The sequence below is a fragment of the Takifugu rubripes genome, chromosome 21, assembly GCF_901000725.2.
Source record: "Takifugu rubripes chromosome 21, fTakRub1.2, whole genome shotgun sequence".
Classification (NCBI taxonomy): Eukaryota; Metazoa; Chordata; class Actinopteri; order Tetraodontiformes; family Tetraodontidae; genus Takifugu; species Takifugu rubripes.
This window is the reverse complement of record NC_042305.1, coordinates 9169139-9238729: the sequence shown is the minus strand read 5'-3', so window position 1 is coordinate 9238729 and position 69591 is coordinate 9169139. Positions and strand designations below refer to the sequence as shown.

Sequence of the window (69591 nt, the reverse complement as noted above, 5' to 3'; positions counted from 1 at the left end):
ATGACAAATGCGGGCGTTGGGAAAGTAAAGCGAGGAATTAACCAGATGATTTACTCCAGGAAGCTCTGTTTCCAATAATGGGATTGGCCTGAGGGATGACTCTGCTCCAGCAGTGAGAAAGAAAGAAAGAAAGAAAGAAAGAAAGAATGAGAATAAAGACAGTCGAGAATCGCAATTCCTCTTCATTGTTTATAACATTTACACTCCGCTGGTGAAAATCCTCGACTGATGAAGAGCTAAATCCTGCCAGTCTTTTATTCAGTGCTCGATAAAAAAGGGGTGGGGGGTGGGGGGGCCTGAGAAATGGCTCATACACCTGCACAGAGCACAATGCCTGCATCCCTCGGGGTCAAACAGGCTGTAAATCTCTTTGCAAAATAACTTCCTTTCAGCATCCCCGTGGCAGATCAATTCCTGTACACGCAGATGTCGTCTGGTGAGAAATGAAAGATGATGAATGCAGAAAAACACAAGACGTGTCTGAACCAGGACCCAGGGAAGGTGGATCATCTGTTTTTGGTGAGACTGAGAACAAAGTGAAAAACTGTCTACGAATGGATTTATTTTTGCTTCATCACAACACATCCTGAGTAATGAGCTTACTCTACGTTTCCCCCCAAAACACAGCTTGTGGAATATCTGAGCGCGCCGTCTTTTGAAGTCAAGTTTGTGGATGCTTTCCAGTGTGTGCAGCACGTGTGCTACGGTTTGGAAAAGAGCAGTTTTTGTGTTGGATTTGCAGGGAAACCTGATTTACGTTGGGGAACTTTGATCTCCTGGAGGGATTTGAGATTCCACACAGTAATTCTCCCTGGGCTCAGCCTAAATAAATGATGTGTCCGTTGCAAACGTCCAGACAGAGAGCAGTTGGACGCAGCATCAGACAAAGAAATGAGGCTTTGATGATCCCTGACATTCTGACTGTTCTCTGACACTTAATCTCAAAAATGGGATGTGATGAGATCATGTCGCTTCATGTCAAGCAAAGGTCTACAACTGGAGCCTGTTCTGAGGCTCCTTCATTACATATGATGCTTTTGCCTTGAAGGACACGATGCTCCCAGTAATTCATGGTTTACTGTGTGAGGAACCACAGAAATGGCTGTTTGTCACCAATTGGAAGACAGTTGATGCACAAAATCATCATCTCTTGGGTATTATACTGCTGGACTTGATCCTGTTTGGTAATTTACCCTCCACTCGACATGGGTGGAATAACAGTTGCACTCTGCAATCTGTCATAGTGATGGATAGCTTTCCGATTGTTTAGTTAAAAATGTCAATTTTGGAAAACATGCAGGTAAATCGCCTTCTCTGGCTGCAGCCCACACTGCAAAGGTCAGGGGTCGTTTGTATCCACATCTGGGGCGTAGCTGTCAGGCTCCCTGACACCTGACAGAAAGATTCTACTGACAGAAACACCAACTCAGAGCCACCAAATATGAAACACAACCCACGGCCTCATCTCAGGGTTTATAAAAAGAATGTCCTAAATGATTTCCAGAGAGATGGATTTCTTTGAGTGTGTGTGTGTGTGTGTGTGTGTGTGTATGTGAGAGAGACAGAGAGAGTATCTGCACCTGGATCACAGGCAGAAAAGATTTCATCACTTCATCTTCTACAGAACATAATGAGAAACACAGACACACACACACACACACTCACACACACACACACACACATGCTCATACTTACTGTTTTAGGATGAGGTCACTTTAATGTACCTTAGATGATCAGCACTGCTGACAAGTCACTTCAATGTGGATCACTTGGATGGATGTTTCAGACATTACACATAAACACCGTCTCACACGTGTTTCTGATGAGCAAACGCACTGTGTAGTTTTGTATATTTATGCTGTAAACAGAGATATGGAAACAGATGTATGGGAAGCTGAGATAAGAACTACTTTACGGCCTTCGCACTGACTCCCTTCTGTCAAACTACTGTTTGATTTTTCCACACAGTTTGTTTAGGATATCATGGAAGATTTCTCTCTGAAAGCATAAATAATAGTATTGCAGAGGCAGGTTTGTACACACACACACACACACACACACAAACACACACACACACACACACACACACGCACGATTCTTCTCCCATCTGCAGTATTTTACTGGACTGAAAAGACCAACAATCTGTCTGGAGAAGAATTCCCCTCCCCACCCCCCCAAACCTTCCAGACCCACTGAGATGAACGACCTTGGCCAGGCCAGTAGATTTGGTTTTAATAGCGACTCTCACAAACACTGTAAATTTACAGCTGGGAACCAGTCAATGAAAAGAAGCTGAAATTTGCCAAAGCCGTAAGTCCAGTCAGCAGTCTGTCACTGTGTCTGTGTGTCTGTTCTCACACACACTTTCTCTGTCTCTGTCTCTCTGTCTCTCTCTCAGTTGTGTTCCATATGGCCAGACTTGTTTTTCAACTGGATTAAACTCTGTCACTGTAAAGTTATGCTAGCATGATTAGCACCTGGCATTATAATGTCCCTTGATGTGATGCTAGTTGGTATGCTGTCATCTATCTTCACTTTTTTTGACCAGATTGGAGTAACAACACGCTGAAATGCACCGCAAAGATCCATTCCAACTGTTGTAGAAGCCAGTTTTAGATAAAACACCTAATTAACATCACTCTGACACTCAAATTCTGTATAAAACATTCGTTTTTCCACATAGAACACCTTTGTGCGAAGCCCTGAAACCTCAGCGTCACTCAGTGAAGCAGACACATTTTTGGCCCCCACATGTTAAAGGAGTTTCTGTCTTCCCTTGTCTCTGGCAGCTGGAGGTACTCAGCACTGACTCTTAACATTGAGCTTTGAAATAGCAATCAATGCCTTTATACTGCACGGAGGGCTCGTAAAAGTGTCGTTGGGAGGAATATATGTTGCCGTATTTCACCCTCCCCTCACTATTTTTAAACACTGAGTTATGGCTGTAGAAATCTGTACCCATTAAAGGTGATATGATGTATTTTCTGCCTTGTTCAGAAGCTCATTCATCACCCTGGACTGAAAAGAAAACTGCACTTACTCTTTCACCCCTTCCTCTCCCATCTCCCCTCCCCATCCTGTTCTTGTATGCTGTCTTGAGTAATTTACGATATGCCGTCACTGCAACCTTCTGGCAGAAACTGCAAGACCAGCTTGCTCGCTCTCTCCTGGCAGCTAAATAACCTTTATATATATATATATATATATATAAGAATGGGTTGAGCCAAGTCATCTGCTGCTGCACATTAGGAGAACTGGTACAGGCTGCAGTGAACATGAACAGAAGGAGGCCCATGTTCTGTGCAGTGCGTGCTTTGTAGTTTTAGTGTCTAAACTTCATTCACTTCTTCAAATGTAATCATTTAATGGCCTACTTACAATTTACCAAGGTGTGCCACAAAGTCTTTAATCTTGGCTACTATGCAAAGCATGGTGTCCCTCAAAGCTCCATATTTAGATCAGAAGGATTCACGTGTCTTCTCTTCATTAACCTTATTATACACACATTATCAGCCTCCATTGCTATGTTGATGGAACCTAATTAAATTAATGGCTTATTTTGAAGAACTTCAAACACGTTAGAAGCGCACTACTGATTTGCAGAAGCTGCTCACGATGACATCTTGCTGGCCTCCAGTCGTGATGCTACAAAACGTTGTTAAAGGTCGAGCATCTATATCTGAGAGCTCGTAAACAGCAATTTTTCTTTTCTCGTTACAGAACTTCCCCTGTAACTGTCACTTGTTGAAATGGAGCTGGAATAAATCAAAAGAAGCCATAATCATTCCTACTAGAAGAGAGTTGTTGCTGGTATTGTTGCTCCTGCGCTGTGCGTGAGTAGGTGCATGATTAATCTCCGCGGCTGAGGCAGTAGCTAAGGTCAGCAGGGGAAATATTTCATAAGTGTCAGCTTGGCCCGCAGCCCACAACACACAGGTTGAAATGAGAACACGCTGTCGCATACAAACGAGCGTGTGTGACTTTGTGAGGCTCGTACAAGCAGAAAGGGGGCCATTGGAGCAGTTGGGTGGGGTAAAGCCATCGGCACAAGATAGATGGCAGTGCTTTCATGTATTCATTTGAGCCAGTGACTGAATACCTGGCTTGCCTGGGGGTGGGGGGCTGGTTCTGTTACCCCAGGTCTTTTTTTTCCCTGCTAAGGCGTAAATCTCAACTATGAACCCATTTGGTTTAATTTTCCCCTGGGTCGATTGGAACGAACAGGTTTTTCCGCCCCTGCCGTGACCTGGACCTGACACCTGTGGAGCGAATTAATGGTGTCAGCGAGTCAACGATTTGTTTGATCTGTCAAATCTGAAAGGCGCAGATTTACATGCACATTAACAAGCCTTTAAGAGCGACGCCACACTTTTGTCACATCAAAGCGAGTGGCTGTCACGATGATTGAGGTGTGGCAACATCATCACACTTAAGTCTGGAAGGAAGTTTGTGGGGAGTTCAACCTTTCATAACTTCGTTTTAAGAAAGCCAGGGAGTCATACTTTAAGTAATAGCTATGAAGTGGCTGTTGCGCAGCTTTGCGCGCGCGTGTGTGTGCGCGCATGTGTGTGTCAGTTCCTATTTCATGCATGCGTCCATCTCTACAAAGGTTACGGATGAAGATACAACAGCGGTGACTGCGGCCACGACAGGAGGAAGCAGCTTTGCGTCCAATATCCCGGCATGGTTTTCTGTACGGCCTCTTGTCCTTCCTTTAACTTCCACCGTCATGGATCCAGCTCGTGATGCCCCCCCCAAACATCTTTTGATGTCATCTGAAATTTCACACAACAATGTAGGACGATCTGATTCGGGGCGGACATTGTCTGGAAGCCCCCCCGCTTCCTCCCCTTCTCTTCCTCCTCTCGATGAGTTCTCCCTCTCTGCACGACAATGGCAGCTTTTGTTTTTCAAGTGCATAGAGAGGACTTGAGGTTGCACATGGGTGTGTGTGTCATGCAGCGTGCGTGCTTGTCGGCAAGGGAGTTTCAGGTGTAGCGAGCGTAAGACGAGGAAGGATTCAGAAATAAAAGTGCCAATCTGTGAACACAGAAGAAAGCCTATTATCCTGCTATGATTATAATGCAGACAGATGGACGGCAGGTAGGCAGAGTGGATAAGAACGTTAGCCTGCGAGACGTGAGGGCCTGACAGGAGAGACAATCTCCCCCCTAAACTGGAGCGATAAGGTTGACAGCTACACACAGACACACACGTGCACACACACACACACAGCCACTGTCTCTTTAGGATTTAGCAGGGGTTTTTTTGTAATGTTGCCGAAAGAAATGTCAGCTTTTGAAGCAGAGCGTGGTTTTTTTTATGTAACATTTTAACTTTATCCTTGAAGAAAACTACATTTAATCAGCTACATAGTCGTTGTTGATCTGAAATTCATTGTATTACCATTCATATAAAACTTCATATCCCACATAAACAGGCAGCAAATAAGAATGGAGAGATGGCTGGAATTTACATTCATTACTGTGCTCATGATATTTTGAGCTACGGCACAGGAACTGAAAAAAAGTACAATTTGAAGATGTTTTGGTCAGTTTGGCTGCTCTGTTTACATTCTGCATTTGCTCATGTGTACGTTTAAAGGATTACTGTATTATGTCAAAGGAAGGAAGAGGAGACATCCTCGGACAGGTAAACGGGGATGTGTGAATGCATTAAGGTACACTGTGCAGGTATTGTTTGTGGACCTTTCAGCTCAAGGAAATCCTTGTTTCAACATTCTGTCCTGCCTGGAATGTTGCCTGCAAGGCTGTTATAAGTGTTTGGGTCTAAATGCCATGTCTGCTACACCCCATGAAACTGTCTTAATCCACTTTTTTTTTTTTTTTTTTTGCTTCTTTAGTTTTATTGCTGCTGGAGAAACCACTAGAGGTAGAACAGAGCCCCAGCCTCAGGCCTCTACTCCCATTCCACACACCCCATAAGTCAGTCACAGATAATTAAATAGGAGTTATTTACACTTGTTTTCCCTCCCCTTGCCTCTCTGGCACTTTTATCATTTCTCGCTCCTTCTCTTTGTACAGTACAACAGAGCTAGAGCTTGTCAAAGTCTGGCTAACACTAGCAAAGGCCGTAGGACATATAATGGGTTGAAGATGGGGGGAAAAACAACTCCTTTGATCACAGTTTGAACCACCATCCCTACTCTTAGAAAAGACCACCCTATCGAATCTGCTGGTCATTTAAGACCAGAAGTCTGCCATTAGACAATAAAAATCAAATTGGTTATTTGTCCAAGCAGCAAACACAATCACATATTTTTTAAGTTGAAGATCAATCTGGTGGTTGCGTAAAGACAAGCCAGGGCGTAAAATGGCTGCCAGTTTATTCACATAATTGTAGTGGTTGGTGTAATTTTAAATGGAGAACATCAAGACTAACTTGTCTGATGGGTAAGAATGGGAGATTATGACTTGGTGGATGAAAAACGCTTTGTGGTTGAAATGAATGAATTTGAATATGCTGCTAAAGACCCAGAAGGTCACATTCATGCTGAAAATGTCATGGGTATTTACTCAAACCCAGATCAAACACACATCTAAAATTCAACCTTCTGGGTTGTATGGGTTGGAACACACAACCGCAAGGCTTGTTTGAAGTCTCAGATGAAACTTGTTGAAACTTGAATTTGTTGTAAAAGTAATGTTTAGAACACATGATTTGGGTGGGCAAATATGGTGATCGTTTTGCTGCATAGCAATATAGCATTTTCACCCTGAAGGTTCTTCCTTACCCCCATCCCACCACCTACCCAGCCTTCCACAAAGGGCCTCAGCATTCTAAACACACATACCAAAAAGAATTCAGCCACCTAAAATCAGCATCCATTACAGGCTTCAGTGGCTCTATAAATCATGGGATCACAGGGGCATGTGGAGTCTGCTCCTCCTCACTCTTCCAAAGAGCCTATCAACCTCATCATGGGGAGCTGGGGGGGGGACTGCTGGTGCACTCACAGCTTTGATACAGCCCCCAAGAGTCACACGGGCCCTGGGCATGCTGAGCGCCCCTGCCCCTTTAAAATATCCACAACAGGAAACGGCCATCAGTCATCAACACGCCAAAACAGCTGTTACCAGCCAACATCAAGGGGGCACATGAAAGGAGCTTGCTCCCTGTTGTTTGAACCCTCCCTTGTTTCATTCTTTTGCTGCCTTTGTCTGGCTTTTCCCACTGCCCTCCTCTGTGGTCTCCTATTTAAAACGCCTCTGTTCCTTATGCAGCTCCACCCACCCAAACACAGTGGATGACTGTGCAATAAACAGCAGACACAACTTCAAACTGAGCCTGTTTTCTTCCTTGACTTTCTATAAGACATATTTGAAGTCTCCCTTTAAGCTCCCAGTATTACCTTGTAAATCTCACAGTGAGAACACAATTGTTCCATGTCACCTGTTTCCCCGGCTCAGCCTCAGGTGCTGACAGACAATTTTAAACAAACAGCCAGATTCAAAAGAAGATTGTGCCACACTTAGCCGGGCGGCGGGCAGACTTGCATTCATGTTCCCTCGGATACTTGGAGGCCATTGAAGGCTGAATGGCACGGTGATGAGTGAAGATCAAGCCTGATGATGACAGGTGAACAGTGATGCCACTGAGTGACGCTGCGCTGACTTCATCCTTTCTGCAAATTAATGGCAAATGGGGGCACAGTCTGATCAGACGGTGCTGAGAAATGTCAAACAAGCGTCAAAGCTCAGAACAATGGCTGGTTCTGCTTCTCTTTAATCAACGAGACATGATTCGACATGTTCTTTTTTATTATCTGGTGGTCAGGTCTTTGTAATTTGTACAGATAACTATGGCCTAATTTATTTTCCCATTTTTAGAATGAAGGACTATCATTTTGGACTGAGAAAATTTAAAGATTATTAATGGTAAATGCTGTGTGAGTGCATTAAAGCTCAATTTTTGGATATTAATTACTGGATATTAATGAATCATACTGATTTGTATTAAACGCTGCTGTTTGTTTGCTATGACACAATAATGTCATAGAAATGCTAGAAATATGGATGCAGCCAGTTCACCGGAGAGTTATATATAAAAATCGAGTGTTTTCTTTTGTCTTTTGTGTTTTTTGTGAGCGTGTCTGTTCATCATTTGGCTCTTGGAGGTCATGACAGATTACTACCGTCGGGTGTGAAGGGTTGGTTAGCCACGCCCGTGTTTAAAACCACGCCCCATTCCGAATGCAGCCACTTGTGATTGGACAGCGGCTCGTTGCTTTGAATTCCCTCCCTTCACGTCGTCACTCTATGGAAGAAGTGAGATATTGTGAGTCTGCTGCAGAGGGAGAGCTGCGCACACGCACATCAGTGGGGACCGTCTCTCGCACACCGACCTCCGCGGGGATCTTCCACTTGTTCCTAATTCAGAGACTGTGAATACAGGCCTGTATTTTTACGTGCATTCCAGTATTTCGACAACGGATAAAGGAATATTCAGGAGTGATCATCGGATGAAATCTGTGTGAGTTGTTGTTCTGTACAGATTGGGTCCGACACGCTGGATGCGCATCCGCACATTCTCCTCTGGATTATCGCACTCTTTTGACTTTATCGCAATGAAGTGTGTTGGTAAATAAGTTTTTAAACGCTGCGTCCACTCCTCACATGCCGCAGAACTCTTGCGAGCCTCGTTCCAGATGAGAGATTCCCCCAGTGGGTCTGAACCGCTTTTACGCAGCCAGTCCCCGGGGCGCAGCGCCGACGACGCAAGCGGCGAGTCACGCCACACAGGACCGTCCGTTTCCGCCCCGACGTCTTGTCCGTCTCCGGCGGATCCTTCGCGCCAGGCTAAAAGGCTTCCAATTCGGATCATTAAAATGTTGACGGCACACAGCGGCCACTTGCTCCACCCGGAGTACCTACAACCCCTCACGTCCTCACCCGTAAGCATTGAAGTAAGTGTTTTTAAAAGGGGAAAAGTGATGTCTCTTGAATAAGCTTAGGACTCATAGATTTTCAGCTCTGAATATGATTCCGTCAAGTTACTTGTAATCCGTGAATCTTGTGGAAATAAAAATGGCAGCACATGCGCCATTTTACGCACAACGATTTGTTTGATAACTTATGACACATGGTGATCCGAAATAGATTGTGGGGCGATTGTCGCTTTTAAAATATTTTTAATTTTAATTACAATTTTTCCTTTTTAGCATCTTCCGTAACTTAATTAACTTTCTGACTATTACATTAAACACAGTCTAGTTCACGACACATATTAGTCCTAAATACATCACTTTAATTCACTTGAACGAATTTGCATTGTAACTGTAATAACATAAACGATGTTACGCTTAAATAATGTGTTTATATTTGCTGTTGTCCTTTCAGCTTGATGCAAAGAAGAGTCCGTTGGCTCTCCTTGCTCAGACCTGCTCTCAGATTGGCAAACCAGACCCTCCCTCCTCTTCCAAGCTGTCCTCACTCACCTCTGGCAGTCTGGGAGACAAGGAATCATCTAGCCGATCTTCCAAATCTGGAGAGCAACACCACTCCCTGGAGGACAAGTCCAGTTTCAAGCCTTACTCCAAGTCCCCAGGCGACTCTCGCAAGGATGTTCAAGTTACAAAAGGGCCTTCAGATAAAGCGGCTTTTCGGGTGCCAAATGGAAACTCCAGCAGTGGTGCTGGGTCCTGTCCACCTTTTCCTCCCCGTTCTCAGTCACCAGGCTCCAATTCTCCTCCCCTACTTACTCAGAGCCAGTCCCACAGACAAAGCCATTCCCCCTCCGCACAGCCCCTGCCACACTCCCAGGCCCCACACACGGACAACAAACCTGGAAGCTCAGAACAGGGAAGCTCCGACAGTAGTAACAACAGTGCGGTCAAAAAAGACTCTGATGCAGCCAAATCAGGGATGGATGGGGCTCAGCTAGCCAACTCCAGCCACATACGAGCCAGCACCAACTCTAGCAATGCTAGCTCCGCCAGCAGCCCCCAGCCAGAGAGCAAGGCTGACCTGCAGGCCTCCTCACAGCCTGGACTGAGCTCTGGGCACATTGCCCCAGTTTCCCCCTTTAAACCTGGACATTCAGTCTTTCCTTTGCCCCCTGCTAGTATGGGCTACCATGGCTCCATTGTTGGGGCGTATGCTGGCTACCCTTCCCAGTTTGTACCGGGTTTGGATCCTACAAAGTCAACTTTAAGTTTGGGACTTCCAGGAAAGCATCCCAGCTCTAGCCCGCTTACTGGGGCTTCCCCTCCCTCCCTCATTCAGAGTTTATGTCGGGACCCATACTGCATGACCTACCCCAATGCTCATCACTTGGGAGGAAGCAATTGCTCCACCTGTGTCCACGATCCCTCCACTCTCAAAACTGGTTTCCCCCTGGTTTACCCCTCCCACCACCTTCATTCCCTGCACTCCAACGCCCTGTCTTCCAGCACCACGCCCTCCCTGTCCCATCCCCTCTATACCTATGGCTTCATGCTCCCCAATGAGCCCCAGCCTCATGCCTGTAACTGGGTGTCTGTAGGGGGTCCCTGTGACAAGCGTTTTGCAACATCAGAGGAGCTACTGGCCCACTTGCGTACACACACAGCACTGTCTGGGATGGTAGACAGTAAGCTGTTACCAGCCTACCCTTCATCGGTATCATCCACAGCCTCCTGCCACCTGCACCTACCACCGCACAGCAGCCCAGGTACCCTCCCGAGCTCCTTCTCCCTCAGAGGATCTCCTGGTTTGGGTCTGGCACGCTACCATCCCTACAGTAAATCCCATTTGGCTGGTGCACCAGGACTTCCCATGCCTTCCCTGCCCTCCTCTTCAGCATATTACTCCCCCTATGCCCTCTACAGTCAAAGACTGGGCTCAGCCTCAGCCCTGGGCTACCAGTGATAGCAGAAAGGATGTTGATCCTCCAAATACGGTAAGCACCAACTTGGACTTCCTGCAGATGGATTTTAGATTTTGGGTTCACATGGCAGCGAGCCTGATTGCTGGCCAGGAATCCTACATTAGCCTCTGGGACTGGGAGTGGGACTGGTGCTTCAATGGCAGAAGACCCAGCGATGGATGGTCTGCACAGAACCAACAGACTTTGTTGATTAAAGACACAGAGCTTAAATATGGTTGTGGGATCATTACTGCAGTCTCTTCTTTTCTTCAGTCTCCCAGAACTGAAAGTCTGTATTTATTTTTCACACAAGCGCTTGGTATTCAACCCTGGGGGGATTTATTTGCTGTCCAAAATCCATTGTTCTAAAGTATTCTACCTAAAAAAAAAAAAAGAATGATTTAAGTATAGTACAGTTATACCTATCTTACACTCTAAAAATAAAAATCTTGCACCACGATGAAGATGGAATGTGAGGCTTTATTCTGGGGAACTTGTTTAATCTCCTGTCCCTCATTGCTGTTGTGTTTCTTCATTTTTGTTCAGACCCTGGAGGATTGCATGTCCACGAGAACGATCTTGAAAAATGTCATTATTATTTTTATTTGTAAATATGCAAAGATGTAATATTTTTTCAAGCTTACTCAAAGGAGTAAACTTTGGCACAAAATGGTACAAAGACATGAAAAGATGATGAATGAAAACAATTAATGATGGCTGTGCTATCCAGGCAGCAGGAAAAAGGTCTTATTTTGATAAATAAATGAAACATAATTGCATTTTGACCTGTATTTTTTTTCTTCACTCTCCGAATGCGGTTTTTAATACCGTCATTTTTTTCAGCGAATTCATCAGAGGATTGACTTAATATGGCTGCTCACTGCTCCGCTACACTTATCTCACTCCATCTATCATTATGTTGTTAGAGGCTATATGTGGCGATGTGTAATATTTCATTCCTCATATCAGTTGACAGGGCCGTCCCAGCGAGGGCAGGCCAGGTCACATTATCTCACTGAGCTAGTCTCTGAGGACTTCCATCCCTCCGCTTGCTCTCCATCACCCACCACGCTTTTGTTGTGAGGAGTGTAGCTCTTAATTGCTGACTCTTGTTTGCCAGGCCTGAAAACAGCTTCCTCAGCAGAGCTGGACGGTGGCGCGGAGTGGCCGCTGGGTCACTGGGACTTCAATAATGACCTGAGGGAGGTGTCGAGCCAGGATCTCCTCCTGCTCTGACGGATGGAGCCACAACACAAAGGCCAGGGCTGACAATAGGAGGCGGCTAATAGAGAAATATTCATCAAAGTGCTGACACCTCCCCGAAGAGCTCTGAACCACAAACATGAAGACCTTCCCGACCGAACATCCATTTTATTTTTTACAGGCTGCTGTGGTTTAACTGAAGTCAGCATTTAGCTACTAACTCAAAGGGAAGGAGTCAGTCTCTTCAGAGCCGCACCACCTCTATTAGAGCATTTTCGGCCCTGATAATGTCTCCACTCTATTTGGCTGACAGGGTGTAGGTGGCGCGGAGCAAAGAGTCTCCAAGGCAGCTATTGACCCCGACTCCCAGACTCCTCTACTCTCGCGGTTCATTAGCACTCCAGACAGGGGAAAGGCGAGCACAGGTGTCACTTGACAGAACCATTAAGAAAATGGATCACCCTTTCATTCCACCTCCAGTCTCTGCTACACCAGCAAGGTCACACTGTCCTGATCGCCGCTCTGCGCTGCCCCTCTGGACGCTATAATTATTTGTCTTCCTTAGGAAATTCTTCGGAGCAGGACAGACTCACCATATTGCCTTTTTCTTAATAAAGTAGAGACAAAGTGGGTCAAGGAGATACTGCTTTTACTGTTGGATAGCTCATATTCAAGTGTAATTTGTCTCTCGCGTGCCATTACAGATAATCTGGATTGTGTTGCCCCCTAAAGTTGTGTTGATGAAGTGCAGGTGAATCCAGCACGAGCGTGAGTGAGATACACACACTAAGAGCTATTTTAACTTTGATATATATGATTTCAGATTTGGGATGCTGTTTCAGACAGAATAGTTAGACTGGCTTCAATCTGGAGATGACTCACTCCGGAGGTCATTCAGAGGGGAGCACTTTCAATCTTGTTGGGGAGGTGGAATTAATTCTGCTGTTTGCCAGTTTGCACTCGTTCATCAAATGCCTCACTATTCTCCCTGTCCCCACACTCATCAATCTCCTTCATCTCTCCTCCTCCCAAACACACACACACACACACACACACACACACACACACACACACACACACACACACACACACAGCTGAGTCAACATCCACACGCTCAATTCATGTTGCCTGTGTGGGCGTTAATGTGCATTTTCAAGCCTGAATTCATTACTGAGGCTGAATTCTTATTCTATAGCAAATGTCTGAGTCCGTTTGTCAGACGGGCTTGAGAGGATGTGGTATCTGAACTATTCTGATCTATTCATAGACCTGCTTTTAAACACACACACACACACACACACACACACACACACACACATGAATGAATGAATGGGATTCATTTTGAATTTGGATTTTTATCCATATTCAGTAATGGCAAGTCTTTGGGATCTTGCAACATTTAAGTTGTGGTGTATACTTTATAATATCCTTGTGTAAATACAATAATTCAAAAATATTAAAAGCTTAAACCTGATGTAAATCTTATTATTGTGGGACTGTAGGGACTAAATTATTTGTCACTATTATTATTTTGGTCATATAGTAGCAGCAGCAATAGCTTATGATGAACCGATGTACATCGAATAATGTACATGTAATAACCATGCAGTAATTATAATAATGATAGTAATTCAATTTCCCCACGGGGATGAATAAAGTCCATCTTAATCTTAATCTTAATCTTAATCTTAACAGTAGTAATAATAGTAATAATAATAATTATTACCCAATGTGTGAAAATTACTTTATTTACTTGTGTTGGGTTTTTCTGCTAGAACATTACATAATCATTAGATCCGAAAATGATGACATCAGGGATACTGTGAGCCATAATTCCAAAGATGGATTATCCTTTTCCGACAATGGCGTTATGGATGACAGTGGTCCGTAAGTGTAATGGCAGAAGACGAAATTAAAGTGGCGGTATCAGCAGAGATGGTGATGGAGGGGACTAATATTTTCCCTCTGAGCGGCTGTGCCACTGTGAGGTCCGGAGCAGCGGGCTGACAGGCCTGATGATTAATGACGACAGGGTGCAGAGCTGCTCTTCAATTAGACGCCAGCTACACCCCAGCTCGCCATCCCCGCTGACAGCCCGGACAGAGAGAGAGCGAGCGCTCACTCTCTCTCTGTCTCTCTCTCTGTGTCTCTGGAACAAAACATTAACCTCGGCTCCATGACTACCACCTCTGTGTTTAACATCAGGACACAATACAGAGCCCTGGGCTCCCAACAGCGACCGCAGTGTTAAAGCAACCCAGATGGCATGAACACATCCCTCATCAGGGCCTGTCACACAGCCTCTGTTTTATTTCCCTGCATATACTCTGTGACTGATTATGCTACGTGCCTGCCTCTGCTCCCCTCACATGACAAAACAGAGGCTTTAAAGACTTCCCAGTTACTGAGCAGGTTGTGTTCTGGTCTGAGAAACTTCCTCCCATAATTCCAAGTACAGTAATGCTCCAGAATCCATTTCATGCTGCGAGCTACGGCTGCAAATTGGAAAAATCTGATGCAGCAGCTTTACTGCTCCCTGTCACGATGTGGTTTTTGTTTCCCAGCAGCATGTGGGGACCAGCGGTCATGTGATGTCTTCAAATGTGGAATTTGTAGGATGGGATGGCATCTGTAGATGGGAATGGTTCACAAGAATTAGATAAACGTGAGACTTGCAGCAGTGCCTGAGGCCTGATGGTGGCTGGAGGGGAAATATTTGCAACCAAGAGTACAAATACTTACAGTACTTAAGTAAATTTGAAATTGCTCTTCCCTTCGCTTGAGGGTTTTGTTTTTATTGCATCATCTACTTCTGCTTATCAAGGACAACCTCTGAATGGGCGCCATGGCGACCAATCCTTTATGTTTATTGAGGAGACAGCAGCAGGTGATGTACTCACACAGTGCCACCTATAGAACGAAGCAATTGTCTGCATTGACCTGTGATCAGGTTACACAATATTTCTGTTTCAATGACAGCCTCTTAACTAAGGTAAATATGCAAATAGCAAACCTGTTGATAATATTCCAACTAAACACTAAAATAGGCGCCTGAAATCAATAAAGATCAATTAGGAGCCATCAGTTCAGATAGAGAAACTTCTGATTTAGTTTGCAGGCAGCCTTGACCTTCTCCTGCCGCGGAGAGCTGCCCAGGATGGCTGCGGTCTCTCCATCCAGTGTGGGAGGACGTTGTTAACAGACAAACCCGACCGCCCACCACTGCAGAGAAGAATATTCCAACTACAGGATTTTCTTTTTTAAAAAGCAGAGATTCCTAATAGAACCTGGGCTGTAGTTGAATGAGTTGATGTTTGGAGAAGGTGTCACGTGTCTTTGCAGGAAGCAGCTTTGTGGCTCCCGATGCTGTGACGAGCCAGTGGTCAAGATGGACACTTTAAGCCTCAGAGAGATATATACTCACATATACTCAGCCTCAGACCAGAGGCCGCCACCACGATGCCTTCACCTCTCTGTGTGAAAGTCGTTTAGCCATCAGTTGAGTCAAGTGACTCTGAAATGTGTTGCATACATTCAGATGGACCACTTGGAGGCTGCCAGGAAGCTAATTTAGCATATTAGACAGGCCAACCTCAAATATTCTTATTAGAATAAATCAATAACATGCATTTATTCATGTTGGGCGTATATAATATACAGCATCTGAATTACCAAGGAAAAAGATTTGTACTAGAACAAAGCCATTAATGTCATTTTAGCTTTATTAATGAGCACTGTGCTTAGCCGTGCTTTTAAAAATTGCAACAATTGTAGTGCACCAATCGATCAAAGTTAAAAGGTATACTCAGGCAATTCATTAATAGACTTTCAAAGAGGGTGGGGGGCTCATGAGAGACCCATTAATAACATCTGTCTTGAATAAAAGCAGTAGATGCTGAAATATGTTGAGAAATGATCCCATAGGCCGTTTGAACAGGCGGCTTATTTTGACCTACAGTTTATTTTCATAATCAAGTGCTATCTGGTGGCCACGTGCAAAAACCATCCCAGCTACTGGACCACAGGAGAGAGGAATATGTCAATACCCAGAATAGTTCTGTGGGACTGGGAAGGCTGGGGAAGAAAAGGCTACTGGGATAAAACCTACTGACTGAGAGCGGGGAATGTGAAGTTTGGGATTGCACTCAAAATGTGATGAAGCCTACTTTTACCCAGAATGCACTGCGGTGGAGAGTATCTTGTCAGTCATCCATCTGTCTCCTGAGGCTAGTGGCTATTTTTGCATTCCAATTATTTCTTTATTTTTTGCTTTTTTACGATATGTCCAAATTTTGCCATTAATGACCTTTGTGATATGGAGCCATTCACGGTCAATGTTAGCGCTTCTATCCCATCCAAAAACTCTTTAAATTAGCCGTCACGCAGGGGTTTATATTAGCAGAGGTTTTGTGGTCTCTGGAGTGAAAGGAGAAACTTTTTCCACAGCCAGCGTGATTATTTTTACTTTTTTGAGGGAAGTCTTTGAGACGTTAGCAGTCCCCTCCCTCTGCTCTACAGTCCCTTCTCTGCTTCACAGTGACTTACTCAACATGTCCATGAAGGCGCTCGGGGGGCCAAAATTTGGGGGGAAAAAAGGAATTGGGGAGGGGATATGCAAGGGAGCCAGGGAGAGGGTGGGAAGGGAAAACGAGCTGATTATCCAAATACAGTCATTAAAGGGGAAATGTGTTTTTCAGGCTGTCAAGATGATTAATGGGTGAGAGCAAATCCTCACAAATGCTCTTGTTTAGTCTAACTGGCAGACACGATCCTGCCCATTGATTTATGGCAGGCCTGCTGTGTGAGACCATAGTGAGGTTAGAGGGGGTGTGTGTTCGTGTGTGTACATAAGGGTGAGTGTGTGTCGGTGCACATTCACGCTTGATTGTACGGCTTGGTATGGATGCCTGTGTGTGCCAGCGGGAGTTCACCTTAAAAAACATGCCACTGCGAGCCAGCGAGGGCGGCGCCCAGTGTTGTTCCACGTGACCAACGAATTCTGGCGGATTCTCCTGGAGGGGTCGGGGTCCCGGCTCAGGCAGCAACCGGTGGAGTTTAGCTGAAAATTCTCTGGTTTTATGGCTCCATGATTGACCATCAGCAGCTGAATCGATGTTCCCTCCAGACCGAATCAAAGAGCCGTCCAGACATACTTAAGTTTTCATCCGTCACTTGCCAATATCCCTCCTCGGCACTGTGACCGAAACAGAATCAGCAATATTTCCCTTATTGCTCAACTGGAACTGATGGTTTTCTGGCTCCTGGTAAATAAGTAACTAAAAACCTCTTCATCCGTTGGGCAATTTTCACTTGTAATTTTTTTTACAAGCATGACAGTATTTTATTTTTCAGACCAGTCCGACGAGCTCATCTGAACACGTTGCTGGGTAACGTCCCTCGGCAGTATCCTGCGTCAGCTGTTGAAGGCTGGTTGCTTGGTTTGATTAGGTTAAGGTTTTTGTAATAGCACAACTATTTTTTAAGGCCTTTGGGACATTCGGCTATTGGCTCTTGCAGTAGTTGGACCCCCAGTCTTTTTTTTCTATTGTTACGATAATGTCTGAACTCGTCCTGCAGAGATAGACCTGATTTTCGATCTCGAGATGATGTGACATAATCCGATATAATGTGAGTTCAACAGGTGATGCTTAATGAGCCGGCCTGTTCCTCCTGTCTCTGAGCTAGGCTAAGCTAACTGGCCAAGACAAACATCAGAAAAGTTGGCAGGCAGACGAGGCCTCTGGCCCATTAGTGCCGCTTTTGAATGTTTTCATTTCCTTTTAATTTCCTGTATTTGGAGACTTTATAACAAAAGTTCCTTTCAGTTGCCCACTATTAGATGACAAAGGAAATGAAATTGAGTTATTGTAGTAACTACAAAAAGCAACTGTGTCAGTGCTGTTTTCATTTCTGTGTCCATAATCCCATCCTGGATATTCTGTTTTACCTCATACCTGTCGGAGCGGCGTGGTGGGGTGTTTATGTTTTTGCTCTCGTGTTTTAGCTGGACTGGACGCTTCCTGAGTTTCTGCTTAATATGAATGAAGTACTGCAGGTCTACAGTCATTATTTTAAACGCCCACATACAGGAGTGAACGTTTGATAGCACTGAAATGAAAACCCCCCTTGTGCAGTTTCTCAAAACTTTCTGAGGACATAGATTTGGTATTTCCAGTTTGCAGGTATGTAATTTAGTTTCCCCCCTTCTGTATCCCCATTTCCTCCCTTTCTAATAGTTAAAGTTTCCATTTACTGGATCTGAATAATTGGACACTTTAAGGGGTTTTATAATGGAAAGTCCCTGTGCGCTCGGTCCAGTCCAGCTCCCTAGCCTGGTCCAAATTGATGGCTAACAGCTGTTGGCCCCTCAACCTCTTCCCTCAGCACAGCCATTAGTTCTATCTGTCTGCAATTTCCTCATTCTTCCTCTATACCCTCTGAAGTCCGCTCTGATCACTTTCCCACACCCCCACAGAGCCGCACTGTACGCTGGCTGCTCTATCGTTTGCCCTGATGAAAAGAGAGGCCGCGCACATTCACCGGGCCGATTACCGCGTCCGCCCACGTACGCATGCACGACCGGTTGGGCATCCACATAATGACTGCAAGACAGGCCTGATAATTACACCGAGGTGCAGAAGCAGACAGATGGCCTTGAAGGGTTGTGCAAGTGCGGCGAGGCCTGGGGATCATCCCGAGTCGCCGGGTCGAGATTTCTGGAGAGAAACGTCCTTGTTGAGTTTTTCAATCTGACTTTTGTTTTGGTTTTTTTTGGCACTTTGTGCACCTCAGGCACAGTGCCAGCACTTTCCCTTAGACTCAAATGGATGGTACCAAACTCAGCAACGCCATCCAATGATGGACACGAGAGGAAACCACAGGCAGGAGAGCGAATGTATGGATTTTAAATTAAAAAGAAGAAACAGGAGGCCACTTACTCCCTCACATCTGTTTTTAAAGCCCCAAATCCATTATTATGTTGAAAGTGTTGAAAAGAATCCAATTTTATTCTGATTTACACAATGTTCGTTGTCTGTGAAGTTGCCTAACTGTGTTGAGTGGCAGCTGGGGGGACTCACAGAAGCTCACTGAAGTGACCTGAGATGACCCCAAAAATTCTGTTGAGTTTCAGTAAAAAATGGAAGCTCGAGAGCTGAGGAGTGTGTGACAATGTCCAACAAAACCTGAGACGTAGCCCAGCCGCAAGCTAATTTTGTGTGCAAGTGTGCATGTGTGTGTGTTCGCATGTCAACGAGCGGTGATTAATGATCTACAGCCCTGATCTCTACAGCTTCCTTCCTCTCCGCTCGTGTCACACACATCATCACGCGTCCTCATAATGGACGCCGGCAGACGGCTGCAGCGACTCCTGGATGCAAACGGACCGTTACATCCTCCACACTGGCAGACAGGAGAGGCTACAGGTCAGTAGCTCCACGATGGGCCTCAGCACAGCGTGTTCTCCTCCTCCCTGAGCTTCAGGCCACAACACAGATCTGCAAATTGGAACCTTTTTATTTTCCATTCAGCTCTTGTAGTATCGAATTTTGTCCACATCTAGCGAGGACTCGTTTATTTGCTTGTGTAATATTGAACTATTTGAAAATGTTAACGAGTGTTTTTCTTAGCCGAGGGATTTTTACCTCAGCAACATTCTTTTCAGTATACGTGGTGTTAAACTGCTAATACTACTAATAAAACATATCACAGTATGTTAACCCATGTATCTATTACAGCACAATGACAGAATATGTTATTTACTGCTGTTGACATTAATTAATCACAATGTGCACTTTTGATCAAGGACACAAGATCAGAGAGATCCTGAAAAACTTAACATAAAGCTCATGATGTCTCATGACATACAGTTTGCTACTTTGGTGCAATTTTTCCTTTTAAACACATTTTCTTCCACAACTTGTTTGTTCGGTATATTGCAGGATTTACTGTAATGGCAGCTGGGCAGGACCAGCAAGAAAACATTTGTTTTATTTTTCTTTGCCAAGTATGAATGAGAAATGTTAAAGAAAGCTAGCGCAAGGAGGAAGTACAAACAATGAACGCAGCCAGTGATCACATCTTATCCATCAACAAACGGCTTTTCTAAACCTGTTCTGTCAAACACACTCATGTTTTTAAAAAAAAAACAAAACAGAAAAATCCCTGCAGAAGGAGAGTGTGTGACTGCATGTGTCCAGGACTGTCTGCTGACATGCTGCAATGTACCATGAGTGTGTGTGAAAGAGAGACAGATAAAAAAAGGACAGTGAGTGGGGGAATGGAAGGTGAGGACAGAAGAGAATGAGCAGTGGAAACAGGCAGAAGGAGAGCAGACGGGGGAACTGGCAGAGCAGAGACAGAAAGCATGGAAAGTGTTGCATGTGTGTTGGTTCCCAGCCCTGTCAGGCCCCTGTCAGCCGGTGATTTATGGCACCGAGACTGGGAGCAGTCTCCTCTGCCAGCTCTGTATTGTTACTACTGACAGCTAATGAGGCCGGACGGGCTTTCAAGCACAGCACTTAACAGAGGCCTCCATCTTCACGAGTCACGAGATCTCCTCTTTCCTTTCTTTCCTATCTCATCCCTTTATTTCCTGCTCCATGGTGGCAGCGGCGTGCCGAACCGCACCGCCAAATTTCTGAGGCGAAGTAAGGAGGGCAGGGTGGACAGAGATGTATGGGTGAGAGTGTGTTCCTGCTGCACCTTCTTTCTGCTGCATGCTATCGGGCCGGTGGCTCTGCTCATATAAATGAGGGAGAGATGATGAATCACACCCAAGGAAATGGCTAACATCAAAATATTCAGCACTGAAGATCCAGCCTTTGATCACGTGACCTCAGGCTGTATTTGATATGTGCCACTGCAGACATGGATCCTGGGTTTGAATAAATATCTTCATGAGTTTGGGTAAAATGGCTAATCCCTCAAATGTAAGGAGGCTAAGATAAGCTTGGTACGGCGCTCCTATTAGGTTGTGTGCTGTATAAATTGCACATTCAAAAATGCAACATTTAATGAGTACACCACTCATAAATTGGTAATTAGACTACTCATAATTTGTCACTCCCAGTCCTCCCCAGAGTCTTACACCTCTGCTCCTGGACTTTTTGGACCCTTTTTCTATAATCTGTAGCAGAGTCTCTGGCAGATCTGGCCTGGCCCCCCTTCCCTCCGCCTCCTTCGGCCCCTGGTTTCTTGTCAGTCGTGATTAATGGCACTAGGGCCCCAGCGCGGCTTATGCTGCCAGTTCCAGCGATGTTCCCTTGATACTTAATGAACTCTGACAAACTTCTTTTCCCTGGCTCCGTTGTTCCCTCCGCCACCCTCACCCTGCCTGTTTAAAATGCACAGTGCAGAGCTGCCACTGCAGCACCCAGGGGTGAGCTCTGCTGCTTTGTCAATTTTGCAAGGGGCCAAACATCTAAAAAATAAAGCTCTGTAGCCATTATAGTGTCAGGACCTTTGCTTGTGTGTCACTGTCAGTGGCAGATTTCTGATTAAAGGTGAAATAGATCAACTTTTAAAGTTTGTCAGTCATTTGCCTCTGTCCACTGGCTGTATTTTTTTTAAAGAACACATATTAAAGTAAGTATAAAAACATGTTGAAATTCAGCTGAAAAAGCGAATGCAGATGTCTAATCTGCTAAAAATTTGTCAGCTCGATCTTATAGTGTTTTTACCAATTTCCAAAAGGAATAACAACATTTCTTTGCTTTTGTCGCCATCTGCTGGTACAACGAAGTCATGTAAGTCAATTTTACATTATTAGTAATATCGATCCATTTTCCAGCGCTTTTTATTTTCTTTTGTTGTCTCACTTGCACTTGTAAATCTTGTTTGACACAATTTTTTCGTATAATCTGTATCAGATCTAGTCTAAATATTGCCTAAGTATCCTTTCCATTTTCTACTGACCCCCAGTAACAGTGGTTGTGGTTGTCTTGTTGTCCGCCTGACACAAGGGGGCACTAATTCCTACATTAGAATCCAAGGAAGAAGTCGGAGGACGAAGAAGAAGAAAAGGGAGAAAGAAGAAAGCTCTTTAGCAGGTGTCCGAAATGCCTGCATATTAGCTCCTGTTGTTGAGTTTTTCGATTAAAATACAGGTAAAAATTGCTGATTTAAAATTTTCGTCACGTGTATTTAACCAGCCCGTAAATATCCCGTAGCTTGATTAAGTACGACCGCCTCACCACTGAATATGCCTGCAAAAGAAAATGCATATTTCTACGAGTAAAGATGAAAGCAGTGTTTGAGGGTCCACCCGTTTTTACTGTTGTTTTCTGCATTAATCTTTAACAGTAGAGTTTAAAGTCAATCGTGATGTATCAATATTATGGATTATCGATAGTTAGCGTCGTTGAACCCGTCTTCTATTGGAGAGACTGTTTGACGTAGAACTGCTGGGTGTGACGTGATTTGTTTTCATATTGCAGTTCTACCCTCCATGACATCATTTTACTGCCTTATATTCATGTTTCCTAACCTATTATTATAATATCACTTTAATATCATTCCTGAATAAGCTTGCCTGACTTCATGTTTTGTAATTATTAAATTAAAGTTTTGAGGTAAAGTTTAATATGTAGCCAGCGTGTCTGTCTGGTCATATTTATTTACAGAAATTATACTTTGCATCTGTTTGGGGAGTGATCTTTGAGTTCAAAGTTGTTAAAATATCAGCTATCTTCCCAACGTGTGGGACGATAATTGGGTAATTATTGCAGATGGGTTTTTTTTGTCGTTGCTGTTTAAAACAACATCAACAGTGGCCGACACAGTATATCTGTTGATTAGGCTCTTGTTTACAGAGGTGATTGTTGCAAACACCTTCTTAACCAAACCGCAGCCATCCAAACATACTCTTACTGTTCACACTCTGCTGTGGATTGTGTTACACAGGACAAGAGGCTGTTGTGCTTTTGCACTTTGGCACCAATCTTCTTTAACTGTTGCAAGGTCATTGGGGCCTAGCAGATGTCTGCTTAAGCCTGAGCTGAGAACAGATAAAGCAGTGAGCCGCAAGCCGACTCCAGTGCGTTACTACTGTGCAGATCACTGCTCTGGTGCGTATGTGCACTCAGAGTTTATTACTTATACCCGGACACTTGTAGTAGAGAGCATTTTTGTAATTAACTGTAGAGGCCGCCAAAGAGAAACATCGTCCCCATCTGCTGTCTGTCATATCTGCCCTCCAGGATGGCTCAGTGGGGTGCCGTGCTGTCCATCATCGTTGCCCTGGGGGGAGCGGCACTCTTAGGCTCGGTACACAAGATTGATGAGGGGCACACCGGGGTTTACTACAGGTGAGACACCTTGTTTTCAATGTTCCTTTGAAAGGAAATCTGCTTCAAACCTGTGCCTCTGAAGTAGATTAATCCAAAATTAAGATTAGTCCAAGATGTTTGGGAATCCTTCCTCAGTAAAGTCCTGCTGGAGTACGCAAACCTTAAAATGATAATATTGATGATGACGACGATGATGATGATGATGATGGACAGTGTTGATACTGAGTAATACTCCTTAATTAAAGGAAAATATAACTTGCGTTTCCAGCTTTTGCTGTTTTCATGTGTCATTTGTATGTGCTGGCCTGCTGGTGGGTTCAGTTATTCATGCTGAAGTGGTCCTTTTTCCTTCTGGAAAGCTGTTTGTTTGTTTGTCTGTTTATTGCGCATGTGTGCATTAACACAGAGGAGGGGCTCTCCTGACCACCACCAGCAGCCCTGGCTTTCATCTCATGCTTCCATTCATCACCACCTACAAGTCTGTTCAGGTGAGTCACGTCACCTTTTTAAAAAAACATTGGAGATGCAAAAAGGCAACAGTACATGACAACTCTAAACACAGTAGACCGACATGGCTGATATTAAGTTAATTCTTTACTAACACGTATTTATGACGTATAATATTTCACAATTCTTTGTTCTCCTGAATGTGTCACCATAAGCTGTTGCTTATGTTGTTTGACTGCTAATGTGTCACGTGACATGTCATTCAGGTGTGATGTCATAATATCTCAAAAAATACCCTAATAAAGAGAGAAATTCAGGGTAAATATTCAAACCAACATGAGCCTCCTCTTTACTGATGGATATGATTGTCAGTGTTGGAAAAGTCTGCTTCTCCTCATCTATATGGGAGTGTACTCTCCTTCACTCGTGTCCACGCTTCAGTTTGGGGAAACAGAAGTGTCCTTGTGCTCTTCACTGAAGGCATACCTTCTCACGCCTCCTACTTGTCTTTTAAAAACAAACTTGTCGGTGCCTGTACACGTTATGAAATTGGGTGGTTGGGCGTTCTTTTCTCTTACGTCAATGTTTTATTGCCTAGTTTTGTAGCCTTTGCGCTAGTGTAGCCTTGACCTCTGTTTATCGTAGGATGTATGTGGTAAAATTCAAAAAAGCCATAGTGCAGATGCATTTGTTCCACATGTGCTGCTAAGATCTATCTTCTTTTACACACTGGTGTCTTTATCTTATAGTAGGGATTGATTTATTCCAGCCTGGTGACTTGTGTTTTTACAGTGATCTCAGCTTTGGTATTTTTAAGGTCCTGACGCCCAAAAAAAACAATTAATCCACATTTGCTTTCATTTTGACCTTGCAGACCACATTGCAGACAGATGAGGTGAAGAATGTACCATGTGGCACAAGGTAGGTCGGCTGATTGCTTAAGAAGTATCAGATGGAACTTTAAGACTGATCTTGCACTTGTTAAAATCCCCCACACACACACTCTCACACTTAGCGTAATACACCACGCTGCAGTCGGGCCTTATTTGTTGGCATCTAGTACACATAGTAATGTACACATAGTTAATGTGTACATTTTTGTCTTTCAGCGGTGGAGTGATGATTTACTTTGACCGGATAGAAGTGGTGAACTACCTGGTTCCAGCTGCAGGTACCTACATGAGTGTCCAGCAGAACAAAAACATCTCTTTACCCTCCCTGTTCACTTCCTCCCCCACCCGGAGACGCGCCAGCACTAACATCTGCATCAGCCTGTACTGAGCTGTCCCATGTTTATACTTGTTTGAGGTCTCGTTTTCACCCCTGCAGTTTACGACATAGTGAAGAACTTCACCGCAGACTACGACAAAGCCTTAATATTCAACAAGGTTCACCACGAACTCAACCAGTTCTGCAGCGTCCACTCCCTGCAGGAGGTCTACATTGGCCTGTTTGGTGAGTGTGACGGAGGCTCCATAAAAAACTGCCAAGTTGTAACATCCGTCTCCACAAACAGCATGAAGTTGAAACCACAGCTGAGGGATTAAACGACCACAAATAAACAACTTGTCTCAGTAGACGCTCAACCCTGTGTGAATAGCAGCAACTGCACCACATGTGGACTTTTCTGTTGGGAATAAACTGTTGGGAATGTTGCAATGTGCCTCGAGACATCCCTGTCTGAGTACATGATGGCTTGGCAACAACTGCAATCGGTTTGTCACGGCTTGTAATTACAATGTGATACTCTAGGGGAGGCCTGACCACGCGCTGATGCGCTGCAGTGTCAGTTTATCTCGTTAGCGTTGAGTTTAATTCCATACTTTCTTCTGCTGCTCAGCACGTTTCAGGAACAGCTCTGTCATTTGCTCCCTCAGAGGTGCGACCCTTTCAGCCGAAAACACCTGAATATATTTTGTTTGTTTGTTTTTAACTTTTTTTTAAAAACTTATTTATCCTCCACAATCGCATGCCCCTCTATTTTAAAGTCTCCTGGTTGAAACAAGCCCACGCAAAACTGTCCATCATTGTTGAGTGGTCAGATTCACATCGCGATGAGGGAGGGGCAGTTCCAGGGCTGACGGTAATGTGCAGCACATTACCTTCTGCATCACATGACCGTGTGGCGTCATTTTAAACTCATTGTTCTCCCAGACCATTTTTTCCCAAACCTCACTGTTTTCTCTAATAACATCTATAACGTCAAACACATTTTTATTGCATTCCAGGGAGTTTTTATAGTCATGGTTACTGGCATGTTGAGTCATCTAGAGTCCTCAGAGCTGCTATCATTCACACACATTCATGCTCTGGTGGCTGTGAGGGACACACACACACACACACACACACACATAGTGAAATGGGCTAAAAAGTGGTCATGATGTTGTGCTTCTGATGAAATCTCATTTTATGTCCACAGATCAGATTGATGAACACCTGAAAATGACGCTACAAGAGGATCTGACCTCAATGGCTCCTGGAATTATCATTCAGGTACAAATAAAACGGCAGCGCGTCAAACATGGCTGACGTCCAACAGGAACCGTCGTAAGACGGTTATATATATAAATTATGAAATATAGAAATAGAAATATATTATGGTTACAATAAAAGCTGTCTAAGCTTGTCCTGCCAGCCCATATGCCCCCATTTCCATGCTTTTCTTCCCATGATGAAAGGTGCTTTTTTGTGATTCAGTGTTTTTCACTCTTCTTCCAGGCCGTCCGTGTCACAAAACCACATATTCCAGAAAGTGTTCTCAGGAACTATGAGCTAATGTGAGTTTGTTTTGTTGTTTAAGCAACCTATTAAAAAGTGATAATAGCATTCTGTCTACAATTACTCTAGAATGCTCATAGAGTCCGGAGCTGAGTCGACTAAAACTTTTATGTGAAGTGGCTCCGAATGGTTCCTTTCCGGTTCCATCGTTGAACAAACTGAGCTTGATTTGTTCCTATAAACCAAGAAATGCAGCACAAGCATTTAATTTCTGCACGGTGCCGTGCACAAAATAAATAAAAAATAATGAAACCACAGAAGCCCTTTTATAATCACATAGAAGCCCTTTATTGTTTTGATTCCTGTTCGTCTCCTGGATGTCTGAGAGTCCAAACCTCTCAGACAAGCTCAGTGCCACGACTCCAAATACTTTTTTAACTCGGAGAAAGACGTTGAAATGGAGAAACGAACTTGGAAGAAATAATTCTGAACCTACTGCAACAATGTTGCCTCGTCTCATTCGTGGTGTCAGTTACATATTCTCAACCACGGCAGCATAAATAATCCAAACAAAGTCCAACATTACAGCTGCAACACAAAAGTAAATGGAAGAACTAGTCCCAGTCCAGCTGTGTTTATTTCCCACATCTAAAAAAATGGGGAGATTTACGTTTGATTTTGGACGTTGTGATCAGATTTTCATTCATGTTGTTTTGGTGTTTTTACCAAACAACCTTTTTTTTAGTCATTTCTTTTTATCATCAACAGCTGTTTAACTCAAAAACCAGTCGTCATTTTTAAACTGCTGTCATCCTCTTTCTGATAGTAACCAGTGTGTGTGACTGTAGCCTTTAACCTTAGCGGCCTTTATTGAAGGGTGCTTTTATGTCTGCAGGGAGAGCGAAAAGACAAAGCTGTTAATCTCGCAGCAAACACAGAAGGTTGTGGAGAAGGAGGCTGAGACGGAGCGGATCAGAGCCGTGATCGGTGAGAATCGGAGCTCAGGTGACCTCTGCAGTCTGGTGAAAGTCTAAACCACCCCCCTCTGTGTTTTCTTAGAGGCTGAGAAGGTGGCGCAGGTGGCCGAGATCAAGTTTGGACAGAAAGTCATGGAGAAGGAAACAGAAAAAAGAATTTCTGAAATCGAAGGTGTGTGTCTCCTGTATCCTGTATCTACTCTGTGAATTGGGGGGCTGGCAGAGTTCTTGGATTCAAAGAGCCCATAATTTGATGTTTAGATTAACTCAGGTTACAGAATTTCAGCAGTTATTTAGATGTACTGTATAATAAACACAAATTATGTACATAGTCTGATTTTATCTGTTGTCCCTGAGAACTATAGTGATGGATACTCAAGGAAACTGGGTTGATAAGACCATAAATAACATAACTTCACACATCAGAAGGCAGCAACAGGTTATAAAAATGTGTGTGAAGGCGTCTCTTTAGCATGTGTTTAACTGTTGGTTTCTGGACCACAGACGGCGCTTTCCTGGCCCGGGAAAAAGCCAAAGCAGACGCAGAGTTCTATACGGCGCAAAGGACCGCAGAGGCCAATAAGGTAAAGAAACACGCCCATCATCAAATCTGAACCAGGATGTCTGGTGGGTAATTAACCCCCAGGCGCACACACACCTCTGTTACAGATGAAACTGACACCCGAGTACCTCCAGTTAATGAAGTACAAGGCCATCGCAGCCAACAGCAAAATCTACTTTGGCAACGACATACCGCAGATGTTCATGGAGTCTGACTCCGTCAAGGCCTCAGCAGCCATGGACAGTGTTGCTGAGAAGATCTTGGACCTGGATTAGTGATGAAAGTGGAACCACCCATGGGTGGGGGACCGAGCGCAGGTGGGCGGCCAGAAGACGGCTGACCTGTTCTCCCTCTGGCCTGGAGGATCTGCGATGACTCTGGCCTCCGCCCCTTAAACATCATTAAAGATTGTGTAGATCTCTTCTGCTTGCAGCAGAGGAGATGAGCGACAGATTATGTAAACTCTTAAATCAGGACAAAGGAAGGTGAAACCTGGGTGTGTAATGAACTGTTGTCACAACATTATAAAGCACTCTGCTCGAGTACATCCATCACTTTTAGTGTGTTTTACATTTTTATATGAAATTACTATCAACTGTTGGCTATTTATAATCTTCATCGGGTCCATTTGCTCCAAAAACAATGAACAAAGTTCCTGAAACTATCTGTCTCAGCATCAGTGTAGGAACTACGACTTTAGCTTAGATTCTAAAATGCTCTGAGCACATACAGCATAGGGAGGTAAAGACAGGCAGCTGGAAGTGCACGCAGTCTGGAAAAATAAATCAAATGTCATTTTGGAGGCACCTGGCGTAATCCAGAACTCAAACTAGGAACGGGCGTTCTCCTAACACCCGTCAATGTTGCTGAACGTCACACCTGGAGCTGCGGCGAGAGGAAACGGTCGTGCACCCTGCACTCGCTCTACTTTTGCACGCACTGTTGAAGCTTTCATTCTTAATGGCAAATACCTTTGCACTGAGAACCATTCCTGCTGTAGGAATTTACAGTCTTTCAAGAGCTGTCTCACTTAAAGCAGCCGAACCCGCTGCTAGATTTTACTGGCTCTTACTAAATAAATGTCCACTGTCAGTTATCCGCCTCTCATGTTTCCAGATGTTTTGCTTTAAACCCAGCTGTTAAAAGCTGGAGTTGGGTTTTTGCTGTTGGTCCCATGCTCACCACCTTTCTAGCAAAAAATTGTCCTTTTGCTAGTTAAGATACTAAATTACTAAAATGTTGGTAGCAAATAGAGGAATGAAAACATTGTGGTCATGCTGGTAATGTATGGAAGGGGTTGCCTAGGTTGTCAATGCAAACATTCAAATTGAAGCCCGGTGAGGATTTCATATGCTCTTCATTCCAAATGCAATGTTCACCAAACCTCTTTGCTAGTTATTTACCGCAGTTATCTTAAATGCTGGAAGATTTAGAATAATTCGATAAGTTGAAGCTTCTGAATGGTCTGATGTTTTGTTGGCTGTCAATTCTGATGAATACAGGACCCGACGGCTTCCCTGCGTCACTGCAGAGGAAACAGGCAGGTGATGAATGTATGGTAATGTAGCTGCTGCATTACAGATGTTATTTATTTCTATGAATTTGTAATATCTCTACTGAGCACGGGACCTGAATAATGATTTATATATTAATATATAATGTATCTTTAATGTATGTAGCACAGCTCATATTTACATAAATAGCTATGTGTGTCCAAATGTTTATGTGTCTTTTTGCATCTGATTTAAGGTTTAAAATCATCACGATGCACTCTTGAACTCTGAAAATGTTCTGTGCTAAGCATCTGAAGAATGTATACGGTTCCTGTGGGGCCTCGAGTGGGTGCCTGACCCCATGGTGTTCCTGGCCCTGGTCCTTACAAGCCTTGTGTCATTAAGAATGGTGAAAACCCATTCAGGAAAAAAAAAAAAAGAGTAGGGCATAATTGCCACAAATGTACTGCGTTGTGTTTTCTCCAAACATCTAATACTCCAAACATTGACCCTCTTTATCATGCATCATAAGACAAATTACTTTCATTTGAAATAAACACACTGACTTTGTCTTTTATAGCCTGTTAACGTCACACGACAATGTAACCATTGAAATTGGTTATGAAACCCTCAGTTACTTTGGCACCTGCAGACAAATCATCCTGGTCTTAAAGACGAGTCACTTGACTATTTTGACAAATTTCTTATATCTATCAAGAAAACTTGCAAGAGGAATCGTTGCTTGCTCTGAACCTGCCATCAAAACTAGAGGAGAGCAGCTATTTGAGGCCTTGGATGAATACATGTTGGGTAAACCCAGCTGGCTGAAGTGTGTTGGTTTGTGCACTGATGCAGCAATGATCTTTGCCCATTGGGTCCCATCGAGTTGAGTATAATTTCTATCATTTTACATGAGCTCGGACTTATTTTATGCATGCTGGAATAAATCTGGGCTACAAATGGGTTCAGGGTTTTAAAAAGCTGTCAGTCAAAATGTCCTTGTGGGGCCCAACTGAGGAATATTCCTCCTCTGCAAAGGATCCGAGGGTCAGAAAGGAATGGATACAAGATCCCTTCACCGGTGCACAAATGACTGGAGATAAAAAAAAAAAACAGAGGCTGGAATACTTTATTCACACACCATTCAGTCCCAGCATTTGGGATTATAGTTCTGGGAGAACACCAGGACTCTCTGAAGGAGCACTGAAGACACCGTCGTCTCTTCTGTCCACTTACTTGTGCGAGGCTGGATTTTCTGCTTTGACAGTCACAGAATCGAAATGCTGCATAAATCATTCACAAATATAACACCAACTTACCATTAGATTGTTTTAGGAAAACAGTCTCGGGCTATTCATTGACGGTGTGAAGTTATGATGTAACTAGTAAAATTGTTTAGCTTGCATTATGTTTCTGTTATGCCTCATATGTGATAGAATAAGTCTGACGCAGCTTTCAATCTGTAAGAAATACCAAAGTTGCTCTCTGGTCCGAGCAGTCAAAAGGTTTGGGAACCTCTTCTATGTTGGGTTGGCAGGTTACAAGTCTTTTTTTCTACTATTTGAAGTTGTTATTTGCACTCAAGATATGGTCATTCAACAGTAAACTATGATGACAGTTGCATGAAAGTTGGCACCATAGATTCTAAGGATGCAGCTGTGCACATTATACACGGAGAAGCTATGAAACCTCCAAAGTGACTTCGGCACCTGGAGACAAAACTTCCTACTCTTAATAACAAGCCAGTGGATCATTTTGAGAGATCGCAACAGGACAGGCAGTGGCAACAGATGAAGTCCACAACTTCAAATGCTTTTTGGTGACACTGCAGCAAGTAAAGTTGGGCACGTTTAGAGGAGAATAGACGAGATGGCAGGATGCTGAAAACCAGCTTTTGGAAGGATTAAACCCAGTGGTGTGCCGTTTAAGTGGATGAGTCAAGGATGTGGAAAATGGGGGCGGTTTTACTCATTTATATCAGATCTATCAGGATAACTTGCAATTGTGTTTCCTGTGTGCTCTGAACCTGCCATCAAAACTAGAGGAGAGCAGCTATTTGAGGCCTTGGATGAATACATGTTGGGTAAAAGTGTGTTGGTTTGTGCACTGATGCAGCAATGATCTTTGCCCATTGGGTCCCATCGAGTTGAGTATAATTTCTATCATTTTACATGAGCTCGGACTTATTTTATGCATGCTGGAATAAATTTGGGCTACAAATGGGTTCAGGGTTTTAAAAAGCTGTCAGTCAAAATGTCCTTGTGGGGCCCAACTGAGGAATATTCCTCCTCTGCAAAGGATCCGAGGGTCAGAAAGGAATGGATACAAGATCCCTTCACCGGTGCACAAATGACTGGAGATAAAAAACAGAGGCTGGAATACTTTATTCACACACCATTCAGTCCCAGCATTTGGGATTATAGTTCTGGGAGAACACCAGGACTCTCTGAAGGAGCACTGAAGACACCGTCGTCTCTTCTGTCCACTTACTTGTGCGAGGCTGGATTTTCTGCTTTGACAGTCACAGAATCGAAATGCTGCATAAATCATTCACAAATATAACACCAACTTACCATTAGATTGTTTTAGGAAAACAGTCTCGGGCTATTCATTGACGGTGTGAAGTTATGATGTAATGTAACTAGTAAAATTGTTTAGCTTGCATTATGTTTCTGTTATGCCTCATATGTGATAGAATAAGTCTGACGCAGCTTTCAATCTGTAAGAAATACCAAAGTTGCTCTCTGGTCCGAGCAGTCAAAAGGTTTGGGAACCTCTTCTATGTTGGGTTGGCAGGTTACAAGTCTTTTTTTCTACTATTTGAAGTTGTTATTTGCACTCAAGATATGGTCATTCAACAGTAAACTATGATGACAGTTGCATGAAAGTTGGCGCCATAGATTCTAAGGATGCAGCTGTGCACATTATACATGGAGAAGCTATGAAACCTCCAAAGTGACTTCGGCACCTGGAGACAAAACTTCCTACTCTTAATAACAAGCCAGTGGATCATTTTGAGAGATCGCAACAGGACAGGCAGTGGCAACAGATGAAGTCCACAACTTCAAATGCTTTTTGGTGACACTGCAGCAAGTAAAGTTGGGCACGTTTAGAGGAGAATAGACGAGATGGCAGGATGCTGAAAACCAGCTTTTGGAAGGATTAAACCCAGTGGTGTGCCGTTTAAGTGGATGAGTCAAGGATGTGGAAAATGGGGGCGGTTTTACTCATTTATATCAGATCTATCAGGATAACTTGCAATTGTGTTTCCTGTGTGCTTTGAATCTGCCAACTAAAATCACAGTAGAGCAGCTATTGAAGGCCTTGGCTGAATAGGTGTGGGGGAAAAACAGCTGGCACAGCAACAATGACTGGCTGCATTACAGCTGGAGATCTTTGCTCACTGGTTCCCATCAAGTTGGGCTCTATTTTTATCACTACACGCAGGCTCTGACTTGCTGTCATGCTTGCGCGGTGAATGAAGTCAGTTGATGCATTTGCGCAACTAAGATAGGAAAATGGATGCTTAACAGAGGATTTATTTTATTTATTTTGGAAAAAACCCAGCTGGGTGCACACAGCTTTCAATAACCTCGGGCTTTAAATGAATTAGGGCTTTTAAAAAACTGACAATCAAAATTTCGTTGTTGGGCTCCAGCTTTATCGGGCCTAACCTTTAAGGCCTGTTTAAAGCTCCTGGCCACATATCTGGCTTGATACAGAGGAGAAGAGATGTCCACGCTCGTCAGCGTTCATCCTGGATCACCTCTCCATCAGTGGAAATTGAGAAATCATCCCCCTCTACAAAGGACCTGTGGATCAGAAAGGATCATTCATCATTTGGAATTATTGTTATGGGAGAACACCAGGACTCTCTGAAGGAGAGACCATTGGTCTGTAAGAAATACCGAATTTGCTCTCTTGTTCAAGCGGTCAAAAAGTTTTGGAACCCCCCCCAAGTTATAATGGTACTACTGGGATTTATTTATGTTGCATGTCCAGAAGAAATTTTTCTCTGAAACAATACCATTAAAGAGACATCAAAAGACTTGTTTTGGATTAGATCATCAGCTGTTGGAAAACAACCAATGTGAAGATGAACTGAAATGAAAGACACGATCTAATGGCATCTGTTCATGCACCACGGTTCATAAACCATCAGAGTTCACATTGGTTCAAGACAGGCGGCTCAGGTGGAGATCAGAGGTCCGTGACCGACAGAGACAGAAAAAAAATCCTTTAAGGATAAACCCAAGCCATTTTCCCACTCTGCTCTGTATGTTGTTACACATATACCCAACCCAGTCCGCACCATGTAGAGTATACAATGGCGTGCGATTGCCTGCATTAATGTGCTCAGTTCAACGTCTCACACAACAGCGGGTCTAGACCAGGGCTCAACTGTCCAAAACCCTAATCTAAACAAGTGTGACTTATGGCTGCCTCATTGGTTCAACTACTACTGCTCCTGAGATTCTTGCATGAGTCACTGCTAGAGTACACTTATACAAATAGCCATAGGTTGAAACTTGCAGGCAGGGTTTGGAGGAACTCCGTGGCCAGTGTCTTAAGATGGCGTGGAAGGCTGTTGGTGAAACAAGTTCTGACAGTCCGTGATCAGATTGGATGGCATTCCAAGCAGAGGGGGCAGATAGGCTGGATATTCTCTTTCCTGTTTCCAAAGTGCACCGAAGTACTAAATTTGACAGTTTGAGGGATTTCAGTTCTCAGAAGAAAGATGCACAAACAGATGCCAATAAGTGCCTTGAAATCCAGTCATGCAATGTGTATATTGCCTTACATTCAAGGAGCTTTAGCGTGTAGCAACTTGGTCGGGGAGGCATCTAGAATAGAGGTAGAACAGTCTGGGACTGGTGGAAGCACACACCTACGTGATCAAATATGGTAGCTCAAAAAGTAGCTGATATCAGCAGCTTCCACCCTCCGAGAGAGGAACATGACGAGAGAGAGGAACATGACTTGTGTCTGCAATAAAACCCGAACTTCACCCTTGATTTTTTCAAACATGACCAAACATGATCTCCTCATCAGTAATTAAGCCAAGGTATTTGTAGCTGTGACCATCTTTAGAGTTTCCCCTTGGGCAGTTCTAAATGGTGGTGTATTTGTTAATGAATGCATGAAATTAAAGAAAGAATTACTTTGGTTTTGACGCATTTAAAACCAGTTTCACTTTTTCCAGATGAATCTGTACTGCATCACCGGTGGCCTGCAGAAAGTCAAATGCCTTTGATTAGATTAGATTCAACTTTATTGTTATTGCACATGTACAGGTACAGAGCAACAAAATGCAGTTTAGCATCTAACCAGAAGTGCAAAAGAAGCAGCAAGTGAGGATAATAACTTAATAAATACAGTATGTGCGGTTATTTTTACAATCGTTTACCGGATTGTGCTATAAACATATTTTACAGATGGTGTGTACATTAAATGCCTTAGACTATAAGTGCAGGAGCTATTTAGCTATTTACATAAGATAGAGGAGATGTGCAAATTATAAATTATGTGTATACAGATGATAAAGTGCATGAGTGCGCAGGACAGGTTTAAACAGTAGCTACATTGGTTACTAAGCTAGTGAGTTGTTGTGTAAACTGCTGTAGTGTGGTGAGGTGTGGAGTGTGTAAGGGTCAGCAGGAGTTCAACAGGGACACCGCTCTGGGGAAGAAGCTGTTCCTCAGTCTACTGGTCTGAGTCCTGAGGGTTCTGTAGCGCCTCCCAGAGGGCAGGAGGGAAAATAGTCTCTGGGCGGGGTGGGAGGAGTCCTTGAGTATGCTGCGTGCTCGATGCAGGCAGCGCTTCCTCTGGACATCTCCGATGGCAGGGAGTGTAGTCCTTGTGATGCGTTGGGCAGTTTTCACCACCCTCTGCAAGGCCTTGTGCTCAGCGATAGTGCAGCTTCCATACCAGACTGACACGCAGTTGGTCAGGATGCTTTCTATCGCTGTGCGATAGAAGTTCACCAGGACAGCCGAGGATAGCTGGTTCTTCCTAAGTGTCCTCAGGAAGAAGAGGCGCTGGTGAGCCTTCTTGATGATGCTGGAGGTGTTTGTGGTCCAGGACAGGTCCTCTGAGATGTGGGTCCCCAGGAACTTGAAGCTGGAGACACGCTCGACGGCCATCCCGTTGATGTGGATGGGGTCCTGTGTGCCTCCTCTTGCCTTCCTGAAGTCCACGATGAGCTCCTTGGTCTTGCTGGTGTTGAGGACCAAGTTATTGTTAGCGCACCATGTGGTCAGGCGCTCTACCTCCTCTCTGTAGGCTGTCTCGTCGTTGTTGCTGATGAGACCGATCACCGTTGTGTCGTCTGCAAACTTGATGATGGAGTTGGATCCATGTACAGGTCTGCAGTCGTAGGTGAGTAGAGAGTAGAGTATCCCCTTTGTGATCGAGTGTGAACAACAATAAATTACAGAATCCTCTACATGAAAATGGTATGAGGCAGTCTCTACCTATTCTATCCTCTACCTGTCCCCCCCTTCTCCTCTCTCTCTACCCAGCCCCCCCATCAGCAGGAGGGTCCCCCTACATGAGCCTGGTCCTGCTCAAGGTTTCTTCCTGTTAAAGGGGAGTTTTTCCTTGCCACTGTTGCTTGTTGGTGGTCAGGCCCTGGAATTCTGGAAAGCCCCTAGAACAATTTTGATTGTAACTGACGCTATACAAATAACGACCGGTTGATTGATTGATTGATTGATTGATTGATTGATCAATCTGGCATTTCCCTGGAAGACATCGCACCAAAAGCGGACCTCACAACATCCCAAAATGTTTAGGGATCCTTTGGAATTTTTCAGATAAATAAAATTCACATTCAGCTTTTTCAATTAGGAGGTCCATTTGTTGCGGAGCTGACACAAAGATGTTTTTAATCAGTGATGTTTTTAACATTTGAAATACATGTTCTCTTCTATAGAATCTATAAACCAGGTTATATGTGCAATCCAGTTCCTCTACCAGACCCTGGTCACCTGTTAGACTTCATTTACCAGTGCTGAACCAGAGCAAGATCTGTAAATAAATGTCTGCCATTGTCATTTAAATGGACAGATTTTGGAAGAAGTGGAGTGAGAGATGTTGAGCAAGTTTCAGCACATGGCTGTCAGACAGCGAGAAAAATGACAGGAAGTTTATGATTCTGTGTCATAAGGGCAGGCCAGGATGCAGATTCCTGAGCTCTGAATCAGACACGGGGAAGATCAATCAGTATTGTTCCTCTGATAAATTAATGATTCACTGAGGCGGAAGTTCAGGAGTAGAAAATGAGACCGAGCCAAATAAAGAATAGAGAAACCACATCTGCACACCTGACTGACAATCAGTCCATGTTCAACCCGCATCCATCAATTTAAAATGTGTGAGAAGTGAAACTCCAGATAAGAGATCACTGTGTCTTTCATAAAAATAAAAGCAAGGAAACTCCCCAAATTAAAGTGTTCGGCGCTCCAAAGGGATGCTTGTCAGCAAAACCCCCTATGACAGCAGCCAGTCTGACGCAAGCCAAGCATAATTCCTCCCACTCTGAGGAAAAGTGTGAGATGTGAAACTCTCCTCGCAGAACCGAAGCAGCAGCCGGACTTAACTTTTATCCCAGCTCAAATTAATTCGTGTTCATGGAGGCGAACCTTTGCTTGGGTCCAAGGTTTTTCTCGCCGGACTGTTTGATGAGTGTTGGAGATGTAGTCCGGGAGCAAACCAAAGTTTCAACCGTGATGAACGCATCATCAGACCACGGAGAGTTTTTTCTCCAGCAGATTTGGGACTACATGAGGGCAACGAACGTCCTCCAGTCCCCGGTCCTGCCTGCGTCCTTCGCCTTCCTGACGCACGTCCTCCTCTGCCTCCCCTACCTGCTCCTGGACATGTTAGTCGGCTTTTCTCCGCAGGTCCAGCAGTGGAGGATTTCTGCCCCCCCGCCGACACTACAGCAGTGGTTTTTCTGCTTCGGGAGGGTCCTGCGTGCTTACCTGACCGCCGTGCTGCCCGTGACCGCGCTGCTCCAGGTGCTGGGGAGCCCCGTGATGCCGGAGCACGCTCCATCCTGCTGGCAGCTGGTCGTGGAGGTGTCCGTCTGTCTGCTGCTCTTCGACGCCTTCTTCTTCGCCTGGCATTTGTTCATGCACAAGTGAGGGACGAGAGAGAAAATCAGTGTGGCTGAATTGAATATGGCTATTTTGGTGTGTCAGATCGGCATGAATCTGTCATCATAATGATGAAATTAGGTTATGTTTTTGTGACATAAGGGAGCAGGTCAGAGGTGCGAGGCCTAAAAACCTTTAAAATCTAACAAATGTTTTAAAATCAATACAAAGAAATGTACAGAAATCCAATGAGGTGACGCTAATGTCTTTGGGTTTTGTTTTTTTAAAGCGGTTGGGTTTGAACCAACATCAAATACATTAGAGCAGTAAAGAGAGACAAATCATTTAACATTGGCCAGTTTTTGAAATTGAAAAAAGCTGGATGTCACTGAAGAAATATGAGAAACAGGTTTAAAACCACTGCCCCACCCTCCACACATTGATGGCCGTAGGCTTCAAACAGAGATGAAGAAAGAGGTGATGAACATGTCCACATTGCAGAGCGTGAACAGTTTGTTCCTTTTTTGTCTCTTACTTGACACTAGATTAATTACCGTATTTTCACGACTTTAAGGCGCACCTAAAAGCCTAGAATTTTCTAAAAAATCTACGGTGCGCCTTTTAACCCGGAGCGCCTTTTGTATGGATTACGGTAATATTGGTTAATCGCGGCTACCGTAGTCAGTCGGCGTGGCCGAGGTAACAGCAGTAAATTCAGTCCCAAACCATTTCTGTCTGTAAAGACCCCAAAATGGCTCCTTGCAAGAGACGCGCTTACGACGCAGAGTTCAAATTGAAGGCTATCAGTCACGCAGTTGAACACGGAAATAGAGCAGCGGCAAGAGAATTTAACGTGAACGAATCAATGGTGCGGAAGTGGAGGAAGCAACAAGACGACCTGCGCCAGGTAAAGAAGACTCAACGGAGCTTCCGAGGAAACAAAGCAAGAAGTGGATTAACAAAGGAACTCCAGCCGCTAGATATTGGTGTCAACGGGGCATTAGAAGCTAGACTGCGAACTGCGTGGGAGCGGTGGATGACGAACGGCGAACACACGTTCACCAAGACGGGGAGACGGCGCCGAGCGTCATACGTCACTATCTGCCAGTGGATCGTAAATGCCTGGGCATCGACCGTGGTCCGAGCTTTCAGGAAGGCAGGGATTGTCACTGAAATGCCAGACAACACCAGCGACACCGACCCTGATGACGACTTTGACGAGACGGAGCCGGCCATGTTGGACGCCGTATTCGCACAACTGTTCAATTCGGACACCGAAGAAGAGGAATTTGAGGGATTCCTGGATGAGGAATGAACTGATAAAGTGATCTTTACGTGTTTCTTTTGTGTGTTTACAACTTAACAAGGCTGGTCATACTGTGAATATGGACATTACTGTTTGAACAACGTTGTTATATTGCTATTGTTATCGCTTTGCACTACTTCGAGAGTTCGAGTTACCGTATATTGTTTGCACTAACGTTTGATTTACCGCAACGGTACTACGTGATAAAACTGTTGCACTAAATCGAAGATTTATTAAACTCCACTATCCACTTGTGATAAAAATGTTGCACTGCCTGTTATAACTCGCTGTTATTAAACGAACTGTGTTGCGCGAAAACACTACGTCACTCGGGAAAAATAATAAAACAGCTGTTTATTCGTTTTGGGAGTGAGTAGAGTTGTGAGAACGACGGTTTGTATTCTATTAATAAAGTTTGACTGACTTATCTGGCTGTTTTATTGACATTCCTTTTAGCGCAGCTCGATCTAGTGAACGCGTCATGAAACCACAGGCACTACGCAGTTTCTATGCTATGCGCCTTATAACACGGTGCGCCCTGTGTATGAAAATATTTCTAAAATAGGCTGTTAATTGAAGGTGCGCCCTATAATACGGCGCGCCTTATGGTTGTGAAAATACGGGTAAATGGTTGATCTGTACCATGACACAAGCCAGAGCTTCAACCATCTATTTTATTTATATTCATTCTTTTTATTATTTGGATTTAGTTTTTTCTGGCCTTTCAATCGAATAAAATTCTGCCCAAAGGGTTAAGGACAGCTGGGTTAACCCGGCGGTCAACCCGGTCAGACATCAGTGACGCCTGTTTGTGTGTTTCTCTCCAGGACTCCTTGGCTGTACCGCAGCATCCACCAGGCCCACCATCAGCAGCGGCAGCCGTTCGCTCTGACAGCGCAGGACGCCGCCGGCGCTGAGCTGCTGTCCCTGCTGCTGCTGGCCATGGCCAGCGCCCGGCTGGTGGGCTGCCACCCGCTCAGCGAAACCGTCTTCCACCTCATCAACACCTGGCTGGCGGTGGAGGACCACTGCGGCTACAACCTGCCTTGGGCACTGCACCGGCTACTGCCCCTCATGGGAGGAGCCCCCTACCATCAAGACCACCATATCTTCTTCCGTGGTAACTATGCCCCCTATTTCAGCCACTGGGACCGGCTCTTCGGCACCTACTACTCATCAGTGAAGGAGCATTATGAACGCTGTCCAAGTGCAGAAAAGAGACGCCTTAACATCAAGGATGAATAATTTTCATTTTTCTGAAATAACTATTTTAATCCAACATCAGCATTAATTTAATTTAATTTTTTTTAATAACTTCTCAAAATGAATGAAGGTTAACTCTCTACTGGTCTCTGACTTTGGAACCATTAACTTTTATCAGTGGATCAATCAATCCATCTTTATTTATATCGTGTCTGTTACAATCAAGATTGTTCTAGGCACTTTCCAGAATCCCAGGGCCTGACCCCCAACAAGCAACAGTGGCAAGGAAAAACTCCTCTTTAACAGAAAGAAACCTTGAGCAGGACCAGGCTCATGTAGGGGTTATCTCATTAACATCTAGTTATCTCATTAACATCTAGTATCTCATTAACATCTAGTCTCTCTGTGAGGAATCTAGGAGTAACTTTTGATCAAAATCTCTCCTTCAACTCACACATTAAATTAGTCTCTAGAAGTGCCTTTTTTCACTTGAGGAACATCACAAAGATGCGGCATGATGCTGAAAAGTTAGTCCATGCATTTGTTACTTCCAGGCTGGACTACTGTAACTCCTTATTATCAGGGTGTCCAAACAACTCTTTAAGAAGCCTCCAGTTGATCCAAAATGCTGCAGCCAGAGTTCTGACAGGCATTGACAAAAGAGATCACATTACTCCTGTACTGGCGTGGCTTCATTGGCTGCCCGTTAAATTTAGAATAATTTTTAAAACCCTTCTTTTGAGCTACAAGGTCCTCAGAGGCCTAGCTCCATCCTACCTGGAGGAGCTAGTGATACCTTATCAGCCCAATAGACCGCTCCGCTCTCAGAATGCTGGTCTACTTGTGGTTCCCAGAGTTTCCAGGAGTAGAATGGGGGGCCGAGCATTTAGCTACCAGGCCCCCCTGCTATGGAACCATCTCCCTGTCCAGGTACGGGAGGCTGACTCCATCGCTACTTTTAAGATCAGACTCAAAACCTACCTCTTTGAAAAAGCTTATTGTTACTAATTCAGTAGTTCCAGTTACTATCATAGACAGACAAATTATCATACCTAGGGGGTCGTCTAATCGTTAGGTCACATCTTAGTTATGCTGTTATAGGCCAAGGCTGCCGGGGTCCGGAAACTTGATCACCTGACAGGCCTCTGTCACTCCACTGGGTCATGGTTTCCTCTCCTTTCCTCTCCTTTCCTCTCCTCATCAAGCAGGCTAGCTATGCTGATTGTTGTGTAGTTTTTCTGCTTCTCTCCCCCCCCACCTCTTCTGTATTCATTTACAGGTATCGCCGCCTTTGGAGCTGCATGATGACCTCTGGCCCCGCTAAACCGCTGTATAAATAGTGTATTTTGTGTGTGTTTCTGTGCTCTGTGCCCGTCCCCTCCCCTCCTCTCCTCTCCTCTCCTCTCCTCTCCTCTCCTCTCCTCTCCTCTCCTCTCCTCTCCTCTCCTCTCCTCTCTTCTCCTCTCCTCTCCTCTCCTCATCAAGCAGACTAGTTATGCTGATTCTTGTGTAGTTTTTCTGCTTCTCCCCCCCCCCCCCCCCATTTATTTATTGGTATCGCCGCCCTCGGAGCTGCATAATGACCTCCGGCCCCGCTGAAGTGATTGTGCATCATATTTTTTGTGTGTGTTTCTGTGCTCTGTGCCTCTCCTCTCCCTCTCCTCTCCTCTCCTCTCCTCTCCTCTCCTCTCCTCTCCTCTCCTCTCCTCTCCTCTCCTCTCCTCTCCCCCTCCTTCTCCTTTTCCTCTCCCTCTCCTCTTCTTTCCTCTCCTCTTTCCCCTCCTCCTCCTTCTCCTCTCCTCTCCTCTACCTCCCCTCCACTCTACTTCTCCTCTCCTCTCCTCTACCCCTCTCCTCTCCCTCTCCTCTCCTCTCCTCTCCTCTCCTCTCCTCTCCTCTCCTCTCCTCTCCTCTCCTCTCCCCCTCCTTCTCCTTTTCCTATCCCTCTCCTCTTCTTTCCTCTCCTCTTTCCCCTCCTCCTCCTTCTCCTCTCCTCTACCTCCCCTCCACTCTACTTCTCCTCTCCTCTACCCCTCTCCTCTCCTACCTATTCTATCCTCTACCTGTCCTCCCCCTTCTCCTCTCTCTCTACCCAGCCCCCCATCAGCAGGAGGGTCCCCCTACATGAGCCTGGTCCTGCTCAAGGTTTCTTCCTGTTAAAGGGGAGTTTTTCCTTGCCACTGTTGCTTGTCTGGGGTCAGGCCCTGGGATTCTGGAAAGCGCCTTGAAACAATTTTGATTGTATAAGATGCTATATAAATAAAGATTGATCGATTGATTGATTGATGATTGATTGATCATCAATCAATCAATCAATCAACCGGTCGTTATTTGTATAGCGTCAGTTACAATCAAAATTGTTCTAGGGGCTTTCCAGAATCCCAGGGCCTGACCACCAACAAGCAACAGTGGCAAGGAAAAACTGATTTTGGGTGCCTTAGCAAACATCATCTTAAGAATAAGCAATGGTTGAATGGTTTGATGACAGAAAATGGGTGAGTGACAGCAGCATTTGGGAGGTGAGGGAGACGGAGTCAGGGGCGTTTTTAAAAACATCCCCGTGTGGTGGATGTGTCTGTCATGGAGGCACGTGATGAAGGTGTGTGGGACAAAGACATGGAGGGAACGGTTGGAAAAACAGCTTCATGTGGTGCCAAGAGGCAAAGGATGGACAGACTAACCGTCAATGTGAGTAAATCAGTGTTAGAATGTGAACACTGGAAGTGTCGGAGAGATTAATTTATAATCCAATACGATCTCGTGATTCTGGTCCAGAAGTGCTCTTCGAACGATCTCTTTGTGTTGTGTAATCACAACAATTAACTGCTTTTCCAAAGGGTAAAATAAAATCAATTTTAAACTTAAATGTGTAGTTTTGGAAGCACCCTAAGACTCGATTCATTATAAAAAAAAGTTGCATTCTGGCCGCGGAGGCCTTAAAAACAGGCATGGATGTGACACCTGTTCCAATAGATCTACTTTTTTACGAGGAATCTTGCCAGATGTGAACTTAAATGTCCCTGCGGGATGCAGCAATAATTGATTGAATTCAGACTGAATCAGTCTTCTTTTGTTACTTGCAGTCTATTAACTGTTCTTCCAGGACACAAATAAAAGTATGAAGTGAGTGAATGAAGGGGGGGGGGCAGTCAAACTGTGAACAAAAGCCCAAGATAATGTGCAACAGACGTGCAGTTGTGACACTGTTTTGTGTTTCTGGATGAATGAAAATCTTTTTTCCCTTGCGAAAAGTGAATGATGCGTGAGGAGCAGGCGTTCATGCACGTACACACGCATGTTCCCCAGAACGCCTTCGAGACTTTGGTTTCATTAACAGAAAGATTGATATCACCTGGAAAATGTTTGATTTTCTGATTTAGTTCTTTGCAGAAGTAATGTGAAACATTAGTGATATAAATATTTACAGAGGGCTTTGAAAACAATAGATATTGGGGGGGGGGGGGGGTAATTTTAGCATTTTTATAACCCAATTCTGTACTTAAAGGATGGAATTTGCTTCAGTTATTAGTTTCCCCATCGCTCGACAACATATTGTGTTGCTTTCTTTAAATGCATAAAATGTGTAAAAGTTAAAAACAATGTTTCCAATAAACGTAATGGTGAGTAAAGCCTGCCAGTGCACATTTTCTTGATGGGAATCAAATGGATTTTTTAAAATAGGATCTTTATGTATGAGGAGCTGCCTGTGAGAGCTTTACTGCTGGGCAGAAACTCTGGGGAAGCAGAACCTGAACGTTGCTGTTTAACCGGCCTTACCGGTAATTGTTGTAATTCTGTTTTACACGAGGTGAGAGTGACTCTGACATTCTTGGCTGACCCAAAGCAACCCTTCCTGTATTAGTCTCCCATGTTGTCTGGTTTGTTCATGTCTCACTGTTCTGTATTTGATGATCCTGACGAAGAGGCAGAGCAGAACACAGTCTGGGTGTTGTTCAGGTTCAGGTTTCTGTTGTGCAGCTGTGCTCTATGATTCCTGTGTACTGGGCCCTTCTCCACACTGCAAACTGGGTCCACAGGGATCTATCTGAACAATTGAAACCACATGTTTTACAAATGCAAGACACCCATTATACCCATGTTTATTATGCCGTTGGCTACAAAGACATTATGTCAACAATAATTTAACTCTTAATGAGGGGGTTGGTTTGAGGATACACGGCCAAATACAAAGACCTTCATGGGTTAAAAATTTACAGTCATAATTGAATGTGCTTTGAGAAAGAGTGAAAAGGCACGGCCACTAGACGAAATTGTAAACTCGCGATTCCTTATGTTGGTGCAAGTTAAAAAAAAAAAAAAAAATTAAATAAATAAGTTACTTATTTACTAGGTAAATAGTCATTGAGAGATAAGTGATTGCAGTTGAACTTGAAGATGCCATAATTTGACCTCAGGATCGTCCTGTTGGTCCAGCCTTCTTCAGCATAACAGTAGGTTTCAGCATAAAACACCAGTTATTTTCTTTTTCTTTTTTTTAAAGCGCTCTTTACTCATTACATCTGCTGCAGTTTAGACTAACAATGACAGCTGGAAAAACAAGTCGGTACTTTGTCATCAAAATCTTTCATCTGCCTTTTAGATCGGATTAGGTTTTTTCCCCCATGGACTCAAAGGTTTCTCACACACATGGGGCAACCACAGTGTGTTCATCTAGTGTGTTGACAAGAAGACATTAGGTCAGACTGGACAAGACAGCAACTTAAGAAGCAGAGATGGAGGGGGAGTCGAGAGAATCAAAGCTGATCAACGAAGACCAGGTGCAGCACGGAGGACTGGCCAGCAGAGGGATCGGCCTTATGAGCGGAGGACCCTCAGACAGCCTTAAAGGCTGTTTTCAAGTCCATGTTAAAGTCAAATAAGGGTAAAAATGATCAGATCAAGGATCCTCAGACAGCCTTAAAGGCTGTTTTCAAGTCCATGTTAAAGTCAAATAAGGGTAAAAATGATCAGATCAAAACAAGATTGGAAGCAGACTTTAGGCTATTGTTTGTCTGTAGTGGTGCACATTGACTGTAACCTATACAAAAAAAATAAAAATGATAAAGGGGGGGAAGCAGGGCCCCTGACTCATATTAAAATCACCCTCAAATGTGGCGGATGTGGCGACCTCTCCGTGTGACTTGTCTCCCGGGACAAGGGAGACACAAGAAAAACTGATGAAGGAGAAAGTGTCTTGCAGCCAAGAGACGGTCCAGGTGACGGACAAGGTCTTCATAGAGTTCTTACTGAATGAGTCCTTTCACATCTTGGGCTTTAGCTCATTTTGATTTTTATTACCTCCTTTTTTTGAGCATGAAGTGATGAAAAATTCTAAAAATTCTCACACGGCAGCCAGTGGGAAATATATTTTTGGATTTGTGAGTGAAATAAAATATTTTTTCTTTAAACATAGATTGACAGATCATTAAGTTTAAGCTAAGTGTGTTACTGTGTTTTTGCTCAGTCTGCATGTGAGGTTTCCTCAGCATCTGCTTTTCATTACGAACTCTTTCCCTCAGCTTTATTAAATTTCGCAACATCAGTCAAATCAAATAAAATATGTCTACACATTTGGAGCCACTTAATGCACAGTAATAAAGCTGTAAGTTTGTTTTCTGGGAAATGAAGAGAGAGAGAAAGATGAGTCCTGGGTGGTGATGTTGCCGAGAGATGGCGCGATAAACATGTGACCCAGAACGGAAATAATCAGGCCCCCATTACAGACCCTACGTCAGAGTCTGGGCGAGTCGTGGAGCTCCGGGAGACACACGCCAAAACACACGTTCACAGCTGCCATCTCGGGGGCGCACGCAGCTCTGAAGTTAGTTTAGTTCTGTCAATTATCGTTTAGTAAAAAAAGCAAATTTTTTTCCTCCTAGATGTGTTCCTACATGTATCACGCAGGCTAAATCCTGCAGCCTAACAGCACCAAAGCAGTGTTACAGGCCCTTCAACAGATGTCAGAGGGAGAGTCAACATTTTCCACCCGCGGTTGTACAGAGTAAAGACTAAAAGAGTCCCTTTTGACATTTCCAGAACCCCGTCCACTCGGTGACAAAGGCCAGATTCATATTTCTTTCACTTTTGTGTAAATATTCAATTAGCAGGCTTTACGTTGCTGTGTGTTGTCACAGCAACGGGCCGCAGGTCCTTGCTCTCTGCTCTGCAGCCATTTTTAGACGACCTCAGCCCTCGTCGAGACGGGTTTGTTTGTTTCCTGAGACATCTCAGCGCACTTGTCATTAATGTCCAGCTGCCAAAGACAACTTAGATCTTATTGTCGGTGGTCCACTAATAACCATCGGGTCAAAACATAACACCCAGGGAAAGTCCTGCCAAAGTGTAGAGCGGATGTTTTGTTAGATTTTGATATATTTTCTACAAATATTTCTTCTTGGTGGACAGAGGATTTGGCCTTTCTTTGGTCTGTCACTCTTTGTGTTCCAAGCACAACATGTGAATAACTCCACTGAAAACATTCAATTTTGTGGGAAAAATGTTGAAAGATTTCATTAAGAGAATGACACTGCACCTAAATCTGTCTTCTACAACCCTTAGAGATTCAGCCTGACTTCGCCTGAATCTGTTCCAGAAAAAAAAGCACAGTTCAGAGCACGAATCTGACCTGTTTCCTTTATTGGTATTGTTAACATTAACAACTCAACATTGGTAACAGTGGACGGCCTCGATTACTGCAAATCACTTTGCTTTATGTCCTTCACGAACAGGTTTTCCATGGCAGCGGTCCACGAGCCACCGGTGCAGTTAGCTGCAGCGTTCATTAGCAGGGCCCTTCTCTCAGTTTCCCATGGTTCCTTGTTTGTGTGTCATGTATGAACTTTGACCTGTGAGCTGATACTGTTAGACTAAAAGTAGCTGTTATTTACTATAACACCATTCTCTGAAATAACGAACAGGAAGACCAGTGTTCACTGTTTGACTATTGCAACAGTATCAGACAAAAACATGTAAATTCAATTCACAGTTAAGGAGACTTATCATTTGGGATTTTAGCGATTGTTCCATCATTTGTTTTTATTATTTCTCTTCTCAACAAAATGATCTTTACACTGCAAATGCATTGTCATGAATGCAAAACTCTCCATTAAGGAACTTACAAATGTACATATATCTAGCTGTAAAAATTAATAAATTAGAACAATAAATAGTCTTTGACACAAGCAGCAGAGGTCTCAAAAGAATTTAACTAAGAAACTGTATTTCATGTCGGGCTTTTTTACTGCCTTCCTTTACAACATGTCCAAAAAGGCCACTTTAATTTTTACTACGAATGCAATGTACAACTTCTTCGGGAGCCCACACTTCTGGGTCAGCAAGTTGGGTCAGTTGGAATGTGCATGTCTGTGGTCGCACCCCACTCGCCTTCCCACCACCCCAAATGTTGCTTAGGATGGCGTGAAGTTTTCTGACTTATAGTGGTGGCACACATGATTCTCAGCCCCCCCCCCCCCACTTGTTATCACAAGGGAGGCATGTGAAGTGGGAAATGGGGTTAGGACAGATAACCCTGCCACTGGGACTCCCGCACAGCACCTACGTATCACTGGGGGGGCCCAGGAGGTGGGCCTTGTCAGATTGCCTCGGGGAGGTCATTTCACTGTGCAGGACACATGAAGTGCTGATTAGTGTTTGCATGAAGAAGAGAAGTCAGATAAGTGGAGAGGAAGACAGAAGTCATAGGAAAGCAGAAGGGCGGAGGGGGGGGGGGGGGGCTGACCCACTGGTTCCCACTGTTCCCACTGCACACGGGAGAATGTGCTGGGTTTGGTCCTTTGAGATTTGTTGCAGGTTGTGATGTTTCAGAGGGGGAAGAAAGTCTTGAAAGTCTTGGCATCACCACTGTTAACAATTTCACTGTTACTCAGTGACCAACAGCAACTAATATTCCTGAAGAACTAATTTCTGGTTCTGGTGTTGAGCCCCAACCACAGATTAAACTCTTAAAAGGGTCCTTTGGATTGGCGATTGGAATATTGCTCAATTTGATAACGGGAAAAAGTCCCCACAGGGCCTTGGGGCTTGGCACATGATGTACTCATGTGGACTTCCTGTCTCACCGCTTACAGAGATCCCAATTGTCTAGTTGACAGCGTTGGCTTGTCTCCTCCTTCAGCTTATTGTACTTTTTGTGTCAGTCTTACTGTAAGACTTTCCAAAAAAAACCCAGGTTCGGCTCCTCCAAAGCATCGACTATCTGCAGCCACATTCTGCCACCACCATGCCTTCAAACTTGTACTTGTAGGTGACCACGCCTGTGTCGTCCAGGTACAGCAGGGAGATCGGGTCCAGTTTGGTGGGCACACAGCAGGCTCTTGCTGCTTTCTGAGGACTGTTGATGTTGACTAATGTCTGGACAATGGCGTGCTTGGTGGGTGTGACGTGCTTTGTAAGAGGGAAGGAACAAATTCCGGCGCACTCGTAGGCGTCGTACCCTGTGGGCGCAAGGATCCAGCTGTCCCATCCGATATCTTTGAACTCTACGTACAGAGACTGTTTCTTGCAGTGGTTTCCTTTGGCATTGCGGCGAATGCGGGACGAAGTGTCGTAGATCAAATTTGACTTCATTTGGATGAGGTCCTCCTCATTTGGCTCGTCCGCTCCCCCCTCTGCCTCCCTCCCCCGCTGCCCCCACAGCTCATTCAGGCCCAATTCTACGTCGTTCTGAAGAACCGCGTCGGAGGTCTCGTGGTCGATCATCTCGCTCAGCTCGCGCTTGTCGTCGCGGTGGTCGCTGCTTTGGTCATCAGAGAAAACAATCAGCAGCGGCTTGTGTTTTTCCTCCACACTTGTGTCAATCTTCATGGTGCTTTCAGCGGGATCACCAGCTTTTTTGTCCTCCGTCGCAGCCTGAGTGGTGTCTTCATCGTTCGTGCTGGCGATGTGCACTTCCAACCGGTGCGTGGGGCCGACGTCGGAATCGCACCATCGCTGAACAGCAGCAGTGAGGTCAAACGTCTGCCAGCCGTTATCGGTGCCAAAGACCTGTCGAGAAGCCAACTCCAGCAGCTGCATCTGCTCCGGTGCCTCTCTGAATCCATCCCCTCGTACGGCGTTCTCAGCAGTGTCGTTGTCCTCGCCGCTGCGTGACGTCACTTCAATGATGGTGACCTTTCGGTCAACACCGGCGTATAGGTGGCGGTCGTTCTGAACAAGAGTGTAGAGGCGGAGCTCAGCCGCTCTGATGCGTTCATGGTGGGGCACCGAGACGTTGAAGAGCAGCGAGTGACGCCGCACGCCGACTCCCACAGCACTGGGGGACAAATCTGGGAACAGAAAACACAGTTGCTGCAGTCACTGTTCCATGTATTATGTTACCAGTAAACATTGTTTTGTTGTTTGTGGCTGAGAAGATATAAAAAACCAATAAGAATATCAACAACACAGGAGTTAATGCGTGCTGAATAATGATTAAAAAACATTAAATAGTTGAGGAAATTCACCCTGACAGCGGCGATTATGTTTAAAGTGGTTACACAAATTGTGCTGATTGCAACTTTGAGCTCTGACACAAATTAGATGTTTTGTGCAGCAACAATCAGAAAAAATGTCTGAAAGGTGCTCATCACCTTCCAGAACTAAAATTTGAATTCAAGTCAAATAAATTCTATATCAAGGAACCCAAACATCACCCCGGTTTAATCTCATATTCCTATGCAACATTTATGGGACCAAAATAGTTACAAAATGACAAGTAAATAACAAATAAGTCATTATTAGGTGCTTTATATTGATGAATCCCACAGGAATGTTGATCAAACAGAAATGTTGAGTCTTTACCTTCGTTTTTGAAGCTGCGGATGATGTTAGCAGTGGGCATCGCACTGCGATCGTTGGCAAATCGATTGTAGAGCTCCATCATGTACTCAGGGGGCTCCTCGCGGGTGCTTCCAGGGGGCAGGGGTGGCGGACCCAGGCCCGATATGTTGAAAGTCCTCAGGAACTGCTCCTTCAGGTTCTCCAGTACATTCTGCATGTTCATTTTGTCATCCTGCTCCTGCACCAACGGATCCACAAGTCCTCCATCTCCTATTCCCGGAGCAGGCTGACCCCCCCGATCAGCGTTTTGAATTGGGCTGCCACACAGGGGCCGCTGGAGCAGCAGGATGGAGAACAGCAAGAACAAAGTCTTGGAGCTGCAGATGGTTCCCAGTTGAGAGACCCAAATGCTCGCCATGGGGTAAAAAAATGCCCCTCTCAGCTTTTATAAAGGTGACACCTGCAGCGCTTTAATCCTACAGTTGGTTCAAATCAGAGTCAGTTCTCTACAGGATTCTGTCGCCAGCAGTGGTGTTGACCCGTGCGTGTTAATTATCTGAGCATCTATTCTCACATACACCTCTTTAACGGGGCTGCAGTTCCGGAGTCAGGGTGGCCGAGGCTTTGCTTTGTCCATCCGTCTCATCTCGCTCTTACTGAGCTCTGCCTTCTTCTGCCCAGCGCTTTCTTTCTGCCTTATCTATGATATGGAGGGTCCTAAATCTGCAGTGCTGACTGCTTTCCTGGTGTGTGTGTGTGTGTGTGTGTGTGTGTGTGTGTGTGTGTGTGTGTGTGTGTGTGTGTGTGTGTGTGTGTGTGTGTGTGTGTGTGTGTGTGATGCACATGAGCGTGTTATCTCACATCTTCCTAATGAGGACTTTATAAACATTGTCCTGTAGCCTCTTCCTTGTGGAAGTGCTATTTTGTTTGGGTGGGTGCTCCAGAGTTGATACCCTTCATCTGTTTATTTGCGTTGTAAATGGTGGAGGTCTGTGAGTTGCTGTCTAGGCCTCATTGACCGTTCCTTTCTGACAGAATGCACCAATTTTTTTGTTGACATCAGTGAATGTAACAGGATTTGTCTGCTGGAAAGCGCTTGTTCTAATGAAATTGAAACGCAATGAGGTGTGAGGCCTTAATGACCAAGGGTAAACAATTCTGAGCTTAGACTCATGCTGGCTCACAACACTTTTCTCACTTTCTCTCTCTGAAAGGGAAGGACACCCAGCCTCAAAAACGATGTGAACACTTGATGAAATCAGTCCTGGCAGCCTGAGGTCGTGCAAGTTCCTGCGGAACACAAACGTGCCATTCTGACGTTTGAAGTTGCACAACTACGGTACTTTTTATTCTTTTGTGCACCCTCCTCAGACATGTTACTCCAGCCTAAGCTAAAGCATTTTTACGTTTCCATTCCTCAGTTCTAGAATGAACTAGTCAGCGATCAATGGGGACGTGTTGCAAAACTTCCATTCTAACACTCTGTGTTTACAAATGAGTAGACTATTTGGCTGAAATCAGAAGTCTGTGTCTGACGCACTGCCACATTAGATGAGAAACCTCCTCAGAAACGTTTCTGGGGAAATGCGCAATGGAAAATTGAGTAACTCGTGGAGAATGTGTTACTGTACATGACAGGGGTCCAGAGGCTCATCCACATATTTCCAGGTGATAATGGCAGATTTGGAATAGCTGTCCCCTTCCACCACCTGAACCCTTCAATCCTCCACGCGGCTGTCCTCTCATTCTTCAGCTTCTTTGTATGACCTGCAGATACACTCCTGATTCACAGTGCGTCACACAGATGGGAAAGAAGGAGCTTTTCCTGCCTCTGCCACTCATCTGCCAGGCTGATAGTTGACAGATGTGCTGTTATCTTTCACATTGTTGAACTGCCGCCACAACAGACTCTCACGTCTTCCTGATGGCTGTAAGAGGGTTTGATAATGGCAATTCAGTTCACACACAATCACAGTCGGTGAATGGATCGACTCCACGGGTGAATATAAACGTTACGGCTTTCCTGCAATTCTTTCCCCATTGTTTTGTTTCTCAGTTTTATAAAAGTGAAACTTGATTCTTTTAAAAACAAGAACAGCCTAAGTCAGGACAGATAATTACAATAGCAATCATTTATAACGCCGTGAGCGTCTGTTGTTCTTCCATTTGTGTGGAAAGAGCTGCAGTAACCTGTGTCAACCTTTAGCAGATAGTCAGTATTTTGTCAGCCTGCTGTCGGTAGGAAGGTGCTGGCCCTTTTTCTTGTTTGTTTATTTGTTTGGGGTTTTTTTTAACTAAAAATCAGACTGCTGCTGCAAAATGAAGAAGCAAATATGATTCGTCCAGTCAATAATGACGACAGAATGAAATGGGACATTTTATTAATGTGAAATTCACCAAAATTGATGAAAACTGATGAAATCTGCAGATGGTGGTGGTGTGTGTGTGTGTGTGTGTGTGTGTGTGTGTGTGTGTGTGTGTGTGTGTGGTGGGGGGCTGTGTGTGGTGGGGGGCTGTGTGTACGTCAGCAGTGAAGGGAGAAAAATGCAGTTTAAAAAGGACCAAGATGAATATATATGGAGCTCTGTTGTGATGGCGACCAGGTGTCAACCAGCGGGCAAAGTGTGACGACAAGTGCCAGCACCTTAGAGAACGTGCATGAGCATCGTAGCGTAGAAAGATAAATTAAATCCTAGAGACAAAACCACCACAGGCATATTCATGCAGTTACATTCAGCATGCCGGGCCTTTCGGTGCAGAGCTGGTGGGTTAGTTAGTTTCCACTCTCGACCCTTACCAGTTCAGAGATTCTCACTTCTTTTAAATAAACCCTTAATCTTCGAGCTTGAACTGTTGATCCAAAGTTACTGACGCCCCTGACTAATTGGACTGAATTAATTTACTCCGGTACCTTCACGGTCAATCTGGTTGCAAACACAAATGCTGCTAATTATCAAAGGAACCTGGGGAATGAGAACTGGAAATGCAAAGAATAGCTTTTATCTGTGGTGGTAATCTGGACTGGATTCTAGATTTTAATCCATCATCCAGCCCTGTGTCTGTATCTCAGGAGGGTAGCAGAACTTCGGTTTGTATTTTTAATCTGACTTCAGATGTTTGACCAAAATTCCCCAGCAGTGAACATTGTCTGGTCTGTTTTTCTGTGGTTAACATCAATAATTTATTGAGGCACAGACAGTGAAAACAGTGGAAATAAACCAGGATCCCACCGGAGGAGGAATGTTCCCACAACAACTTAATGTGAAAGTAAAACACCGAGGCCAAAAAGTCCAGGACTGGTGAACTGGTGAGTTAGCTTTTAGGTGGGAGCTTGTGGCCGACTGATGAGAAACTGCTGAATGTCCCTCTGGAGCTCCTCGTTGCGCTTCTGGGCCTCGTCTCTGCTACGTTCTGCATTTTTCAGACAGATCTCCAGGGCGGCCACACGGCGGTGACCAGAGGCCAGAGCAGACTGGAGTTCTGCCACTTTGGCTCGCAGCTCCATGTTCTCCTGCTGCAGCCTGCACAACACATGTGTAAAGTATCATTATACCAAACATCAAATCCAGATATTTATTTTCTTTAGACTGAGTATAACTGAGTAAGCAAAACCATTCATTAAAGGGGACATTGCATTGTGTGTGCACTCCAGATTGTCTCAATTATAAATCTCCCCAGTAATACGCCAGCTATTAATCCTGAGCCAAAACAGACGTAATTTTCCAGAGGGATTGAGCAACTAACGGGAAAGGAGTTATTTTCTCAAAATATAAAACTCCCACGACTAATTTCAAGTTTGGCCAACATCCGTCATTACAAGATAACATTAAAACTAACTACCAGTAACTGCAACCACTCACTTTCTACCGCTTGTTCCTCCACTGAGGTTTCACGGGGGGACTGGAGCCTATCCCAATGGGCAGAGGCAGGGTACACCCTGGACTGGACGCCAGTCAATCACAGACACATATAGACAAACAACCATTCTCTCTCACACTCACACCTACGGGCAATTTTAGAGTTTCCAATTAGCCTAATCCCCAATCATGCATGTCTTTGGACTGTGGGAGGAAGCCGGAGTACCCGGAGAAAACCCACGCAGGCACAGGGAGAACATGCAAACTCCACACAGAAAGTCCCCAATCAATCCGAACCGGGGATCGAACCCGGTCTTCTTGCTGTGAGGCCACAGTGCTAACCACCACACCACCGTGCCGCCCTTAACTGCAACCACATATAACAAATTTAACTTCAACTGGATTACAAAGGTAAAGTGGGGGGCGGAGTTTCCTCACCGTTCCGAGAGCTGCTGTTTGTTGCTCTGCTGCTCAGGTCTGCTCTCCAGGTGCTGAGCTGAGGTGTCCTCCAGCACCTCCATTACACTTTTCTGTGGAGATGTCACCAGGGTGGCCTGACCTTCACTGTTAGCATTTTGAGAGCCAGCAGAGGAAGAACCTGTGCTGTCGCTTTCCAACTGTGTTGTTAACGTCTCTTCGCCCTCTTTGGTCTTGACTGAAGACCCCCCAAACAGGGAGCCTGATCCCCGGAGGTCCAGGATCTTAAAAATGTCCTCGGACAAGGTCCCGCTTTTGTCCTCTGAGCTCTCCTGGATGCGACTCCAGCGATTGAGGGCATCAGCCTTGGCTGCCATCCCGGTGAGGGGGCAGTTGAAGGTAGGCAGGGTCTGAGTCCGTTTGCGGGGACTTCCATGCCAGTGGTCTGAGGATGGGGACGAAGGCCTGTTTTGGGGGCTGTAGCTTCCTTTGTCTGGAGCGGGACTGTCGTTGTCTTCCTCCTCTTCTGGAGACTCAGACAGAGACGTATCCACCATCTGACAGGAGGAAACAAAGACAGCGTCAATGATGCATCTGAAAATACTCTACAGATTTCAACATTTCTTTAAATAACAGTTGTTTTTCAACATGGACCAGACAGCTGAGCACAGAACAATAATAAGAGGAACTAGAAACATTTAGCCAGTCATCTTCTGCACGGGTGGGGACTGATGGAGCATCCAGCTCCTCGTACCTCTGCAGACTCCCAGCCAACGAAGCTTCGTGGAGTGTTCTTCTGGTTGTCCACCTTGTTCAAGGGGGAAGTGGGGAGCACATCTTTGGATGGAGGAAACAGGGTCTCGTGGTGGCTGATCATGACTGTCATCAGCTTCTGGATCAGAGGAGTCGCTGCAAAAATAAAGAAGTGTGAATGAAGTCCATTTAAATGAATTTCAGGGTCACAGAGTCCAGACAGATTCATGTTTGCTCCTCACCTTTCATCACAGCGATGGGGTCTTCTACCTGAGGTTTGAGCAGGTTGATCCCCATCACTGTGGCCAAGTTCTCCACATTCATCTTGTTCACCCTGGATTTCAGCTGCACCTCAAACAAAAACCTGAAAAACAGAACTCAGCATCAAACGCAAGCCGGGACCCCCTGGGGAAACTCCCATGTTGCTTTTCTCCTTTCACAATCCACTCACCGGCAGATATAACTAAGAAGATTGTAGTTGATTCTGGGGAGAAGTGCAATTTGTTGCTCCAACTTTTCCAACGCCTGGGAGAAACATAAAAAAACACCCACACATAAAACCACATGAGCTCTTCTTCACATGCACTCATTAAAATAAAGTCCAGTTTACCTCAGTGTTGCTGGAGTCCCAGGTGCTGGTGCAGTCGAGGAAGTCCTGGTATTGAGTCCAGGGCACCACCGGCTCAGGAAGCTCCCGCAGGTACAATTTGAGCAGTGATGCCACCGTGTGGACGTCTGTGTCACTGCATGCAATGGCATTCATGTAAAATTATGATTTCTCTTTTTTAAGTGTTTCTTCTGCATTTATGAGATTTAATGCCATGTTATCTTTTCCATGACTTCTGTAAAATAGGATGTCAATAAACCACATTTCTAGATTAAAATTTGAATTTCTAGTGAATAAAAAAATATAAGATCCAAAATTACACTCACCTTGTCTCATCAAACATTGTTTTTTGAGATATGATTATAAGATCACTGGTTTAATAGTATATTTACACGCCAACTTTAAAACATTTTTAGTGAACGTCTTGGTGAAGGCTGGACAAAGCCAAGTTAGCAACTCTAGAGGTTTGTTGGAGGAGCTTATGAAGTTGAGCAACACAAGTTTCCCCTTAAGTGTCTACCAGAACAGGATGTGGTATTTGCACTCTACCCAGAAATCTATCAGCCTTTGCATCGTTTTGCCTTCCTTCACTTCCTCAGAAAAAATGATGCCTCTGCTGCTCGAGGTTTTTCCTTTATATAGCTGTGACCAGTGATTTACAGGTATATATAGTTACCACTAGAAAATAAATCAATCATGTCCTGGTCAAAGGATTATAATAAGAAATGGTGGTACAGTGAATGTGAACCTCCAGGGTGCACTACCTGGGGAAGGAGGGTCTTTCTCCTGCGTCAAAGGCTTCTCTGAACTGTTTGACAGCGTTGTCCTGGCCTGGGAGACGGAAAATGCCCTCCTCGGTCAGCCCGTGTTCTACGATGAACTCCACACACTTCTGCACCAGGATGGGCACCGTTCCAGGCCCAAATCGCTGCTCATATGTTACAGTGTCTATCAGGCTTTTTCCAAACACTGCAGATAAGCAGAAAGGCTGGACTTAGCACAATGCAGGTAGTTTTCATCACGCGGAGAGATACTGAAGCTATCAGCACATTTACTATGTTTGCAAAGGACTCTGTTACGATTTGTGCTACCAGAAAGATTTTAAAGTAGAAATTTGTGATCATCATTGATGAGAATGGTGAGTTTGAAGTTAAACAGCAATAGGATGAGAAAGTTGCACACTGGGAACAATATCATTACTGCACTTTGCACGTTAACTTAGAACGTTGGAGTTTAAATTTGATGAGAAACAAGAAAAAAAGACAAAACATAGTTTGTACAACGGGACGATAACAGGGTAAAGGAAAATCCCCAAGGTGTCTAAAGTTGGCTGGAATTGCAGCTCTTGAGGTTCTTTAAGAACATGAAGTTTTACCAAACCTCCGTTTGGGACTCCGGTGACTCTCCGCAGAACACGGACCCACTCCTCCATGTCAGTCTGAGAGTTTGCCATGAACACATAGGGGCACCTTTCTCTGTCAACCGTTGACCCTGCAAAAATTAAATTAACATATAAAGAGGGTAAAGCAGCACTTCTATAATAAGCAGCACAGGAGGAACTAGCAGGTTAGCTCTGACAGGACAACAAAAATTCCTGACATATGTGAGTGGATGTGGAGGTGCTATTATTTGTAGACTTGCACTTACGTGGTACAATCTCGAAGAGGTACTTTGCAGGCTCCTCCGAATTCAGAGGGAGTTCATTAACTTTACTGTGTCGGATGTGGATGACTGCCTGGAGATTTAAAAAAAAAAAAGATATATATAAACAGGAAAAACACACAAATAAAAGAACAACCTTCAAAATATTGAAGCTAACAGCTTACAGAGTTACCAAACTGCACAGGAAAGAGATAAATATCTGTGGGTGGAGCTAACAGAGAGTCCCACAGGGTTCTGTCTTTGGACCCATTGAGTATGATTCGCACGCAATACTTCAGCTTTTTTCAATTACTACATTAATGATCTCATTAGTGCGTCACACTTTTTCCTAGAAAGCCATCAAGAAAGTTGATATCTTCCTCCTACATCTCACAACTACAAGCTGCATCTCATCATCTCAGTTCCTTGTAGAAGTGTCACACTCACAGCTACTGTGGTCTGCTATTGGCTGACACTGTTAAAGCAACAATCACTTCAACCACTCAACCCTGGTGGGTTTAGATGGTTTTGCATTCAAATTGGAACCATATTTTATCATTTACACCATTTGTGGTTGTAGTGGATAGCCGTACTTCAAGCATAATTTGCACCAAACACCAACACCTTTACAGATTCATGTACTACTGTAGCATGTAGTATTTACATATTTACATCTCACCTGGACTGCTGTCTCCTTGTCATCTTTGTGTTGGGTCAGGGTGCTTCCCCTCAGCACATAATAACGCTGGTGCCAGTTCTTGACTAAACCCCGCTGCTGTTTCTTGAGCCAGCCAGCCTTCAGGGGCCTCTCCATGGACCTGGGGGAGCGCAGGGAACCGGAGCCAGGGTTCCCCTCTCCTGGCATCACACTCTTTGACCGTGCTGGAACGCCACAAAAGTATGGTTGGTTAAATCGCCACCAAGACAAAGAAACCCTGTGCAAAATGGTGAAAGGATCAAGAGAGTACTTCCTCCTTTTAACATGAATATGAACTGAGAAGGTTGGGGGTGAGCGAGTGGCAGAGGGCTTCTCATATTCTATTTTTATTCATCGTCTGATATATGTGTTTTGTTTTTGGCCAGAATGTTTCCTGTAGAAGGTCAAAACATGCAACCATGACTTTTCAATCTGACCACCAAACACAAAGGTAGAAAGGTCACGGGACTGAGCTGCTTAATATTTGGTCTTTTTGAGAGAGCGAGGGGGAGAGGGGGGAGAGCGAGAGTTGCCTTTGTGTGGCCATGATACATAAATACAGAGATGAAAGAGCAAAGCTGGGGTTCTCTATGGCCCAGGAACCCCCGCCCCCCTTCCCCGTAGCATGCAGGATGGCGGGCCTGCACAGTTGGCTCCGTCAAGATTAAGTTCTCTTTCTTGGTTGTTAAATGTGTCTTGATGAGCGAACAATAGAGAAAAGAAGAAGAAGGGCGGCACTGAAGTAAACAGGAAGTGGACATGTTGTCGCCTGAGGCTTGAGAACACTTTGGTCTCCACCTCAAGATTTTATACAGTCCTCCAGCCACGATCAACATGTCACCCTCCACCAATTACTGGAAAGTTAAAACGCAGTTCGGAGATGTGAAAAAGCACTCGAGCTGCACATCACACCGCCCTCAACTGTGATCAGACTCTCACCCCAAAGGCCTTCACATGCCACCAACTGGGCGACACATCAAATGCTCACAGTCACAACAGCAGATCCTCTTTGCCTCTATTTCAAAATCCACCTATCAACTTCTTGTTGGCAGGATTACATTAGCTATTACATTAGCTTTTGATGCAAGCATTGACCCCAGGTGCAGTGAATAGAGATTGAGGATAAAATAGGAGAACATTGATTTAACAGGCTGAAACCTCAGTCATTATGGTGTATTACAAATGGCTTTACTGTGTATCGCAAATGGTTCCTTGATAATCCCAGTTTTTCAGAGTGAAAGCTCAAAGATTATGGTACTTACTGATATTGATATGGTACTAAACTGATAGTCACATTTACCTTTAATTGACCTTAGACCACTGGGTGTGGGTATAGCCTGTGGAACAAAACACGACTACCCTGAAAATGATGACTGAAAGCACAAAAGCACTCAAGACATGGGACCATAGAACCCTGGAAATATTTACAATTATTTAGGAACAATGATTTCTGAACTGTGATATTTGATGATAAAATTAAACAGGATTTATTAGAACAGACAGCATAAAGAATGTTGGAAGGTCTTCTCCAACAACACATGATCTCAGTCCGGGAGCCTGTCTGATACGTTTTAAATCCTGTCTGTTAAACGAACCAGGGTTCACAGGCTTGGAAAGTCTGGACACATTTGTAAAGACTTCCAGCTTTTCAGAGCACATAGGTCACTGCGGTGCACGCAGTGGCAGAGGCGTCTCACAGGCGTCATGCTCAGTTTTGCACTCTTGCATCAGTTTCCTGCTGAAAGTCACTCCAATCTCACGATGTCAAGTCTCCCATAAAACATCACAGAGTTAAAGACTCGGAGGGGGGGGGGGGGGGGGGGGGGGAGTCAGTGGCGCTGGATAAAACCTGACCTGAAACTGATAACACAGGAACTTCCCTCCACAGCAGCGCGCCTTCATTTCTGCCTGTGGAATCAAGTGAGTCTGAGGAAAACGCTGAACAAGAGGAGGCCTCCAGCGCACCAGCGAATAAAGTTCCCTTTATCCAGGCCTGAGAGGAACTCAGACATGAAGCTGCAATGATTCCAGGGTTAGGGTTAGACAGGAATGATGCAAGGGTGACCACGACATTGGTGCGCCTTGACCGCTGCATCAATTTAAAACAGGCGCTTTTGCCCAGAGACCTGGAGTTTTGCACTCGCGTGTGCACAGGCGGACGTTGATTATGATCATCCTGAAACCGCGGTGAGATAGTTTAACTCAAGCAGAGTTTGTTTGAGAGGAGGAATCCGAAGTGAGTCCGTTATAAGCTGCCCAAACTCAACACAACCTGATTTAGTATTCGACAAAATTCAGCTAAATTTCAGCATCAGGATGATCAATGAAAATACAGCAATGGTTTCAGTTTTGCGCATTTCGACGCTGTTGTGTGCGCTCAACTTCACTGGAAATTAGAAGCCGCTCTTCCTCAGCATTTACATCACCTCTCACACCGAATGGGAGCGTCCATGGCTGGACCGTGAACGCAGCACGGCTGGTCAAACTCACCTATCCGGACTGTCTCAGCCTTGAAGGTGCTGAAGTCCCAGTGGCGAGGTATTTTCAGAGACATTATCCACCAAACTCACATCACCGCACACGCACTCACACACACACACACACATACAGTGCAGAAAGGCAGATGAGACTTCCTATTTCCTGTGTATTAGTCTGCCTTCTTCTGTTTTTTTTGAGAGCTCTGATTGTTGCTAAACGCGTCCTCTCATGCTGCCTTTACTTCCATGTTCATACTTGTTCTGATAAGAATAAAGAGCTGTTATCAGCCTGATTCAGCCAAGCTGCAGGACGTGTTGTGAGGGTTCAAAAATCATTCACGTAGACTGAGAAATTGGGTTTCTACTCAAAGGAAATGTTGGCGCACACAGTGGCGACAATACGAACATTAAACCGCACATTTAAATAACTACGGTTTTGTAGTGTCTGCATTGGGTACATTTATTTTTAAGAAAATTGTACCTTTAAAATTAGCTGACGTCTGAAGGACCAAGATTTAGGTTTGGTTTTTTTGAAGAATGTTAAATACTGGATAATTTAGTGGACAAATAATACAATAACTTGAAAAAAAAACTATATTAAAAGGATTTTTTTAAATATAAATATATATATATATGTTCTGTCAATTTTTGCTTTTATTTCAAACTCATTCACTTCTGAGTAAAACACCAGTTCACTCCACGTGATTTATCTTTTTATAGTTTTAATTTCGTTGAATCGCAGCAAAGCACATTGCGGCATCAAAAGAGCACGACGGGATGCACAGCTCAACGTATTGAAGCCAATAAAGGAATCACTTTAAATCAATAAACACAAACGAAAACATCGCAGACGTTGGGAACGCCACGTCTACTCCCATACATTCCTCTATAGTGTCACAAATAACAACAGTTGCTGTTCCTTGGGTGTCACAATATCCCAAATCAATAGCCGTGATCAATCCAAGCATCAGGTTTAGTAAATAAATTTAATATAGATACGAAAGTTCTGTTTCCCAGACGACCACGGGGGCTGCAGCGCTCTCTAGTGGCCAACTCTGACACAGGCAGTAATGGCAGTAATGCGCTGCAGGGACCAAATGGGCAGTGAAACCTGGCTCGTGTTACCTTCTGAAACAGTCCCGTCTGCATGGATAGAGACGACTCTAAAAACAGCCAGCTGCAATAAAGAAGACAGAGGGACACTTCTCTGCTATATCTCAATATACTCTCCCATATATGGCAATAACGCTCTTACAAAAAATATTAAATAACACTTAAATTCACATTAAACAACTTTTTAGAAGATTCATCTGCTTACTGTTAATTAATAATTCACAATTATATGTGAATGACAGTGAAATGAAAATGTGAATGAAAGTGGAAAGGAAAAAAAACATCCTTGATCACAAATACATAGATTTAAAATATATACATTTTTTTTGAGTGATGAGACACATAATCATCTGTCTACTGTTGGTATGGAGACCTTTTGGCTTTTCTCAACATGGAAAATATCATTTGTTGACTGGAGAGACAAACTATGGACAAACAGGATTAATTAATACGGCTGACATATAGATACAGATTGGCTGGACCTGCATACATCCTAAAGATCAATCAAACTCTTCTGAACAAAAAAAATCTTATCAAAATTAAGAAAGGTTTTAACAGGCTATGAATCACAAAATGAAAAAAGCTCAATTCAAATACAGCCTATGATTTTGTCCAGCAATTTAGTTTTACTTCACTTGCAAAATTTTAACAATTTCCAAAGGCAGGGGAAAGGTTGGAACGTAATCCAATAAGCCTGCATTTCCCACAATGCACTGCAGTCAGACAATTTATAATATAGAGCTGATCAGGGCTTTTTATTTGTTTTCAGTTTTACTTATAGTTTCATCAATATTGTTCAATTTTCATTTAAATAAGTTGTTTTTTTTGGGTGTCAGACAGGAAATAACCACTGGACAATCTTCAGTCTTTTTTTTTTTATAAAGGTCACAAATGGCCGACAGAAGCAGAAAGTGGCAGTGAGAGAAAACATCTGTTCTGTCATGAAACCAGATGAGCTAAACTGGGACTGCTGGTCTCTAGCTGACCTTCAGATGTCCTGCTCTACAACCCTAAACCACTGAAACTGAGCACAACTAAACAACAACAGTAATCTGCCAAAGGAATGCTACACTTATGAGATAAAATGACTATTTCAAACACTTCAGGGTAACTTGACGTCCCAAATGTAAATGTTACTTCCTGCAAACATTGGATGTAAAGAACTAAATACACAATGGCGATGAAATGAACATGTGAATGTGTAACAGATGCAAATGACAACAGACATCGCATTAAGATATAGAACACAGTAAATATAAAACCACTCCTTTTATAAATAAAAACAAACACAATAAAGAAAATTCAAACCTAAATTTGGCGCAGGGGTAGGGATGGGGGGGTGACTCTGGGGTAAGAATACGAGTAACTGGGTTCAGAGCAGTGCATTAAAAGAGGAAAAATAAAATATGCAGCACACTGTCAGTACATTGAGGTCGTCCTGCCTTCAGGCAGATACAGCTGATAGTTTTGTTCCACAGTGTGAAGATGCGAACTGAAACACAAACGTGTGACTGTAATTCAGATGAAATGGAATGACACACACTTGTTTTTTTTTTCTTTTCACTCTGAGGTGTTTTCGCTGTCAGTCTCCCAGAGATCCAAGGGCGCCAGGTGCTGCCCTCTGCTGGTCGTTTTCAGGGCAAGCCGACAGCCGCTCTAGGCGGCCACCTCGGCCGCGGGCAGCAGGCCCTTCTCAGTCAGGTGAGCCTTTAGAGAGTTAAAGATGTGGAGCTGCTGATCGAAGCGGAGGGCCAGGAGCTGCTGGATCACTTTGGTGGGGTTGGGGCCCCTGAGAGGAGGAGGAGGAGGAGGAGGTGGGGGATTAATCAACCATCATCACACTCACACTTCAACACTTGCATGTGTTTATTTACCTGATGAAACTAGCAATGTAGACATTTACAAAGGTGGCCATGAGGTACTGACAGTCAAACCTGTCCATGATGCCTCCATGACCCGGGATCGTGTTGGCAAAATCCTACAGTGAGAAAGAACCAACACGCATGCTTGTATAAGCAGATCACAGTTAAAGTCCTAAGAAGTCACCTTTTCCAAACCTACAAAAATGGACACAGTGATTCTATCGATGTATTTATACAGAGTAGATCTGCTTGTCTGTGTTTCTTTTCTCTCTACCTTAATCTTGAAAGCTCTCTTGAAGCCGCTGGCGAAGAAGCCACCAAACGGACCCACGATGGAGGCGAAGCTGGAGAGAGCGATGCTGTGGATCTGGAAAGGATACAGCCGTACCGTGGTCTGTGGAGACAGGGACGCCACGTTAGGCAGCAGGGACAAACACCTCAAAGAGGCTTGTTCATCCACATTAATAAGGCAAAATTTTACTTTGCACGGATCGTTTGAGCTGAAGAGCACAGCTGAACGGAGGTTTCAGACAGCAAAGTTCAGAGGATGAAGAAGAGAAAGCAGCTGATTCTCACCCATCCAGTGGCACTCTCCAGGATGCTGGGCAGGACGTATTCCTGGAGCTGGAAAAGCTCCGATGGCTCACAGTCCACCTGGAAGCTGTTGGAGTCGTTGTTGAATTCTACCGGGCACACGAAGTAGCGATAACTGGCCATGACGTAAGAGAGCTGGAAGGAGATCGGGCTTCAGTTACAACATAGGGACATTTTCAGATAAAAGGCATATATATGATCATATTTTACCAAAATTCCAAACACAATGGTGGAGAAGAATCCACCTATAAACCCCTCCCAGGTCTTCTTAGGAGACAGCTGCAGCGAACAAAGAAAATGTATTAATGCAGAACTATGTGGCACCATTTGAGACGTGTCTTTCGTTTCAGGCAGATGTTGCTCAGAAGGTGGAAATGATTCGTGTCTACAGAGAATTTACAGGAGTCACAGGAGTTTTGCTGAAATACGTCTGGAGAAGTCGGTTCTTTAAAACCGGTCTGTTGTTGAGAGAACCGACCTTGATGAGAGGAGTGCGGCCAAAGAAGAACCCAAACATGTAGGCCATGATGTCATTACAGATCACACAGGAAATCGGAACGATGAACCTATTGGAAAGTAATTTCAAGCCAATTATAATGAATATGTTCAAGCACAGCTTTGGGATGTCAGCTGGACATGCGAGTAGGTGTTTGCTAACTCACCAGATCATCCCCTCAAACAGGTTATGGATGATGAGGTGAGACTGAGTGACCACGATCAGCAGAGTCACGTGGGTCCACCCAAACTGTGGGGAGAGAAAATCAAATTCATTTAAAGGGGTGAAGCATTTTAATCAGCATGTTTGGGCGAATGTTGAAACGATGGGATGACATTTTCGGTGAGCTTGTCCTTCTGGCCCATTTCTAGATGGGCCAGCTTCATTAATAACCCAGAATGCTTCAGGCCACTTACCATGTAGAACTGGAGGCGGTAGTGTTTCTTCACCAGACTCAGGACAAACATGCAGAAACCTGAAACGACGGGACAAAATCTGTGATTAAAAATTACACAATCAGGACCACGTGGATTTATTGAGCATCACGGTCATCTTTGGTTAAGTACACGGTTAAATTTAGCTCGACCTACTTGGAATTAACAGGAGGCTCAGCAGCTTTTTATTTTATCTCGTGAACATAACTGAGGTGAGGAAAATAAGCTCATGCCAATAACGGCAAAGCTGCATTTCTGAAACTTGAATTGTTACTTTCAGAACCTTGTCGGCACCAGACAATCAGGTGCTTCCGTCCTCTGAACATCCTGTTTGGCACCAGCCTGCAGCTCTCACAGCTCTGAGCGACTGACTCAAGCTGCAGGGCAGGAAGTGGGACTTCTCCAGTTAGCATAATGGGTCAACTCAGAACTGTCTGAGCTAAAAATAATCGCAGTTCTGATGAGCGCTCGAACGAGGTCACGGATTTCAGATGGACGAGCAGTCTCAGTTTGTGACTTTTTACTGCCAGTTTAGCTCCATCTTTTCCAGCTGCTCTGCGAAGGTGTCGGTGTAGCTGCAGTGTTTGTACCTATGACATAGAGGGCAAAGGAAATGAAGCGGTGGTATCTGCTCAGGATACGGAGAGGCTCCTCCCTCTGCACCAGCGTAAAGAAGTAGTCCGTCACCGTCTCACCATAGAAGAAGTAGTTGACACAAAGAAGAAAGTACCTGTGCGGATTAAAGACAGCAGCTAATCAGATCAATAAACTACTTTTTGCTCCAGGGTGTCTGCGATCTACCACACTACATCGTAACCACCACTACAGCTAAAATGAACCAGCAATGATAATTCACTGGTTTGGCTGCTGATTGGCTTAATAACCTACAATCTAGAAAGGGGTCAGAAAACAAACCTCAGGAGGTCTGTGACAAAAGAGAAAAGAGGCAGATGATGATTATCAACTGTGTTGGTGACACGTTTGTCAAATGTGATGCTGCAAACGTGCAAGTGAGCGTCCTCACCAGCTCAACGTCCTGAACCAGGGCAGATCATAGGAGTGGTAAACGCTGTAGCCAATGGTGATGATTTCCTGGAAGCACTTGATCTGAACACAGAGGACCTGAAAAAAGAGAAACACCAGAGAGCAGCTGTAAACCTATTCAAGCTCTTCTAGCGACGCAGAGGAAGATTCTTCAAAAGAGAAAGAAGCTTATATCAGATAAAGGCTGCAGCTTCTGGAAAAAAGAAAAGGTTGGAAGATCATGATCTCAAGTTACCCAGGGGGCTCCAACAAAAGCAAGTAAAGCTAAAGTGCATAAAACCTGCAACGCAGCTCAATTTCCACAACAGCCGCGCACATGAAACAACACAAACGCAACCCTTTTGAGGTAGAAAGGCTTGTACTTACAATTACCATCAGCACTATTGGACCCAGGTAGACGATGAAGAAGAAGAAGAAGATCATTGCTAGTGTGAGGATTCCTCGGACCCACCAGTTCTTCCACCTGAGGGAAACATCCCGTCAGCTCATCGATTAATGAAACACGGAAATTTATAACAAATCCACTGTTGGGAATATGTGAAGGTGTGGAAGTGGAGCAGGAACTTTCAGAACAGTTCTGTCATCATAGCAGGGCGACTGTACCGTGATGAGAGTCCAGACAGGGCCTTGTTCAGAACCTCAGGGGTGTCGTCAGGGGGCACCGGCACCTCTGGGACTCCTGAATCCACCTTGGACTCGGTGTCCGACATTCCATCCTTCTCCCCCCTCAGCTCACCGTCGGAGCCCTGACGACCCAACAGAAGACAAGGAACTAGGCAACGGAATGACGAGGAGCCGGCACATCTCTTAAATTACACGTGGGGATTAAACAGGAACTTGGATTTCTTTTAGATTTTGCCAGAATGTCACAGTTAATCTGTGGAAAACGGAGGTTGGTTCTGTTTCCACTGGAGATCCTCCCGCTGACCCCGATGCTGCTGGTGACCAAATTAGGCCTGAACTAGTCACCCCCCACTGGTGCAGTCTGAGGTCTGTCGACCTGCACTCGCTCAGCCGGTTCTGTTCCTCAGGAATTCACCTCACTTTATTCAGTCAGGCGATGAGAAAGACCAGAAAACTTAGAGCCGTTGCTGGTCTGTACAGGATGTGTGCTGCTTTTCACAAAAGCTGCCGGGGCCCAGTTGGAGCCTGATGTGGTTTTAAGGAATTAGATTTCATACTTCTGATTAATCCTGCTTTGTAAACCTGAACAATTCTGGTTCCAAAATGCTAAAGAAAAAAAATAAACACTTTGGAATTGAATTAGGTTCGCAGGACCACAACTACTTTAGGTTATACAGAAAAGCAAATACGGGCAACAGCTGCCAGAACCTCCTGACTGAATGCAACAGAGAACACACACACACACATTCACCGCCTACTCGTTTCTATGGAGACGGAATCCATCATTTAGGATGCTTGAGATAAAAATAGGCACCCATTTCAAAAACACAACCCAGACTGGGGCCATGAAAAAACAACAAAATTGCTGAAATGTGGAAGGAAGGCCACTTTTTCAAAAATGTAATCGCCCTGTAACATGTGAAAAATAAAATATTATAGGTTACAGGTCAGGACCAATGCAGTCGTTGCCTTTTGATTTCATTTGTGAAAGAAAAGAGTAAACATAGAATTGTAGGGGGGGGGGGGGGGGGGGATGCCATAAACACTCAGCTGACCTGCACCAACAACAAACTTTAGCCAATAATGATCAGATTAATGAAAAACCCGCAGGAGTCCGACCAAATGGGCCAGAAAGATGCCCCACAGCCGGCCAGCCACGCCCCTTTTAGGGCTCCGACTATGTCCTGGAGACAACTCTGGGATCCGGGATCTCTAGGATCCGGGATCTCTAGGATCCGGGATCTATGGGATCCGCGATCTATGGGATCTGCGATCTATGGGATGTCAGGGTTGAGCTGCAAACGGACTATGATCGATCTACCAAGTTACTCGGTGTCATTTAACTTGAAGCTGCTGTCACAGGAGCTAACCTGCCGAACATTACTCAGAACTCCATCAAGCCTCGTTGCTAAAATAAACAGATCTCGCCCGACATATTGGAGCAAACAGCAGCGTTATAATAGAAAACTTGATCTAGCATTTTCGTTATAACGTCTCTAAAACGTGCACGACTGCCAAGAAACATTTGATCCATGTAAAGTTCTGTCAGATTAAAAGGATAGAATACGTTTTTTGTTTACTTTCAAAATGACTGGTTCTACAAAAGGAAATTCCAGATAAGGGGGGAAAAAGAGAAGAGCCACGATAAGGAACCGTTAATTTACGGTGTTGAACCAACAGGCGCAGGAAAAACGTAATAAGCATCAACCAATCAAGTTTTACATGGTCGTAATCTGGCGCATTTTGGCAGGTTTGGGCTTTGAAATTTCAGGGGTTAATTCAACCAAAACAACGTCGGCGACCAACGTAACGTGTTAAAAATGCCGAGCTTTGTACGAACTGACAAGATTGTGATGACAACATTGCAGGGGTCTTGGACCAGCTAGCTGCCCCGCTAGCGTTAGCATGGCTGCCCAACGGTCGCATCCTGCTCGCCGAGCGTTACCTTGTCCTCCGACGGCTGTTGCTGTGACGTTAGGTCGGCGTCTTTCCCCCGGTGCCTAAGCTCCGTCATCTCAGCGGATCGTAAACTAACGACAACAGCGACGGTCCTGTGGCTCCGAAGCTCTCGTTTGGTTGATTGTCACGTATCCAGTTAAGCTTCTAGCTAGATTTGTTACAATGTCAATAATGGCTGGGTGTCAAAGCAGCAACAAGTAAACCGGAAACGAAGGTGCCTGCAAGTTCCGGTTATCAAAATAAGGTCTTTATATTCACGTTTCGGTAAGAGTGTTTATCTTTTTCCTCCATGATATAAAAGTGCCATAATTGTTGGGTAAGTACAGCATGAAGATGCGTGGCAGTGTCCTTTTGTAATCATGATATATCTTTATAATTTAGATCAACAAGAGAAAAGGTATGTATCAACAATCCATGGATCCATGGCACTCCTTTCAACAGCTGATGTGAGGCCTATCAAATTATAATAAACTACAGACAAAGAATATTACATTTTATACGCAAACATAATAGATGTCATATGGACAAAAAATGAAAATGATAACAGCAAGCAGTATTAGCATCAGAAATTAAGCATAATTTTACATTTTTAGAGCCGTTGTGACAGCGAACCCAGTATCCGAGAATGCTGGTTTGGTCCCAGGTAATGTAGTACTGAAAGTGAACATTTTCAGTGCAACATAAAAAGTATATTTCACTTAAAAAAAAAACACATTTGAGTTACAAATGTGCCTCTTTTGTATGTAACTGTTCAGCAATCATCATTACTCATCAATGGTAAAATATCTTACAATTAGCATGTTGTATATGTTCCTATGAATTTGGATTAGCATTGTTGAAAATTTGTTAAAATATAAGTAGTATTCTGAAGGTTTTTCCAATGATGTTTAGTTGCACTCTGTCTAGCTTGATGTTGCCATCAGCACTCTATGACGTCATGGGAAGTGTGATTGTCAATATAAATACCACCTGATTGGTAGAGACATATGATGGAAGAGGGAAAAAAAACATCTAATGCATTAGAGCACTAACATCTGCAGGTAATCCATGATTTGTCCATAATCTGCAATACAAGAT

The 69591-nt window shown here is 44.3% G+C and overlaps 6 protein-coding genes across 9 annotated transcripts; 3 read left to right on the top strand and 3 right to left on the bottom strand.

Annotated features, from left to right (window-relative positions):
• The first annotated feature begins 8280 nt into the window (after window positions 1–8280).
• Window positions 8281–11643, top strand: znf703 (zinc finger protein 703). 3 transcript variants are annotated; one of them, XM_011615430.2, is made up of 3 exons: window positions 8281–8493; window positions 8646–8926; window positions 9360–11643. In XM_011615430.2, the coding sequence occupies exons 2-3, from the start codon at window positions 8669–8671 to the stop codon at window positions 10866–10868; spliced, it is 1767 nt and encodes a 588-aa protein (XP_011613732.1). In that variant the 5' UTR covers window positions 8281–8493; window positions 8646–8668; the 3' UTR covers window positions 10869–11643. The 3 variants fall into 3 exon arrangements, with proteins under 3 accessions (XP_011613732.1, XP_011613733.1, XP_003974612.1); XM_011615431.2 differs by having other exon boundaries at window positions 8281–8914; XM_003974563.3 differs by having other exon boundaries at window positions 8281–8926.
• A 10396-nt stretch (window positions 11644–22039) lies between these two features.
• On the top strand, window positions 22040–29781 carry erlin2 (ER lipid raft associated 2). 2 transcript variants are annotated; one of them, XM_011615429.2, is made up of 13 exons: window positions 22062–22175; window positions 22972–23135; window positions 23268–23375; window positions 23764–23845; window positions 24679–24725; window positions 24914–24975; window positions 25134–25259; window positions 26224–26297; window positions 26523–26581; window positions 27418–27509; window positions 27582–27671; window positions 28004–28083; window positions 28169–29781. In XM_011615429.2, the coding sequence occupies exons 3-13, from the start codon at window positions 23269–23271 to the stop codon at window positions 28334–28336; spliced, it is 987 nt and encodes a 328-aa protein (XP_011613731.1). In that variant the 5' UTR covers window positions 22062–22175; window positions 22972–23135; window position 23268; the 3' UTR covers window positions 28337–29781. The 2 variants fall into 2 exon arrangements, with proteins under 2 accessions (XP_003974611.1, XP_011613731.1); XM_003974562.3 differs by lacking the exon at window positions 22972–23135 and having other exon boundaries at window positions 22040–22175.
• A 7048-nt stretch (window positions 29782–36829) lies between these two features.
• ch25hl3 (cholesterol 25-hydroxylase like 3) lies at window positions 36830–40466 on the top strand. The gene is made up of 2 exons (XM_029830230.1): window positions 36830–37697; window positions 39787–40466. The coding sequence occupies exons 1-2, from the start codon at window positions 37186–37188 to the stop codon at window positions 40202–40204; spliced, it is 930 nt and encodes a 309-aa protein (XP_029686090.1). The 5' UTR covers window positions 36830–37185; the 3' UTR covers window positions 40205–40466.
• A 6315-nt stretch (window positions 40467–46781) lies between these two features.
• On the bottom strand, window positions 46782–50614 carry bmp10 (bone morphogenetic protein 10). Its single transcript, XM_003974714.3, has 2 exons — window positions 49961–50614; window positions 46782–49446 (listed from the first exon to the last, which is right to left on the bottom strand). Exons 1-2 carry the CDS (start codon window positions 50355–50357, stop codon window positions 48374–48376), a joined length of 1470 nt encoding a protein of 489 aa, XP_003974763.2. The 5' UTR covers window positions 50358–50614; the 3' UTR covers window positions 46782–48373.
• Window positions 50615–53095: 2481 nt separating this feature from the next.
• Window positions 53096–60703, bottom strand: arhgap25 (Rho GTPase activating protein 25). Its single transcript, XM_011615428.2, has 11 exons — window positions 60402–60703; window positions 57894–58096; window positions 57221–57308; window positions 56954–57064; window positions 56338–56542; window positions 55577–55709; window positions 55418–55491; window positions 55209–55330; window positions 54968–55122; window positions 54235–54770; window positions 53096–53460 (listed from the first exon to the last, which is right to left on the bottom strand). Exons 1-11 carry the CDS (start codon window positions 60463–60465, stop codon window positions 53259–53261), a joined length of 1893 nt encoding a protein of 630 aa, XP_011613730.1. The 5' UTR covers window positions 60466–60703; the 3' UTR covers window positions 53096–53258.
• A 390-nt stretch (window positions 60704–61093) lies between these two features.
• cds2 (CDP-diacylglycerol synthase (phosphatidate cytidylyltransferase) 2) lies at window positions 61094–68707 on the bottom strand. Its single transcript, XM_003974561.3, has 13 exons — window positions 68501–68707; window positions 66535–66677; window positions 66298–66394; window positions 65912–66009; window positions 65478–65617; window positions 64870–64928; window positions 64620–64702; window positions 64436–64523; window positions 64168–64236; window positions 63940–64092; window positions 63638–63757; window positions 63376–63479; window positions 61094–63290 (listed from the first exon to the last, which is right to left on the bottom strand). Exons 1-13 carry the CDS (start codon window positions 68567–68569, stop codon window positions 63158–63160), a joined length of 1356 nt encoding a protein of 451 aa, XP_003974610.1. The 5' UTR covers window positions 68570–68707; the 3' UTR covers window positions 61094–63157.
• Window positions 68708–69591: the final 884 nt, after the last annotated feature.

Bases quoted from the DNA above. Each gene is read 5' to 3' on its own strand.
- znf703 (XM_011615430.2), top strand. From the start codon at position 8,669: ATGAGAGATTCCCCCAGTGGGTCTGAACCGCTTTTACGCAGCCAGTCC. The intron at 8,927-9,359 runs GTAAGTGTTTTT...TTGTCCTTTCAG, and splicing joins CCTCACCCGTAAGCATTGAA to CTTGATGCAAAGAAGAGTCC.
- erlin2 (XM_003974562.3), top strand. From the start codon at position 23,269: ATGGCTCAGTGGGGTGCCGTGCTGTCCATCATCGTTGCCCTGGGGGGA. The intron at 25,260-26,223 runs GTGAGTGTGACG...TTATGTCCACAG, and splicing joins GGTCTACATTGGCCTGTTTG to ATCAGATTGATGAACACCTG. The intron at 27,672-28,003 runs GTGTGTGTCTCC...TCTGGACCACAG, and splicing joins AAGAATTTCTGAAATCGAAG to ACGGCGCTTTCCTGGCCCGG.
- ch25hl3 (XM_029830230.1), top strand. From the start codon at position 37,186: ATGGAGGCGAACCTTTGCTTGGGTCCAAGGTTTTTCTCGCCGGACTGT. The intron at 37,698-39,786 runs GTGAGGGACGAG...GTTTCTCTCCAG, and splicing joins TGGCATTTGTTCATGCACAA to GACTCCTTGGCTGTACCGCA.
- bmp10 (XM_003974714.3), bottom strand. From the start codon at position 50,357: ATGGCGAGCATTTGGGTCTCTCAACTGGGAACCATCTGCAGCTCCAAG. The intron at 49,447-49,960 runs GTAAAGACTCAA...TTCTGTTCCCAG, and splicing joins CCGCAGCTTCAAAAACGAAG to ATTTGTCCCCCAGTGCTGTG.
- arhgap25 (XM_011615428.2), bottom strand. From the start codon at position 60,465: ATGTCTCTGAAAATACCTCGCCACTGGGACTTCAGCACCTTCAAGGCT. The intron at 54,771-54,967 runs GTACGAGGAGCT...TCCTCCTGTCAG, and splicing joins TTGGCTGGGAGTCTGCAGAG to ATGGTGGATACGTCTCTGTC. The intron at 53,461-54,234 runs GTGAGGAAACTC...TGTGTTGTGCAG, and splicing joins AAACAGCAGCTCTCGGAACG to GCTGCAGCAGGAGAACATGG.
- cds2 (XM_003974561.3), bottom strand. From the start codon at position 68,569: ATGACGGAGCTTAGGCACCGGGGGAAAGACGCCGACCTAACGTCACAG. The intron at 63,758-63,939 runs GTGAGAATCAGC...CTGTCTCCACAG, and splicing joins TGGAGAGTGCCACTGGATGG to ACCACGGTACGGCTGTATCC. The intron at 63,480-63,637 runs GTAGAGAGAAAA...TTCTCACTGTAG, and splicing joins AGAGAGCTTTCAAGATTAAG to GATTTTGCCAACACGATCCC.